The following is a 72089-nucleotide window of genomic DNA, read 5'->3' on the forward strand; positions in this document are numbered from 1 at the left end:
TTTCTCTCGTTTTGCACAAGATTCAGTGTCGCTCCCTTCTAATATATCAGCTACTTCTATCCTCATGCCACATTGGAATTTTCCTTCTTGAAATTTATGGGTGCACATTGGCTATGTATCATTGCTCTTATTTAATTTCATGGCAAACACAAGCGCATCCACACTCCCCTCTAAGCTGCACCTTGCTGCAAACAACAAATCGAAGAAACATATGCCTTCACTTGGAGGATAAAACAGGGAATAAACATTGTTCCAAGGTGGGGGTGCGGGTGGGGGTGGGGGGTAGGTAGAATCTCCAGATTCTTCTCTTTGGAGCACACAAAGCTGACATGCAGCACACCAGGGCTTTCTGTGCTAACAAAGAGTCCACAGCAACTCTGGCCATGGAAGGATTGCTTAAAAAATGATTTCTCTAGTTATGCTAATACACACCAAATTCCCAGAAGACTAGATATGGCCTGGAAATTCACTAGCTTTCAACGCAGCATGCATTTGTCTCTTTTCAAGTCAATTCCAAACCCCCTATTTTGCAGGGCTCTCCGGAGACCCAGATTTTGGAGTTGGTCTCAGTGCTTTTGTAGTGTCTGTGAAGCACTCAGTCACATCCTCAGTAAGGGAAGGTGGCCGGCGGCAGGGTAAGCACACTACCTCCAACCCCTCTCGGCAGTCTCCTGTGGTGTGTGACATTCCCGTGATATTCCATAGCGTTGTGTCTGGGTTTCAAGGATTCACATTAGGATTGAGCACACTTGTTCTCTGAGAATTGGAGCACAATATACCGCAAAGGTGATAATAAGGAACAATAACCACTAGCATTTATTAAGCACTTATTTTATACTAAAGTATTCTAAACACTTAGTGTCCATAGTCAAATTTAACCCCCACAGCAACCTGATATATTAGGTATTCTTAATGTCTCCATTATTTATATAGTTGAAAAACAGAGACTTGAGATGAAATCACCTATACAAAGTCATTAATCTTTTAAGTGGCTGACATAGGACTCCGGCCCAGGTCTTTCTGACTAACCTTTGTGCTCAGTCATAGAACTGGACGGTGCCTCCGGCTACTGTCACTTCCAAAGTGATAATTGGTGTCTCAAATTAGACTCCCAGCATCTGACAGGCTCAGAAGTGAGATAACGAATGGCAAGCTCTGATGGGTAGAGGAAAGAGGAAATTGTATGTTAGCAGAGCCTTTGTCTTAACACAATTTGAACATCTCATGTCTCATCTACAAAGTAATATAGAAAGGATTTTTAATCAGACAAGAAAGTAACAAAACAAAACAAAACAAAACAAAACAAAACAAAACAAAAGAGTGTAAGCTGGCATGCGCTGGAAGAGGGCATCTGCTAGGCCAGCACTGAGTTTAAGTCTTGTGTTTTCCAACAGTTTTGAATCAGTCCCATCTGAGCTGAGAGGAGATTTCACATTTGGGCAGCAGGTGGGACCAGGGGTAGGGGGATCTGCCCCCTCCTCCCTGGGCCTGAGGGGTAGCATTGTTCTTCGACTTAGTGGCGACATTCAAAATATTTTAGAGTGTCTATAGCACAGGGCCTAGCCACTGGACAGACAATGGCTCTAGTGTTGGAGAGGGGCCCTGAAGGTCCCCTGATGGGAGCCCTGCAAGATCCTGGAGCAGGGGCTAGGGTGGAGGGAGGGGGAAGCTCGGATTGTGGTTATTTACACACCAGGATGGAAGATTCTTCACATTTTAACCACCAGTGTGCATGCATACCACCTGAGTTTCTGCCAAGCTTGTACAGAAGAGAAAGCCTCGGGGCCTGTATGCCAGAAGGTATAGCTCAAAGAGCAGCAGGGGCAGCTGTAGATCTTATATCTAGCCCTTAGCACAGAGAGTTTGGCCAGATCCAGATGAACACAGGATTCTCACTCCCCCTTCCATCACCCCTTGGTGCTGTTAGGACCTGCCTCTCCCTTCCCTTTCTCCGTTGCAAGAAGCTATAGCCTTCCCTGCATCAGTCCTGGTAGAGGGAGCCAGGGCCAAAGTCAGCTCAGAGATCCCAGTGTAGTATCAGAGTTCTTCTTCAGCCCTCAGTCTGAGGTTTAGCAGGCCCTGGTGAGCCCTATCCCTCTCCTTAGCCCTCACCCCTCTCCTCACTCCTGCAAAACCAGCTTGGTCTCTATGACTGCACTCCCTGAGAGGCATTGGGCTTCCTCTCTGGGTCTGTGATCTGTCCTCATTCCAATTGTTCTATTGGGTCCTGCCCCTATAAGAAAGGGTCCTCATGGGCCTTACCCCAGTGATTCTTGGATCTTAGCAAGGGCAACAGAAAGAGACCTTACATATACAGATTAAGCCACACAGTTCAAATCGTAGCTCCAATCCTTTGTAGTCAGCTATCCTCGGGCAAGTTATTATTATTTTTTTCTTTTTATAAACCGTAACACTCCACTTCCAGAATGCAGATGTGATTTGAGAAGCAGTGTTTTGTTTTCAGAATGAACCTATGATAGTTAACACATTAGTATGTAACTATTCCCTGAGAATCAACCACTCCAACCTAGTTATGGTGGGAAAAATAATTTATAAACAGTTCCCTTGTTCTCTTGGACATTCATCTGTCTGTCAAAAGATGGGTGTCCTGCAAGATTCAGCCCAGCATCTTTTCTCAGGGTCTCCCTCCCAGCAACCCACCCTCAGCACAGCTGCATGAGATATGCCTCCTATGGACTCTGAGCTTCTCTCCATCTTGGTACGCTTTATGTAGACAATTCTCTCATCAGATCGTCAAGTCCTTTGAGATCAGGGACTTGTCTTTTCTATGTCTTGTCTTTTCTAATTTCTCATTCCCAAACGCCTCACATAATGACTGGTACTCAGTACATCTTGGAAAAATGAAAAGATAAAAGAAAACATAATTATTTCAAAAACACTCCTGTTTGATCCAACATGAATCTTATCAATGGAGCAAAAATTAGCTTCACATGATGAAAGAACTACGAACAAGCTGGATGAAACGATTTGATTAACTCGAGTCAAAGAGACAGATATAGGCAAGATTCTGGGCTAGAACTCAGGTCTCAAAAAGTCAGTATTATAGCCAGTGTCTCCCATCTCCCCATCCTGTACCCTTTCACTTATATTTTTCTACTAGATACTTTGCCTGAAAGTTGTGTTTCCTGCTGCAATAATGCTTCACTGATGTATAATATTATCTTGAGCCAGACATGTAGGTCCTTGATGTCACGAAGTGGTAATTATTGCGACACAGAAAAAAAAGAAGCATGCAGTATGTTTTTGGAGGCTCGCTCCCTGTTATTAATTCAGGTGCTGAAGGTTGTGACACTTGTCATCGGAAAGATAATTTTCCTCAGGTTTAATAATCGCAGTTAAGTCTTAGATTTGATTTTAATTTCAGACCTTGATGTCATGAAGTATTAATTATCTCTATTACCTACAGATAATATTCCTGCAAACATGCACATGTTTGATTGGCAGGAATTTTTTTATTAATTTACAAGGATGAACTCAATTAGAAAAGCCCGTTTATCGGCACAATTCCACTTGCATACCTTCTATTTAGAGTAGAACAAAATCCCAGCCAACTCACAATTTCAAGTATAGAGGGTCAGATTGTATAAGGGCAGCCCACTCTAGGAGAGATTGATTGACACATAGTTAGTTGTCTGATCTACCTGAGTTTGCTTTAAAATGAGTGAGAAAAACCTTTGGGACTAATTAAGATTCTTATAGTGAAGTAATGAGAGAAATTTTCCATGTCGACTTGAAATTTTTCCCCTATTTCCATGCCTAGGGTTTTACTAGGGGCCAGCACACTCACACCTGACTTGAGGAATTACATTTATTTCCATGGTGCTTTAATCACGTAGAGTTAAAAAAAATTCCCGATGAATGCTAATATGTTAAGTGAATTGGTTTCTCTTAGCTACCTACCATGCAGCCAAGCAGAAAGGAAAACCCACATCAGTGAAATATCATGCCATCACTTGACAGGGTAGGAACCTTGGGATTTGAGGAAGCCAACTCTGCTTATCCCCTGTCCTTTGTCACTTACAAGAGTAACATAGTTTGACTTGGATAAATTCCTGCCTAGAAGATGAATATTTATGAAATTAAGAAAGAGTGATTTAGCTTGAGCTGGATTCTCCAACACAAAAAATGTGGTAAGGATAGTTTCTTGACCTTCCTACTGAAGCAGATCTTCACCAATTGACTTTGTAAGAACAGTGTATTCTGGTTCTGAATCAGCAGAGAAAACTCTTCGCTCAGGCTTGGGAATAACAATGAAGAATAATAAAACAAAGAAATTCCAACAATGCCTTTAACTTACATAGCCCCTCCCCAAGGAGTGCAGCTGCATCATATGCATACATATAACCAAGCAATACAACCTTAGTGTTCAGGAAAAAACAATAATTCAGTCCTGGTCTGTCATCTACAGGGCAGATTGGAGTTTGGGGGATACGGTACAGCTAGAGCAAAAACGCTGTCCTGGAGAATCCCAAATCAATTTATAAGAGAGAATGATTGTTGTTTGTGATTTCTAGCTAAGGCAAACATCATATTTTTACTTTAAATATTTACCTTTTGAATTACTTTAGCCTCTGCTGTGATGAAAGACCAAATCCTTTTTGTCCAAAGGTAACCATATAGATTTTATGAAAAATAATACATGTTATTAAAATTGTTTTTAAGTACCTTTAAAGATATTTAAGAGGGAGTGGCTGGAAGCAGGGCCCCTGACCCCGGAACACAGCTCTGCTCTCCTCCACTTCTACTCTCTATCTCTTGCTCTCCTGGCAAGACTGCTGCCTGGGTCTATCACATACTGGCCACTGGCCAGGAGCTATCTTGTACTTGGTGGGCAGCCCACCAAAAGAACGTGTTGAGGTCGTTTTCTTCAAGTCATGGGTAAGACATGAGACCAATACTGAGAAATTCCGAGAAAAGGGCCAGAAAGTGAAAGATCTGGGGAGAGGTTTACCATGCAGAGATCTCACCTCAGAGTACTTGGTTTTGCTGATTCCAGAAAGGATTAGATGCAGCTAAAATGATAGAATTCTTTCCTGCCTCCATACACTGGGAGAGTCGAAGGTAAAGAGAGTACCAGAGAGGATTTGTCTACATGGTTCATCAGGAAAGTAGCCTTTCGGATTCTTTTCTCCTGGCCTAAGAGGGTAATTGTGAACAAAAAACCTCTTGCCACTGGACTAGGTTTTCCAGAAGTGAGTTTTATAAAAACTTAAATGTTAATCTTAACTTCATGAAAAGTTAATAGATACTGTAAGCAAAAATAATCTCATGTTTACACAAAATGCTCAGTAAAATAAAGTTAAATGTTTAATAATTGTAGGACTTCTCAGTTCAATTTTGTATTCAATGTATTTTGTTGTTGTTGCTGTGAATATACAAGGAGAGTTTGTATATATATTTTCCTAAACTGCCGTAACTTCTGGTTTTTAACATCTATTCAACACCAGTTGAGAAATGTTTCTCTGGACATGATGTGAGTCCCGCGAAATACAAACATGATTTTATTCCTGGCTTAGGGATATAAAATATTTAAGATGTCTTCATTCATTCATTCATTCATTCATTCATTCCACTTATTTGTATAATGTAGATTGAAGCAGTGCTAAGTGTCCAAAATTACATAAAGGAACAGATTTAGTTCTTGTCCTTGTGAAACTAAGAATCTCCCTGAAGAATCAATTTGTACACATAGGAATCACATTCATTGGATAATAAGAGCTGTGTTTCACATGCTGGTATTACCTGCAAGACAGGGTAGATGGAAAACCATGTTTTGACTCTAAAAAACTTGATTCTGTTAGATGATTTTAACCTAGATTGTTCTTCAAGTTCTCTCTTTCCTTTACCAACCCATTTCCTCTGAATCGGATTATCGTAGCTACTTCATAGCTCCTGTATATTGCTATGATTCTGATATAGGCTTTCCTAAGATCTTGGAAAGGTTGGTTAATACTCAGGTAGTTGAATTTGGTTTCATACTTTGAATCTGTGTTCACTATCTAATTTCATAACAACAGTATCCCATCTTTAACCCACATATAATCCTCTGGAACAGTGCTGTCAGATAGAAATATACTGTAATCCATGTATATAATTTTAAACTTTACAGTAGTCATGATAGGAAATAAAAATGATTGAAATTAATTTTAATAAGGTTATACTTAACCTAAAATATTCAAAAATATTATAGTTTTTTCATATACTCACATACAAATTAATATGGTATTTTACATTCTATTTCTGTACAAAGCCTTAGAAACTCAATGTGTATTTATAATTATGGCACATCTCAATTTGGACCAGCCACATTTCAGGTACTCAGTTCCACATGTGACTAGTGGCTACCTTATTGGACAGCACAACCTTTTTTTAAAATTTTAATTCCTGTATCGTTGACATATAGTGTTATATTAATTTCAGGTGTATGATATAGTGATTCAGCAATTCTGTACATTATTCAGTGTTCATTATGATGGGAGTACTCTTTTTTTTAATGTTAATTTATTTTTGAGACAGAGCATGAACAGGGCAGGGGCAGAGAGAGAGAGGGAGACACAGAATCTGAAACAGGCTGCAGGCTCCAAACTGTCAGCACAGAGCCCAACGCGGGGCTCGAACCCATGAACTGTCAGATGATGACCTGAGCCAAAGTCAGACGCTCAACCAACTGAGCCACCTAGGTGCCCCTTAATGGGAGTACTCTTAATTCCCTTTACCTATTTGGCCCATCTCCCCACCCATTTCCCCTCTGGTTACCATAAGTTTGTTGTCTATAGTTAAGAGTCTATTTCTTGGTTTCTCTCTTTTTTTCTTTGTTCATTTTGTTTGTTTGTTTGTTTCTTAAATTCCACATACAAGTGAAATAGGGTATTCTTTCTCTGACTTATTTCACTTAGCGTAATATTCTCTATGTTGAACTGTATTGTTGCAAATGGCAAGATTTCACTCTTTATATGGGAGAGTAATATTCCATTGTCTATAAATATACCATGACTTCTTTATCCATTCATCTACTGATGGACACTTGGGCTGCTTTCATAATTTGGCTATTGTTGCCAATAAACATAGGTGCATATATCTTTTCAAATTACTGTTTTCATATTCTGTGGGTAAATACACAGTGGTAGAATTACTGGATCATATGGTAATTCTATTTTTAACCTTTTTGAGGAACCTCCAAACTGTCTTCCATAGGGGCTGCTCCAGTTTTCATTCCCACCAACAGTGCATGAGGGTTCCTTTTTCTTCACATCCTCCCCAACATCTGTTGTTACTTGTGCTTTGATTTTAGCCATTCTGACAGGTGTGAGGTGATATTTCATTGTAGATTTTATTTTTAATTTTTTTAAACATTGATTCATTTTTGAGAGACAGAGCATGAACGGGGGAGGGGCAGAGAGAGAGGGAGACACAGAATCTGAAGCAGGTTTCAGGCTCCAAGCTGTCAGCACAGAGCCTGATGTGCGGCTCGAACCCACAAACCATGAAATCATGACCCGAGCTGAAGTCAGACGCTTAACTAAGCCACCCAGATGTCCCTTCATTGCAGTTTTTATTTGCATTTCCCTGATGATGAGTGATGCTAAGTATATTTTCATGTGTCTGTTAACTGTATGTTAACAGACTGTATGTCTTCTGTGGAGATATATCTATTCATGTCTTCTGCCCATTTGTAATTGGATTATTTGTGGTTTTGGTGTTGTGTAAGTTTTTTACATATTTTGATACTAACCCTTTATCATAAGTCATTCTGATAAATATCTTCTCTCAGTCAGTAGGTTGTCTTTTAGTTTTGTTGATGGTTTCCTTTACTGTGCAAGGTTTTTATTTTGATGTAGACCTAAGAGTTGATTTTCCTAGAAAAATATTGCTAAGGCCAATGTCAGAGAAATTACTGTCTATGCTCTCTTCTAGGATTTTTATGGATTCAGTTCTCATATTTAGGTCCTTAATCCATTTGAGTTTACTTTTGTATATAGTGTAAGAAAGTGGTCCAGTTTCATTCTTTTGCATGTAGCTGTCCATTTTCCTAAGGCTATTTGTGGAGGAGACTTTTTCCCATTGTGTATTCTTGTGTATCCTGTGTCAAAAATGAATTGACCATATAATCTTTGGTTTATTTCTGTATTCTTTGCTTTGTTCCATTGATTTATGTGTCTGTTTTTGTGCCAGTGCCCTATTGTTTTTATTACTATAGTCTTGTCATGTATCTTGAAATCTGGGATTATGATGCCTCCAACTTTTGTTCTTCTTTTTCAAGGTTGCTTTGACTATTTGGGGTTGAACAGCACAACTTTAGAACAATGGTTATTAAAGTTGGTACCTGGACTAGCAGCATAGGAATCACTGCAGGTTTTTATAGATGTGAATTATTGGTGTCCAACCTAGGCCTACTGATTAAGAAGTTTTGGGGGTGAGGCCCAGCAATATTTTTTTACAAGCCTCTTAGGGTACTCTGATTGCTTATGAAAATTTGAAAACCACTGCTCTACAAATTCAGGAAAAAACATTGTGGGTAGAGTACTTAAGAAAGGATTTATAAAGAAGAATCAGCTTCATACTGTAATGCTCACTGTGTATATTTCACCAAAACAAGTGAGCAGTGGAGGCTGTCCCACCCACAATTTTGTAAACATTGGTGCTTACAACATGGGTCTCTATTTTGAATAAGAACTAAGTCCAGCTCAAGAGCCAGGACCATATTAGGCATTGTGAAGTCAAAGAAATCAGACTGAGCAGGGCCAAGATATGAAAGGCTGGACTCTCCAGGCTGAAGCATTTGCATTTTCTCCTGTGGAGGGAATATGGTACTACTTCTGTTCTAGGCCGTGGTTTCTTGCTCTCTGGTACTAACTTCCTCAAGGGGGCAAATTCTCTCCTGGGAAATGCAAATAGTTATTTTTTTTTTCCTTTGGAACAATTGCTTATTTTTAATAATTTACACTGTGCCTAAGTAATGAGTGGGAGAAAGTACACAAACATACCTTCCTTCATTTGCCTCCTATTTAGGCACTAGAAAAGCAATTCTGGGTTAGGTAAGCCCACCTCCCCAAATAGAAGTCCTGTTCATTAGTCTCTGCATTATCACATTAGCATTGTGACCACATAATCCCTCTGCTGGGCTTGGGAATGGCAGGTTTCAACCTGCCTTGTTCACTAAATGGAATCAGCAGATAATTTCACGGTGGTATAGACAGCATGAAAATCCTGCTCAGGATTCATAAATCCTGCTTTGAATTTGGCTAGCGTGTACATAGGCTACCCTGTCTGTTCAACAGGAAGCTGCAGAATCACTCCAGGAATGGGAGATGGAGTTTGGGGTAAAGAAATGAACTTCTAGTATTACTACATAGTCCCAAAGGAGGGTCTAGAGGGGATCAGGGCCAGATGAGTGGTGAGATAGTCATTAATCATAATCTATAGTCACTAAAAGTAGGCATGCAAATCACATCATAGGGTTAATAATTTCTTCACTCTGAGAACCAGGATCACTGAGTTCTTACTGGATAAACCTTCACTAAACAGGTGCCTCACAGAGAGCAGGCTAAGTTCATCCTCTCCACATTTATTTATCCCTATTCTCAATTAGAATACTCATAGTTCAGGGAGTGCCCCGGAAGTTTAGCTGAAAGCACTGAATTTGGGAAGGAAAGAGGAGTGGGGGGTGGGGAGAACGAGCTGGAATGAGACACCTGTGCGAAAGAAGAAATTTAAAGCTGATTGAGCTCCTGAAGTGTGGGTGGCTCACTTAAGTCCATTTTGGATCTTCAAATCTTCACAATTTTCAGTACATAGGATGTTTCATGCATGCTTAAAAGATAACAATTCTGGAAAGCAGTGTGGAGGTTCCTCAGAAAATTAAAAATAGACCTACCCTATGACCCAGCAATAGCACTGCTAGGAATTTATCCAAGGGATACAGGAGTACTGATGCATAGGGGCACCTGTACCCCAATGTTTATAGCGGCACTCTCAACAATAGCCAAATTATGGAAAGAGCCTAAATGTCCATCAACTGATGAATGGATAAAGAAATTGTGGTTTATATACACAATGGAATACTACGTGGCAATGAGAAAAAATGAAATATGGCCTTTTGTAGCAACATGGATGGAACTGGAGAGTGTGATGCTAAGTGAAATAAGCCATACAGAGAAAGACAGATACCATATGGTTTCACTCTTATGTGGATCCTGAGAAACATAACAGAAACCCATGGGGGAGGGGAAGGAAAAAAAAAAAAAAAAAAAGAGGTTAGAGTGGGAGAGAGCCAAAGCATTAGAGACTGTTAAAAACTGAGAACAAACTGAGGGTTGATGGGGGGTGGGAGGGAGGGCAGGGTGGGTGATGGGTATTGAGGAGGGCACCTTTTGGGATGTGCACTGGGTGTTGTATGGAAACCAATTTGACAGTAAATTTCATATATTAAAAAATTAAAAAAAAAAAAAAAAAAAAAGATAACAATTCCAATGAAAGCTTCCCAGCCCACATCTCTCTCTCTCTCTCTCTCTCTCTCTCTCTCTCACACACACACACACACACACACACACGCACGCACACACACACTCACAGAAACACAGCTATAGATTTGCAGTCTACATTAATACACCAGGCAAAGTTCCCTGATTATTTTCTTGGACTGAATTGAATTGTGTAGTAAGCCTACATAAGTCAGTTTTGCTGGAGAATTTCTTGAATGACGGTGGATAGAGAGGCCACAGAAGGGTCATCCTCATGCAGCAGGGTGTGGGGGCTGCTTTAGTCTGTGTATTCACACTTAGGCAAGCCCAGCCACTAAACTGCAATCCAATCAGCCTAACAATTGAACTTCCTGAATCTGGAAAAAACTTGTTAGAAACAGCAACAGGGAATTGGTGGGTTTAACCAATGTAAAAAGTGAGTATTTAGGGTGTTAAAGATGAACAGACTGCCATCTTATCCTTATCTCAGCAAAATCTCTGAGCTCTGAGATATTGCTTCTGGGCATAGTGGACACTAATGGGGAAACATTTGTTTTTCTTTCCTTTTTTAACTATTTTGGGTTTATTCACAATAGTTCAGAGAAACAAGCTTCAAAGTTTAGAGGGAATAAATCCATAATTATTTGCCAAGTCTGCTAAATCCAAGACCATGCGTCTACATATATTCATTTCTCGATTGTATGATTTTGGAGATGGTGATTTGTATGTAGGTAATGAGTCCAGATTACCTGCAACTTCTTTGGTGAGAACTCCAAAAATATTAAGATAGTTTCTAGGATTATTTATACACATGACTGTGTATCAGTTTGTCAGGCTGCCGTAACAAATATCACAGACTGGAGGGCATAAGCAATAGAAATGTAATTCAACACAGTTTTGGAGGCAGATTCTGAGAACAGGGTGCCAGCATGGTTGGTTTCTGTAGGAGCTCTCTTCTTGGTTTGTAGATGGCCTCCTTCTCACCGTGTCCTCAGATGGCCTTCTCTCTTTGCATATGTGCTGGGAGAGAGAATCCTCTGGTACATTTTCTTATAAGGATACTAATCCTATAGGATCAGGCCACTCTTATAACCTCACTTGACCTTAATTCTGTCTTTTTTTCCAACTAAAAATGATTTTAGAGATTTTCTTAAAAATTTTAAATGACAGTTGTATATACTTAAGGAGAATAATATGATGTTTTGACGTACAGCATGATGACTATAGTTAATAATGTGTTGTATATTGGAAACTTTCTAAGAGAGTATATTTCAGGTGCTCTCACCACACACACACACACACACACACACACACACACACACACACACACACACAATGGTAATCTTAGTTACTTCCTTAGAGTTCCCACCTCCAAATACAGTCAAACTAGGGATTAGGGCTTCAATATATGAAATTTGGGGGGGGGGGTGGGGAGAGGCATAAACACTCTGTCCATAAGAGAGTATATCCAAGTGTTGGGGAAGGAGCAAGAGACACTGGTAGATTTTCAGGTAAAGTTATTACATGGAGTGAAGGTCAAAATATTTGTCTAGTGTCTCTTTTACAAATCTGAGTGATGGAGTATTAGGATGTGAGATCTGACAACTATGGGAAGTGATTTGCAGTGGGAAATGTCTGCACCTTACCACAGAGTAGAGGCTGAGCCTGTCTGAATTTCAGAGTTTCTATCCACCCTGTCTTGGGATCATACTATTATTGATCATATAAACCTTTCTAGGAGAAGCATCATTAAGTCCTAGCAAGTCTGCAAAACTCTAATCATCAGGGAATGGATTAAAGCCAACAAATGAAAATTAGAAGAGAGCATTATCATTCTGAGAGATTCTTAGATAAATTACAAAATTCAATTTAGAGGGACTCAGGGGCCCATCGTCATATGCCTAATGGATATTGAACAGTCATCTTTATTGTAGAGAAACCTTCACCTTGCCTTCAAGGTACAGAGTGAATCATACATATCCAAATGGGGGTAGCTCAGTTCACAGTTGTCTGCATCCAGCTGTTGAATCAGAACAGGTGATATGACTCATTTATATACCAAAGGGAAGCACCTTCTATAGAAGACAGGTGTTACTGCCCAGGTCTGAATGCAACAGACAAGAAAGAGATATATGACTAGTGATGAGAAATGATGAATTCCAAGAGAAAAAATGCAGGAAAAAAAGATGCTCACTTTCTGCAGAAAGGTTAGTTTCAACATCTGAATTAATGTACTGTAAACTGTTAAACTATTTTCTAAACAAAGGGAGTGCATAAATGGCACATTGATTGTTTTTGGTTGGTGCATTGTGTGTTTTGGGTTACAGCTTGTTTGTAACTGAAAGCAAACAGTAGCAATGTGATGGATTTGCCTATGTGTGAAATGGATCTTCAACAAGGGAATCACAAAACGTTTACACTTCTAGACATGAGCACTCCCAACACAGCACAGTCTGCCTTTCCAATTTCATCCAACTGTGATGGAAGGAAGAAAACATTCCATAACATCAATGTGCACTTAATTGTCAGAGGGAAATAAAATTACAAAGTTTAGTAATACCATAAAAATCTGTGCTGTTATGCAAGAACCTAAAATTACATGCTCTCTAAAGGAAAGTCATTATACTACAGGGACTCACAAAAGCTTTCCAAACAGAGCTGCATAATCTCACAGTTAAGAGCAGTTATTTCTGGTTGAAAGAGACAAAAAAACAAAACAAAACAAACAAACAAAAAAAGCAATCATTGTCAGGTTGTGAGGATGGACAGATTCAAGGTGACTTTGGGTCGTTTTGCTATTTTGAGCCCATGGAGTTAGTAGTGCAAAGGTGAGGATAATTTGTTTTATAGGTATAAATTTAAACTGTGCCCCATTATTTGATGTGAACTCCAATTAGCACATTCTTTTACATTCTAATAGGTGGTTCAATCTTCTGTTGAAAAAAAAAAAACAATTGAATTCTTTTAAAGGTGACCATTATTTAGAAAAAAAAAAAGAGGGGAGGGGTGAACAACATGGATAATTAGCTCACATAATTTGAGTGATTTTCCTAAATGTAGGGGAGTTGTGTCTTCTCAGGGAAGGAAGACAGGTGGAGGAAAGAGCATTGGGTTTTGTAAATGGTTCCTAGAATTAGGATTTAGAATTTGGGCTTTGTTTTGTTCTATATTTGGTGACTAAAGCAAGAAGATATAAGATGACTTATTCTGGGGTTCTGAAAATAGGGACAAGTATATGGGGTTTCAAGTCACTGCTTTTGGTTTTTCTTCTGTCTACATGTCCAGGATGGCTCTTCATGCTGGGTTTCCAGTGGATGTCTTATAAGAACACAGTGAGCTTAGCTCTGAAACTGACAGAAGTCCAGGCACCAATGCTCTAGGGCAGCCTGAGATCCCAAAATCAGTGTCTGGAGTTCTTTTTTTTACAGTTTTTATTTAAATTCGTTAGTTAACATGCATATAATATTATTTTCAGGTGTACAGTATACTGATTCAACACTTCCATATAACACCCAGTGCTCATCACAAGTGTACTACTTGATCCCCATCATTTATTTAACGTATCCCTCCCACTCACCTCCCCTCTGATAACCATTATTTTGTTCTCCATAGTTAAGAGTCTGTTTGGGGGTGCCTGGATGGCACAGTCGGTTGAGCATCCAACTTTGGCTCAGGTCATGATCTCATGGTTTGTGGGTTCGAGTCCTGCACTGGGCTCTGTGCTGACAGCTCAGAGCCTGGAGCCTGCTTCAGATCTATGTCTCCCTCTCTCTCTGCCCCTCCCCTGCTCATGCTCTGTCTCTCTCTCTCTCAAAAATAAATAGACATTAAATTATTTTTTTTTAAGTCTGTTTCTTGGTCTGCCTCTCTCTCTCCCTTTTTCCCCTATGCTCCTTTGTTTTTTTCCAATTCCACACATGATTGAAATCATATGGTATTTGTCTTTCTCAAGCTGACATTTTGCTTAGCATAATACTCTCTACTTCCATCCGTGTCATTGCAAATGGCAAGGTTTCATTATTTTTTGTGGCTGAGTAATATTCCATGACACACACACACACACACACACACACACACGCAATCCCATAATTAAGAAAGAGCAGTCACTTATGGTTGAAAGAGACCAAAAACAAAACAAAACAAAAAAGCAATCATTGCCAGATTGTAATGATGGACAGATTCAAGGTGATATATATTATATATATGGTTTTCCATAATTTGGCTATTGTAGATAATGCTGCTATAAATATCAGGATGCATGTATCCCTTCAAATTAGTATTTTTGTATTCTTTAGGTAAATACCTAGTAACGCAATTACTAGGTAAATACCTAGTAATGCAATCTCAGGGCAGTTCTATTTTTAACTTTTGAGAACCTCCATACTGTTTTCCACAGTGGCTGCACCAGTTTGCATTCCTAGCAACAGCCTAAGAGGGTTTCAGTTTCCCCACATCCTCACCCACACCTGTCGTTTCTTAAGTTGATAATGTTAGTCATTCTGACAAGTGTGAGGTGATATCTCATTGTGGTTTTGATTTGTATTTCTCTGATGATCAGTGGTGTTGAGCATATTTTCATGTGTCTATTGGATAGCAGTATGTCCTCTTTGGAAAAATGTCTATTCATGTCATCTGCCCATTTTTTAATTGGATTTGATTTGGGGGTGTCAAGTTTTATAAGTGCTTTATGTATTTTAGACACTATCCCACTTTAGTCAAAACTCCTTACTCAGTGCAAAGATATTGCCCCACTAACCCACCCCAGTGCATTGCCAAGGCTTTGAATTTCTCCTTTATTCTTCTTAATAGGCAGTATGGTTAAGTGGAAAGGGAATGACTTTGGACTCAGATAACTCCACCTTTGAGGATTGACTCCACTGGCTAGCCCCGTGATCCCAGGTACAGTTTTGAATATATGAACCTGTTTTCTTATTTGTACATTGGGGATAATAACACCCATGCCATAATTTTATTAGAATTCAGGATGCATGTTTTCTTCTTTTGTCTTGGCAGCAAGACAAAAGTTTACAGGCAATGAAAAATTACCAGAAGAATGAGACTCAGTTCTGACAAAAGTCAACATAAATAAGAGAATATTAAATGTCAACAGTCTTGCTATTTAGCATCCAGGCTAATGTGGATCATAAGCATTTTCCATATTTAATATAAATAATATTTGGGAAATATTTATACCAAAAAGTTATTTATCTCAAATTCAAATTTAACTGGATGTCTTATATTTTGACAATACCAATCACAAAGTGTCATGAATATGTGGTAAAAAGGGGATTTCTGTCTATGTGACGATTACCATGCAGTGCTAACATACATGGAGAAATTGATGGGTGATCATTACTGAGTTGGAAAACCATTAGATCAGGGGGTACTTGCTGAAGTTCTCTTAAGAATGAAGTTTAACTAATCATTACGATATATTATCATTTAGTCAATACTAAATTGGTACCTGCTAACAGATCATAATTATCATGTTTAATCAGAAACTAATTTGCAGTAAGAGATTAACGTTGATTTGTTATATACGGTTATATGATGTATGTTGGTTATCTTGAGGTTTTTGTTTGTGGCATAGGAAAGGAGAACCCACCCCATTCAGGGTTCACTCTTGGAAAATAAAACATGAGGAGATTAAGCCACTCACCCTAAGGGCATTACTAAGCAGCACTGGAGGGTGAGGTCTCTTAAGAAGACAGGTTCTGAGGTCCTCCAGAACTCTGGGCATCTGGGACCTCCATGGAGTGAGTTAGGTGAGACCTACCCCAACCTGCCTCCTGCAGAGAGTGAGGCTTTTGTCTTTTCTTTTTTGCTGTTGTTGTTTCTGGTTTTAAATTAAAGCACAGTCTGAATGCCAGCTCGGATCACCTAGGATGAACTGATTTTGACAACTGTACCCTTGTCGTATTTCTGCCGGCATGTGTCCCATCTGAGAGTGTACCCTCACTAGAGTGAGGCATGTGTCTCATCTGAGAGTGTACCCTCACTGGGTTTCTTTCGGACATTGCATTGCTGCCTCTGGTATACAAGTGTACACATCTTTCCTAATAGGTGATCGTCATTTATAAATTTTGTTTTTGCCTTTCCTATCATGTAAAATAGTATATCATTATTTTATCTGTATTTCTCTGCTTTCTAGTGAATTTGCCAGTTTCTTCTTGCACGTATTAGTCATTTTATCATCTTCTATTACCTGTTAATACCTGTGCTCATATTTGTACTGGTGTCCTGACTTTACAGATATTGTTTTATGACTTGCCTGTCCCTACAGTTATATTTCTGTGTTATTTGTGATAACTGTGTCCTTCAATGAACAGTAGTTCAGTTATCCAGATTTTCCATATTTCTACTTATTTTGGCTTCTGTATCCATTTCTGAGGGAAGCATAACAAAATCTCTAGCAACAATTGATCACTTATTTATTTCTCTCTTTAGTTTTTTTCCATTTTGGCTTTATGTATTCTGTGATTTTATCATTGTAGTGATAGCTGTTTATGATGGTTTTATTATCTTGTTCCACTGCACTCTTTACCAATATAATGATCCACTTTTACCTCTTGTGATTTTCTTTGTCTCTAGCTATATTTTGCTAGATATTAAGAATACTTCCCTAGATACCTTTTGGTTAATATTTGTATGACATATCCCTCTCCATTTTTTACTTTCAATTCTTATTTTATTTTCAAATATTACTGACAATATGTTGTTGGAACGTTTTGTTTTCAGTCTGAGTTACTCCCTTTTATTGGTGAGTTTAATCTTATTTTCATAATTACATGGGGAATTGTTTCTGTGATCTTATTTAATATTTTCCCTTTAATGTGCTTTCTTTTTGTTTACTTTGGTACACATTGGTCACGTTAGGTTTTCTTCTGCTGGTTTTGAAATTATACCTGCTTGTTTTATTTTTATATTTGCTACCTTTCAATAAAGAATTCTCCTCACATTTATATCCATATTGACTTCTTAAATTATTACCTGCATCTTTCCTCCAAACAAAATTATAACATTCTCAGGGCGTTTCCACTTTTTCTTCTACTTTATCTCCTTTGGGTTTTAGTTTTGAGTTTATTGCACAATACAGAGTACCACTTTCATTTTTTATCCTTGTTTGAGAGGTAACTATAATCTATGCTAAAATAGTTAATCGTCCTGACTTCTCATATGCGTTGTGGCATCCCTTTGGCGCATATATATATATATATATATATATATATATATTCATTCTTAATTGATATATACATATTCTTATTTGAATACTTATTCCAAGCAGGATATGTTTTTCACCCCCATATTTTAATGGCAATTTTTCTAAACAAAGAATTCTAGGATCTTATGCCAGTCTCATTCAGTTTCATTATAGTGCAACTTACATTCTTTATGGATAGTGTCATTGTGTGTTGTGTGTTCTAATACGTGTAGGTACAGATGTTTCCTTACCTATCCCATTTTGCACAATATGGACCCTTCCAGGCTGAAGTTTCTTCATTCTTTTTGCAAATATCTTCTTTCTTTTATCTTCATTCTTTTTGCAAATATCTTCTTTCTTCTGTTTATTACTTTTCATTTTTTCTGAAGATATTACAGTTATTGACATTCCTATTTCTAACCTCTTTATTTCCCAATTTTCCAATTTTTATATCTTCTATTTTTTTTTTTATCCTTTCTCAACATCTTCTGAGAGGGTTCCTCAATCTGATCTTTCAGCTGGCTTATTCACTCTTCCGTTGTACTCACACTAATAGACTATTTAAAAACTTTTAGCTACTGTATCCTGCAAATTTAATATTTCCAACTTGCTTATGACTTCTTGCTCCTGCTCTATATTAATAGTACACTTCCTCCTATCTTTGAGGATATTTATTGTGCTTATTTTATATTTGTAGGCCATCTGTTTCAATAATTCTGCTTCACGTAGCATATGCTGTGTGGTTTGTAGTCTTTCTTGTGTAGCGATTGTACTCTGTAGGTATTTGAAAATTTGGCATACTAGTTCATATTTCCCTGAATGTCATCCCTTGCAGTAACAGAAAGGCTCAAGTTTAAGCCTACCTTGGCAGTCCTATAGGAGGAGGAAATAGGCTCCAAGGTGGCAAACCCTAGGTACGTGTAGTGGACACACCTTTAGGTCACCTACTATATATAGGTCATGTCCTTGTATAATCCCTTCCTCCTCAGTGCCAGCAAACCTGTGGCTTGCTTCTAAGCAATAGACATGGGCAAAGGTGATAGAATGTCTTCCCATGATTACATTTTGTTATATATGACTTCATCTTCACAGACTGGAGGGAGAGATTCTCCTGCTGGTCTTGAAGAAGAAGGCAGGCATGTTGTGAATTGCCTATTGAAAAGGCCACATGACAAGGAATCACAGGTGGCCTCTGGGAATGAAAATCAGCACTTGTTGATAGCCAGCAAGAAAATGGGAATCTCAGTCCCATGGCTTCAGGAGATGAATTCTGCCAACAACCTGAGGAATCTGGGGAGTGTATCTTTCCCCAGTCAAACCACTGATGAGACTGCAAACCCACTTACCCCTAGATTGCTGCCTGATAAGAATCCAGAACAGAGGACCCAGTTAAGCTATGTGTATACTTGTGACCTATGGAAACTGGGAAATAATTAAGGTATGCTGTTTTAGGCCTCTAAATTTGTGGCAATTGGTTATTCAGCAATAGAAAACCAGTATAGGGGCACCTGGGTGGCTCAGTTGGTTAAGCTTCCAACTCCTGATTTCAGCTCAGGTTGTGATTTCACGGTTCATGAGATCCAGCCCCGTGTCAGGTTCTGCGCTGACAGCAGAGATTGGGATTCTCTGCCCTTCCTCTGCTTTCTCTCTCTCTCTTTCTCTCTCTCTCTCTCTCTCTCTCAAAATAAATAAACATTAAAAAAAACCCAGTATATCCTTGGTCCTTTTTTTGACTATTCCTTTTGGCTCCCATACCACCAGGCAACACTTCTGGACAGGTTTTTGTCTTTAAAAGGTTAGAGGAAGGAAACACTGAAAGGAGTCTTTTGCTTTAGATTATAAATCACTAACCAGAAATGTTTGAGAAAAATGGAGAGATACAGTGGATATCCATCCCCACATGGTTAGGAAACTCCCTTCTGTTTTCATGATCACCTCTTCTAAGTTTTCATTATATTCTTGATTTTTAGATAGTAATAAACTTTAGTAAGTTATTTGATTACACTTATTTCCCAAATTTCACATAATGTTGTCTAGGATTCATTTCTTACTTTTTTCAAAGAGGGGTTTTATTATTCAGGGAATCATCTGCACTCTAAAAAAAACAAAACAAAACAAAACAAAACAAAACAAAAGTCGGTAGATAGAGGGTTAAAAGTCTTTAACGCTTTGAAAAATGTTAGCCTTCTCTCATCTTGCCTCCAGTGGAATCATGGAGTAGACAAACTATTTTAAAGACTATACTCAGAATAGACATCCTATGTTAAAGTATGTACTCAGATGACTTCTTATGTTTCTCTTTCAGCTCATTTACCTTAGCTAGTCATGTTTATCAGGATATAGAGACTTCTGCTCCCTCTAGTGAATTTAGTGTTGGATAGCCTTGACATACCCATTTGCTGTGTCACTACCAGTCTTTCTTTCTCCTTAGGAAAATCTAGAGGTTTTCTAAGAATTTCTTTCTCCTGGTTATAACTGTCTATATTTAGGGTTTAGAAGAGAAGATGGCAATGGTCAGCAGCTGCTATTTCATGGAGACTTTTTATCCCTTCCTCACTCAGCCTGGCTTCTGCTTTGCTTTGTTGTTATCTTGGGAACAGAAAAATGCTTAGCATGGTTTCTGACAAGTGCCTGGTTGGAATTCTGGCTCTTCTACGTCCTAGCTGAGGGGCCTTGGACAAGTTTCTCAACTTCTCTGTGCCCCAGTATCCTTGTATATAAAATAGGATATTAACAGTCACTGACTATTAGGGTTGCTTTGATATTTAAATAAGATAGCATATGTCAAGTTTTTAGAACAGTACGTGATACAAATTAGAGCTTAATAAACATTTGCTATTGTTATGCTTTCAGGGCCCAGCACTTGTACATGTTTACTACATGTCTATCATTGCATACTGATTACACTTATCCACAGAGACGTATCTGAATCTGTGCACAAGTTACTATCTAGATGCACCTGCACTTCAAATATCCAGGATTCCCATATGCTTCTTGTCATGATCTGTGCCTCTAACCATCCTAGTGATCTGGAAATTTTTCCTTTGGGACTGTTTAGGCAAGAATATGAAATCAAATCTTGGTGGAATAGAAAAAAATCAACATTTAATATCTGTAGTATTGTATACTCACTATTTCTATGCTATACGTTTTTGCCTCATAGATAATATGTGAACCAACTTCCCTTGAATATATATAGTCATTTAGATGTTAACAACAAAGATTCACATTTATTATCACATTCGATACGGCATGACTCTTCACAAAAGGTGAAACAGCCTTACTGAACTTATTTTCAAGAGGAAAAAAAATTCTCAGATTTGAGGAGAAAATGAACTAAATTAAGATGGCTTCAGTATGGCAGACGTGAGGCCAACCCAGATATTCTGACTTCTAGCAGTACACATTTCCCCTGCTCTCTTCTCTTCAGAGGGACTTGGAAGAAATAGCCAGAAACCTGGAGTTTCTCTATGAGGTATACGCATGATCAAATGTAACTGTAATTTTGTATATTTATTGTTTTTATTCCACTCCATAATACCTAGAACTTTGGGTCAGGTGTACACAGCCTTGTCTATAAAGAAGAGTACTAGCGTTGAGTTATTTACCCTTAGCTGAGTATGGTTAGTATTGAACGATAAAGATTGTGATGGATATCACAAAAAGCATCAGATTTGAGAATCTTTTTCTACAGTTCAAGCTCTGACCAAAGCATTGAACATGTATGTCCTGCTGTGGGTCACCCTTGCAATATGCCTTCTAATTGTTTCCAGTAGTTTTCAGTATCTGATACCTATGTTTGTGCTAGGTACTTATGTAATGAGTGTGGTTCCTTCAGAACTCAACCATTCTGTTGTTTTCACATAAGTTAACCCACTAGGTTTTATACCCAGTTGACAGTAGAGTGTGCTGTCTCTTTACTGGAGATAGGGCATGTGGACACATGCTGAGCAAACATGCCATTAATCATCAGTAAGTATGTTTTGAGTGCTAACTCTGGCCAGTTCAATGAGACATTATAGCAGAGACCAAAAGAGACTAAGACACATGAAGCCATTAGCAAATATGTGTATGGGAAATCTGTGTGTCTCAATCAATATATGTAGACATGCAAAAGGAAGTCAAATAAGTCATAGCTCTTAGCCCTGATTACCCAGACAAGAATTTTTCACATGTAATTATCAACACATGTTTGTAGAATGAAGACAATATCAGGGTGGGCAGATAAGTGCAGCTATGTCAGACTTTCTGCAAGACATAGGATTTGAGATATTTGAAAAATGAATGGAGGAGAGGACAGCCATTCTAAGTGAACTACAGAAATAAAAACAAGAAAAGCAGTAAGAAAAGAAGGTGAAAATGTGGGCATAATATCACCATTATTATAATAAAGACATTGTATAAAGCTCCATTAAATTTACAATAGTCACATAATAACTTTCTAGAATCTGTAACTCATATTTCTTCTACTTTGAGTTTTGAATGAATGACTAAGCCTTTTCATGCTGATAAGATATGGCCATTTTTTAAATAATTTTCTTCCTTCCTCCCTTCCTCCCTCTTTCTTTCTTTCTTTCTTTCTTTCTTTCTTTCTTTCTTTCTTTTCTTTCTTTCTTAACATGTGTTTTATGGCTCAGAATGACATTTGGTTATTTTTTTAAGGAAATGGTGATGATATAAAGTTCTCTCATATTTATTGTATAAGACTTCAAAATTATATATGGTTAAAAAACAGAATTAAACACTCTTAAGTATTTATTGATGAATAAATGGGTAAACAAAATGTGATATATACATACAACAGGATATCATTCAGTGTTTTACTAAAGGGGAAAAAATTCTGACACATGTAACAACATAGAATCTTGTTGTATTAAATGAAAAAAAAAGTTACAAAACATATTGTGTCATTTTACTTACCTCAGATACCTAGAAAGTAGTCAAATTCATAAAGACAGAGTTTTATTGGGGGGAGATATAAAAGGTCTAGAGATGGATAGTGGTAATGATTGTACAATAATGTGAATTGACTTAATGCCATAGAATCATGCACTTAAAATGGTAAAAATGGTAAATTTTATGTTACATATATTTTATTACAGTATTTAAAAATAGAATAAAAAGGGAACCTGGGTGGCTCAGTCAGTTAAACATCCAACTCTTAGTTTCAGCTCAGGTCATGATTTCACAGTTTCGTGAATTTGAGCCTACCTTGATCTCTGTGCTGGTAGTGCAGAGTCTGCTAGGGATTCTCTTTCCCTCTCTCTCTGCCCATTTACCACTTACACTATCTCTGTCTCTCTCAAATAAATAAATAAACTTTTAAAAATAGAAAAAAAAGTAAAAATCAGAATATTGTTGACAGGGCAAAGGTTAAGAGTTACCAGTAAAACTAGTTTGTGAGCATAATTCGTTCAGCAAACGCATGTAATCCAAAGCACTTGTATATCAAAGCAAATTTCAAGAACCATTGGCTCAGTTGTGATCATGTTATGTTTAGTGTCACTACCACTTGTATTGCAAGACATTGCTTGTTTATCAAAAAGACCAAGTTACTCACAATCCAGGGTTTCACTGTATTTAAAATTTATTTTATTCCAGATGTTTGTATTTATTTCAGACTAGTTTGATTTTTTTAAATAGACTTTATTTTTTAGAACAGTTTTAGGTTTACAGAAAAATTGAGTGGACGTTACAGAGATTTGCCATATGTTGCCTACCTGGACACATACTCAGCCTCTAGTCATTTCTTTTTTATCTTTGAAAATTCAAAAACTAATTCCTTCTAGAGCAAGGTATCTACCCTATTGGGAAAAGATTTACTTTTTTTTGTTCCCTGAATATTCTATTACATAAGTTGGATGGGTTATTTTGGAAAATATCAGCATGAGTGTTACATAGCAACTAGCATTCCTAGAGCCTAATATGAAGTCCAGGGCCACTCTGTAAGTTTTCCATTGTAAAAAGAGGTTGTCACTTGTCTAGAGACATGGAATTTCTGGTGGCCTCTGGAAAAACAGTAGAAGACATGGCAATGTTTTCTGCTGTTCAGGAGACTTAGTGATTCACGGAGGAACATCAATTGGGACGAGTACCTGGCCAGTATGGGTTAGAATTCTTTTAACTAAGATATTCAAGTTAAGTTAATCTTGAAGAGCAAACCAGAATGTATCTATGGCCTGGGTTAAACAAGGATCTGCCTCAATTTTAACAGGAGCCTTCTTGAGCTTCATATTTATTGGGAATAGAAAATTGCTAGGAGATGGTTGCAGAAGGTGAGAGGGGCTCAAGGTATCATCAGAGATTCAAGCACAGGGAAGACAGTGTTAATCTGGGAAGAAACAATGACCTTTAGATTTGTGGGTCCCTGGCATATTGAGGTGAGCATTTCCATCTCCTTGGAATTTCAAAAGGAGAATCATGTATAGGTATCCTCAAAAACTGATGAAGAATGAGATGATCATGACTATAAGGAGGGGTTACTATTTTATTTACTCATCATTAGACAGATATCAAGAAGATCAGAGTTGACTTCATCTGGCTTCTTTTAGACTCTATTTAATACATATTTGAATACTAGTATCTCTTCCATTAATCTTGTCCCACTTCAACACATACCTCATTTTAGTGATGATTATAGGTTTGGGATACACATGGCCTGCATCTGAGCCTGGGTAATCCTATGATGGAGATTTGTACACTGAGCCAGGTGAAGCCATGGGGTCTTAGCAATAGTTCAGGGAAGGGGAAGTACTCTAGAAGGGGAAGGATGGCTCAAAGATCTCTGTGAACATTTAAGCCAGAGTCCTCTGGCTTATTCATTTTAATATATTGGATTTTGGGGGATTATTTCAACTGATGAAAAGTATCTGGAATTAAACACAGTAGAAAATCAGAGCTGTTGTGGAATTGTTTGTTGGTTTTAGACCTTGTCAGTTCAATCATACAATGTGACTATTATCTACTTTTTTCCTTTTAATTGATAAATCTGACCACTTGATTTGGAAATACTTGGGAAATGTGTGTAGCCACAGTGTGTGGATGCAGCCTGTAAAGATTACCTGAATGAGCTGAGTGAAAGGGAGGCTGGTGGTGGCATTTAAACTTGGTTTGCCTCTTGCCCATGATGGAATAACAAAAAGGCAAGACAGACGTACAGGTGCATCCTCTCTTTAAGCTTACATAGTAACATGCTCCCATAGCAGTTTACATTGAGAATTTACCCAGACTGTTGTTTTTTTTTTTTTCTTTCCTGAGTCCTGAATAAGGTTGGCTCAAGGCCTAGAAGCTCTGCAATTTTTCATGTTCTGGCAACCTAGGAAGAGAAGGTATTTTGCAACTTAGCTCAGTTGTTTCTTAATGTTTGGAGAGAAATATGTCTCTTGTAGCTTGTTTTTTAAAGCTGAAAAGAAACACACTTTCTCAATGTACAGAAATGCCTATTCCATATTCATACTAGATTTGCATTGGATTCCAAAAGCAATACAATGATTTTGTTCCCTGATAATTCTTCAAGCTCAAAAATTAGTGTGAGCCACACTCCCAATGGGATTCCAATGAAAATTGGATTTGCAATAACTAGGGGGAAACACAATAAAAGCTTCAGTGTAGAAAGGCAAGATTTATGCTCTCTATTTACCTTTATTTTATGTTCTGGGGAATAATCATCTCTGACATTTGTAAACTACCCTTCCTGCCACAGTCCTTCAGGTCTTCCTCATTCAAGAGCTGCTCTCCAAATGTCACTTCTTTACTCAAACATGCTATTATCCAGTGGTAGAAGGCCAAGGCCTTTAAATGGAAGGGAACAGTATGATGTGCTTAAAGAAAAACTGGAAAAACATCCCTCAGGGGAGGAAAGTCTGGGACTGTGAGTTCTTGTACATGTAAACTATCTTGCCAGCCTATACGGCTGGTTGGGACAGTATGCCTTGAAGTGCAACTTCAGTCCAGGTAAATTATTAAGTGTGCCTTTGTGTAATTTTAAGCCTTTGGGAACAGTCCCTTAAAGACCTACCTGGTTTAGGTAAACTTCAGTGTTGCTGGCAGGAGACCAGCAAACTGTAGTTCATAACAGGACAAGCATTTATTAAAATCATAACACTTTCTTGAACACAAAATCAGACATGGTAACTATTACTAGTAGTTCTGTTTTTGGAGCAGCTTTCCAAAGTGATGAATACAGATGACAACAACCATTATCCTAGCTTATTTGTGGCATCACACTGTCCTAGGAAACTACAGTTATGGAAATCAAGGGAATATTGCCTAATATTACTATTAATAAATTACACGCTAGAGCAGCAGTGGCAATAGCTCACCAAGTTGATGCAACAGAATATGTAAGTATTCAGATGATTCATATTCTATGGAACCCAATCTCACTTTTAAGTCATTTGTGATAAAAGATGTCCAATTATAATTTTGTCTTTCACATACTTTGAATATTACCAGTTTATATGTTGGCCAATCTATAATATTTCAAGTATATACATCTATCTGTCCATCTATCCATCTATCTATCTATATGGAAAAATGTTTCCCTTAAGTTGCTTTAACTGAACAACCAGAATAGAATTATCTACTTCTAGGTACTCATTTTTCACTCTATAGCTCCAAAGATGGCAAAACTATTCTGTTTTGCCTGTGGTTTCACTGTACGGAGAAAGAATCATTTTTCATCTTTCACTCATATTCTCATAGTTTTTTTTTAAGGAGAGAAAGTCATATTCTTTTTTTTTTCCTTTTGGAAAATGCATTCTTTAAGGATAGATTTTCTACAACTTCTTCAAAATATAAGATGTGGCTGTTTTTTTCTTCCCCTCAAAATTTCTAGTTAGTACCAGTCCAAATGTACAGCAAAATTTTATCTGTGGCTTAATAAGTAAATCCAAGCATCTTATGTTTGTTATACCTCAATGAGCACAAAAGTTGTTCATTAAAAAAGAAATTAAAAGTGTATTTATAGCATTAATATTGATCAAGTTCAATTAATCCTAATACATGTATTCAGAAAATAATATTTTTTAACTTAATTTGAACCAATTGTTCTTTAATTCTTTGAAGATGGTTTTAAAATCAGTGTTACTGTTTTAAAAATTCTGATTAATTGAGGGGTGCCTGGGTGGTTCAGTCAGTTAAGTGTCGGACTCTTGGTTTCAGTTCAGGTCTTGATCTCAGTGGGTTCGAGCCCCATGTTGGGCTCTGTGCTGACAGTGCAGAGCCTGCTTGGGATTCTCTCTCCCTCCCTCTCTCTCTGCTCTCCCTCTTCCCTCCCTGACTCATGCTAGCATGGTATGTGTTCTCTCTTGCACGCGCGCACACACACACACACACACACACACACACACTCTCTTTCAAAATAAATACATAAACTTAAAAAGAAATTCTGACTAATTGAGACAGGTCAAATTTCTCATATGGTTTTGCACTTTTCCACATTTGGGATTTGCAGAGGGATAAAACCAGTATTTCAATCAAATGCAATAGCTGTGCTTGTCAAATATTCCTTTTTGTTTCTTTCCAGTATTGAATTAACAGCATTTATGCAGCTTAAAACAAATATCTTATTCTGTAAGACAAGAAGAAGTCATCAGGCAAGTAATTAATGCTAGTTTTCTCTCTTACATCCTGTTGGAACATATACTTGATTCAATAACACTCCCACTGGAATACCTGTGGTATATTTGATAAAACATCAAATCTGTTCCAAGTGTCCCCCTCCACTGTGCTTTAAAGTTAAAAATAGAGTCTGAGATCATAGAATAGAAGCACAATAGTCAACCCAGATGATATTTATGGCCTTGTAATGAGGAGTTAACTTTAATATAAAGCATCCATTTGCAACTGATACTCCTCTGTGAAGAATGAATGGATGTATTCATGCCATTATTTGCTGTACAAATATAGTCAAGCACTTTAGATTCTATCTCTAAAGTACCAATAATGTCAAAAGTTCAAGAAAGATGAATGAGGCAGTTTCTGTTCTTAATGCATTAATGACAGAGTATGAGATAGAAATGTAAACATGTAATTAAATTCCAATATAACAATTTCCACATATGGTTAACATGTAATAAAAGTATCTGAGTTCATCCTCCAAATATTCAAAAGACAGATAAAATGTATGAAACAATTGTTTTCAAGACATTGGACTTAAACCTCACCATTTCAAAATTATACTGAATGTAAATGGTTTAAAAATCCCAATAAAAATTCAGGATTTTCAGTTTGAATAAAAAAGGAAGACCCAAAAAGAAATGTACTTTAAATATAATGATATAAGTTGAAAATAAAAGGATATAAAAAGGTATAGCATGCTAACATTAATGAAAATAAAGCTATGGTGACTTTTTAAGGTCACATGAATTTGATTGCAGAGAGGCAATATATTATTAGGTAAACAGAAGGTCACCTCATAATGTTAAAAAGGTCAATTCATCAAAAGGTCATCACAATCCCAAACATTTATATTCCCAAAAATAGAGCTTTAAAATATACATGCACCATAAAATAACTAGGAATAAATATAACCAAAGATGTAAAAAATCTATACACTGAAAACTATAGAAAGCTTATGAAAGAAATTGAAGAAGACACAAAAAAAAATGGAAAAAAATTCCATGCTCCTGGATAGGAATAAATATTGTTAAAATGTCGATACTACTCAAAGCAATCTACATATTCAATTCAATCCCTATCAAAATAACACCAGCATTCTTCACAGAGCTAGAACAAATAATCCTAAAATTTGTATGGAACCAGAAAAGACCCCGAATAGCCAAAGCAATCTTGAAAAAGAAAACCAAAGCAGGAGGCATCACAATCCCAGACTTCAAGCTGTAATCACCAAGTATGGTACTGGCACAAGAACAGACACTCAGATCAATGGAACAGAATAGAGAACCCAGAAATGGACCCACAAACAAATGGCCATCTAATCTGTGACAAAGCAGGAAAGAATATCCAATGGAATAAAGACAGTCTCTTCAGCAAGTGGTGCTGGGAAAACTGGACAGCAACATGAAGAAGAATGAACCTGGACCACTTTCTTACACCATACACAACAATAAACTCAAAATGGATTAAAGACATCAATGTAAGACAGGAAGCCATCAAAATCCTCAAGGAGAAAGCAGGCAAAAACCTCTTTGATCTTTGCTGCTGCAACTTCTTACTCAACACATCTCTGGAGGCAAGGAAAACAAAAGCAAAAATGAACTACTGGGACCTCATCAAAATAAAAAGCTTCTGCACAGCGAAAGAAACAATCAGCAAAACTAAAAGGCAACTGACAGCATGGGAGAATATATTTGCAGATGACATATCAGATAAAGGGTTAGTATCCAAAATCTACAAAGAACTTATCAAACTCAACACCCAAAAAACAAATAATCCAGTGAAGAAATGGGCAAAAGACATGAATAGACACTTCTCCAAAGAAGACATCCAGATGGCCAACCGACACATGAAAAAATGCTCAACATCACTCATCATCAGGGAAATACGAATCAAAACCACGATGGATACCACCTTACACCTGTCAGAATGCCTAATATTAACAACTTGGGCAACAACAGATGTTGGAGAGGATGCAGAGAAAGAGGATCTCTTTTGCATTGTTGGTGGGAATGCAAGCTGGTGGAGACACTCTGGAAAACAGTATGGAGATTCCTCTAAAAACTAAAAATAGAACTGCCCTATGACCCAGCAAGTGCACTACTAGGCATTTATCCAAGGGATAATGGTACGCTGCTTTGAAGGGACATATGCACCCCCATGTTTATAGCAACACTATCAACAATAGCCAAAGTATGAAAAGAGCCCAAATGTCCATCTATGGATGAATGGATAAAGAAGATGTGGTGTATATATATGCAATGGAGTATTACTCGCCAATCAAAAAGAATGAAATCTTGCCATTTGCAACTACGTGGATGGAACTTGAGGGTATTATGCTAAGTGAAATGAGAGAAAGACAAAAATCATATGACTTCACTCATATGAGGACTTTAAGAGACAAAACAGATGAACATAAGGGAAGGGAAACAAAAATAATATAAAAACAGGGAGGGAGACAACAGAAGAGACTCATAAATATGGAGAACAAACTGATGGTTATGGGAGGGGTTGTGGGAGGGGGGATGGGCTAAATGGGTAAGGGGCACTAAGAAATCTACTCCTGAAATCATTTTTGCACTATATGCTAACTAATTTGGATGCAAATTAAAAATAAAATAAAATAAATAAAATATACATGCAAACTTGATATAACTTAAAGAAGAAATAGATAAGCTACAATTGTAATTAGATACTTCAGTATTCCTACCTCAATAGTAGATAAAACAAGTAAAAAGAAAATCATTAAGTATATAAAGGACTTGAATAACACAACTGTGTTAGTTAAGATTCTTCAGAGAAATAGAACCAATGGAATGTCTATAAAAAGATACATAGAAAGAAACTTATTATGAGGGGTTGGCTCACATGATTATGGAGGCTGACAAGTCCCATGACCTACCATCTTCAAGATGGGAGCCCAGGAAAGCTGTTGGTTCAGTTTCAATCCAACCCAAAGGCCTGAGAATGAGGGAGCTAATGTTATATGTTCCAGTTTGAATCCAAAGGCCCAGAAAACAGAACTTCTGATGTCCAATGGCACAATTAGGTGCTCAAGCAGAGAGCATATTTGTCCCTCTTCCAACTTTTTTGTTCTTTTCAGGCCTTTGACAGATTGGATGATGCTCACCCATATTAATGATCTTTACTCAGTCCACTGATTTAAATGCTAACCTATTCTAGAACCCCTGTTATAGACACACTCAGAAATAATGTTTAACTAGCTTTCTAGGCATCTTTTAGCCCACTCAAGTTGATGCATAAAATTGTTCATCACAACAATGAACCAACCTGAGCTTATTGATATTTATAGAACACAGCACCTAACAATAGCAAAATACATATTTTTTTCAAGTGAACATGGGACATTTACCAGGAAAAAAATATTCAGGCATTAAAATAGATTTCACTCTTTAATATATATATATATATATATATATATATATATATATGTGTGTGTGTGTGTGTGTGTGTGTGTGTGTGTGTGTGTGTGTATATACACACACACACACACGTATATATATATATATATAGAGAGAGAGAGAGTCTCTGACAACAAGGGAACTAAATTAGAAAAAAAATAGGAAGATCTCTGAAAAGTTTCCAAATGTTTAGAAACTGAATATCATGCTTCTACATAACCCATATCCAAAAGAGAAGCAAAACAGATATTAACATTTTGTCCTGGATGCAAATGAAAACACAACAAATCAAAATTTTGGGATAAAACTGAAGCAATAGCTGGGGGGAAGTTTATACCATTAATGCCTATATTGGAAAACAAGAATCACATAAAGCCAATGACCTGAGCTCACCTTACAAAACTAATAAATTAAGAGCAAATTACTTACAGAATAAATGAAAAGAATGGATAAAAATCAGTATACTAAAAAACAGGAAAAATAGAGAAAGACATTAAAACCAAATGATCTTTTTTTGTTCTTTGAAAAGATTTTAAGAAATGGATAAATCTTTAACCTGCCTAATCAAAACAATGAAAGAAAGATACAAAATTGTCAGTGTTGGAATTGAAAAAGGTGACATTGGTACACATTCGACACATATTAATTTAGAAGAAACAAACAAATTCTTTGACTCCAGCTAGAAAACCTAATTGTGAAAGAAATGTTATAGGTCTAAATCAACCACAATAGTGTGATTTCTAGTGAAAAATCTTCCACACTGAAAATCCTTCATCCAGATGTATTCTCTGGTGAATTCTGGTGATTATTTAAGGAAGAAATACTGCCAATTCTACAAAAAAACCCAAAAAACAAAACAGCAGCAACAACAACAACAAAAACACACCTTTCCAAAAAATTGAACCAGAGAGAATACTTCTTATGTTTTCAGGCTAGTATTACCCTGATGAAAAAACTAGACAAAGATATTATAAGAAAACAAACCTTCAGACTGTAACAACAGACTGTAATTTATATATATATGTCTCTTGAGGCAAGGGAAATCAAAGCCAAAAAAAAAAAAAAAAACCTATTGGGACTACATTGAAATAGAAAGTTTCTGCACAGCTAATGAAACAAAAAACAAACAAACAAAAAACCTAAAAGGCAATCTACTGAATGGTTGGAGATATTTTCAAATGGCATATCTGATAAAAGGTTAGTATCCAAAATATATAAAGAACTGATACAACTCAACACCCAAAAGCCAAAATATTCCAATTTAAAAATGGGCAGAAGGAATAACCACGCATTTTTCCAAAGAATACAACAGTGGTCCAACAGACACATGAAAAGATGCTCAACGGTCATTTATCATCAGGGAAATGCACATTAAAATCACAATGAGATATCATCTTACCCCTGTCAGAATGGCTAAAATCAACAACACAAGAAACAACAAGTGTTGCCAAGGATATGGAGAAAGGGGATCCCTCTTGCACTGTTGGTGGAAATGCAAACTGGTGCAGCCACCCTGGAAAACAGTATGGAAGTTCCTCAAAAAGTTAAAAATAGAACTACCCTGAGATCCAGCAATTCCACTAGTACGTATTTTCCCAAAGTATACAAAAATACTAATTCAAAGGGATACATGCACCCCTTATCTTTAGAGCAGCATTATCTACAGTAGCTAAAATATGGAAACAGCCTGAATGTCCATCAATAGACGAATGGATAAAAAAGATATTATACACACACACACACACACACACGTATATCACACATACATACAATGTAATATTCAGCCATAAAAAAAGAATGGTATCTTGGCATTTGTAACAACGTGAATAGAGCTAGGGAGTATCTAGCTTCTAATAGAGCTAGCTAGCTTCTAGTAGAGCTAAGCAAAATAAGTTAGAGAAATCAAATATTATATGATTTCACTCACATGTGGAATTGAAGAAACAAATAAGCAAAGGGAAGAAAAGAGAGAAACAAGCCAAGAAACAGACTCTTAAGTATAGATGAAAAACTGATGGTTACCACAGGGGAGGTTGGTGAGGGGATGGGTGAAATAGATGATGGGGATTAAAGAGTACACTTATCATGATGAAAAATAAAATAATAAAAAAGAAAAAAAGAGAATAAACCTTATGACCAATATTCTTTATGACACAGATGCAGATATTCTTTTTTTTTTTTTAATTTTTTTAACGTTTATTTATCTTTGAGACAGAGAGAGACAGAGCATGAACAGGGGAGGGGCAGAGGGAGAGGGAGACACAGAATCCGAAACAGGCTCCAGGCTCTGAGCCATCAGCCCAGAGCCCGACGCGGGGCTGGAACTCACGGACCGCGAGATCATGACCTGAGCCGAAGTCGGCCGCCCAACCGACCAAGCCACCTAGGCGTCCCCAGATGCAGATATTCTAAAGAAAATTTTAGCATACTGGATTTGATAATATATAAAAATAATAATACAGTATGACCAAATGGGTCATTCAACTGTTTGAAGAGATAAATATCATATTGATTTTTAATATCCTTTATCAATAAGATTATACTTTTCATATATATATATATATATATATATATATATATATATAATATATATATACATACACACATATATATGTATATATACGTATATGTGTATATATACACATATGTGTATATATATATACACATATACGTATATATGTTGTTTGCATAATCCACTGCATTTCCCACCACCAGAGGAGCCCCTTGAAGTAGTAAACACCCAAGGCTTCTCTCCACTTTCAAGGTTGTGGAAAACAATTTTCATGGTGTCTTTCTTTCCATGTCAGTGCTAGTCCAGCCTTCCTGATGCTGATTCAGTCCTTAGGAAGTATGTCTCTTTTGTTGGAAATAGTCTTCCCAGGACCACATCTAAAGACTCATGAGTTTAGCATTTTTCTGATGAGTGCGTCCCAGGTTCATCCTCTGTAATTATTTTTTAGGAGATACAAGTTATTGTATTTAACCATTCATTACTCCCAAAAACTGACTCTGAACATCTTAACCTAACACATGTGACATTTATTAAACCTACTGAGACTTTGAGTCTTGAATTTTCCTGAAAGTACTGCAGATTAATGTCCTGGGCTTCTCGTCTTGTTAGACTATGCATTCTCATGGGTCATAAACTGGGATTTTGTTTCCAGGTACCTGAAACTTTATAAAACACAACTTTCTTTTAGCTTTGGCATGTTTGTCTCCAGTTTGTCTCAGTGCTTCATTGTGATCTTTTTCTCCCAGAAATCCTTATTTGTAGGTCATCACCTGTACTCACCATTATATCTGTCCTGAAATATTGTTTGTGGCTCTTCTGGTCCTGCCTTTTCTTTCTTTCTCTCTTATTCATCACCTGGAATGACATAATTACAACCAACATAAATAAGCTATTCCTGTGAATCAGAGGCACTCAGAAATGTCCTCTTTCTCCTTCTTCTTCACCTAAGTCTAATTCTTGAGGAAGTCAATTACAGAAAAAAGAAGGGCATAAAGTTGGGATTCCGTATTTAAGGGGCTCTAGTTTCTGGTAGTCCATAAGTAATCATTTTACAGTCATCATCCATTGTGTTCCACAAAGGAAATAGGCAGAGTTGGTAAGCACACACATCCACATATACACACACATCCACATTAATCACACATGTAATACATTGGGCAGCCAAGTATGTAAAGGAAAGGTCATAATATCTCATTCAACTGCTGCAATAAATACCAAACCCAATTTGTACATACCCTGTTATATCTGAACCCATCCAAATGTGGCCATTTTGGAGTCATACATCATAAAATACCCTTACTGTTATTTGGAAAGAAGCAGATCTTCTATTTTTCATAACTTTATATATTCCTTTAACATGTTTTCTTCAGCTAAGAAATTTAATTGCTATAAGGAGAGGTGGGAGTTTTTTTTTTTTTTTCCTCCAGTGCTAAACAACTAGACACTGACAGGGTGACTCATTAGCTGAATCCATTAATCTCAGCTGAATAGAAAGATCCAGATGGAATTGAGAGGAAACAGGCCATTCCTTTCCAAGAGTTAGCATAAGGAGTACTCATCTCAGGGTGGCAGATTTTATATTTAGTTTTGGCTAAGGAAGTATAGGTCACATTTTATATTTCTTTTGAGGATTACTAGAGAACACTTCAGAGACCATCCTCTTTTTTCTTAATTCCTAAGAATGTAAGAACAATGAAAATCTTGGAATCTGCAAAAAAAAAACCCAAACAAATATTTTCAAATTCTTTATATAAAAGGGTCAATAATTTACAGTGAACTAAGATTTAGCACATATATGCACACACATAAAACTTCTTTTCTTATGAAATATTTATATTCATATATTCTTAGGAAATATGAAATATTCCCTAGTGAAGTTCTCATGATAAAATTCTATAAGTTTTTTTTCTAGAGAGTAGAATCTCCCTTACTGTTAGTGTTTCTTCCTTCCTTAAAAAACAAGGGGTTTTGGGGGTGGCTCAGTTGGTTGAGCTTCTGACTTCAGCTCAGGTCATGATCTCACGGTTCATGAATTTGAGCCCTGCATTGGGCTCTGTGCTGACAGCTCAGAGCCTGGAGCCTGCTTCGGATTCTGTGTTTCTCTCTCTCTCTGTCCCTCCCCTGCTCATGCTCTGTCTCTCAAAAATAAATAAACATTTAAAAAACAAAACAAGGGGCGCCTGGGTGGCTCAGTCGGTTAAGCGGCCAACTTCGGCTCAGGTCATGATCTTGTGGTCCATGAGTTTGAGCCCCATGTCGGGCTCTCTGCTGACAGCTCAGAGCCTGGAGCCTGTTTCAGATTATGTGTCTCCCTCTCTCTGACCCTCCCCTGTTCATGCTCTGTCTCTCCCTGTCTCAAAATAAATAAAACATTAAAAAAAATTAAAAAAACAAAACAAAGGGTTATGGTAGGGTTAGTGTAAACAACACAAGGTTGGGTTTGATCCAATTTGTTTGAAAGTTTGAATGGTTGGTTTAATTCAGAATTGCAATTCTGAATGGAATAGGCAATTCACTTAATTTCTCTGAAATGTAGATCCCTTATCTGCAAATAAGGATAATAATAACAGCTGATTTGGTGTTATGAGAATTATAGTAGATTGTGTCTACTAGCTGCCTGGCCTTTGTGGTACATATCCAATGATGCCTGGCCCTTTATGTTTCCATCAGTGATGGAAGAGAGAATGAAGCCAAAAGACAGAGTCTTTAGATGAAGAACACTGAGTGAGAAGCAGGATCTTTGAAAATGTAATAAACCAGTTTTTATCCCTTAGGAGTAGTAAGAAAGGAAAGAGCTATTATAAAAGAGAATCAACTGTTGTATTGAGTAACTGAAATGGCTGACAGGAAGGGGGTGCATAAGCTATGTATGTCCTCAGATAGGAAGGAAATAGGAGCCTGGATTTCCTGTAGTAAAGATGATGGAGAACTCAAGGATCCCATTGCGATTTTCCTCTAAACCTGAGGCATTATGAGTGAGCCAGAGGAAAGTAGTCCTACCCTCCACCCTTCTTTTTTTCCACATTTGGTTCCTTCAGCTCTCAGGCAATTCTTTAGATAGTGATCCAGACATGGTTGGGTGGGCAGTGGAGGGTGCTCACAGGACAATTGTGATTGATAGCCTACTTCATGCTAACTCAGACCAATAGCATGTCCAGCAACACTTGAGTTCAGGTTAATGGAAGAAGTATGAGTTCAGTAGATAGTGGACAGTACCACTATGGAGGAAATAGTCAGAATCCGCTTGTAATAAATACACATAAAATATACTCAAAACCATGTCTTTGCCCTATACAATTCCAAAGCCACTGAGGTATTCTAAAACAACAAACTAGTTCACCAACTTCCACTATATAGACATAGCTGCCACGATCGTCTAAAACACACCTTGATTGAGCATGGAACCTGTTTAAAGCACCATTCTAGATTCTGAGAGGCAGCGAAAATAGAGGAGGCTTGATGGCTACTCAAAATATCTGGAAGACTAGATTTCACAACATAATTCAATCTTAGTTATTTCCCACACCTAGAAGAATGTTGTATATGTCATAGATGTTCATTAATACTTATAATGAAGTTGAATAGCCTCTTTATATTATTTGCTGCCAAATGGATGCTTTACTGTTTTCTCAACAAATGATTTTTATATCATAAAGGTTAAGACAAAGTACTGTGTCCTTATTTCCTTAGAGTTAAATGCATATTAGGTACTCAATAGAACCTCTTTGTTTGGCCCTGAGAAGATATATCCCTGGAGAACAGTACTATGGAAATGTGTATTGCTGATGATGACAAACAAGGGTATTATCTTTGCTTATATGAGAACTGGGTTCTAGAAATCTTGGACTTATTTTTTTTTTACCTCTCATCCATAGCTAAAGTTATTCTTGATGTGTTTTCTTATATGGCAAACATTGTCCTTGGAAAAAAAAAATCTTACAGAAGTTAGACCCCAAATGGCTTACTTGTCTTACAGGGCTATTTATATTTCGAAGGTTAACAGGAGTCATGAAAACATAAAGTGACCAGCTCACCACCAGCTCAGTTAATGATTTATGATATAATTAAATGATCCATAAGCACTGGAGATGAATGAGGAAAGTTGTCTTCCTAGGATCAAGTTCTTTAATACATGGGTTGAGTGTGAATGGAAGAGGAGCAAATTCCACATACCAAGAGAAAGAAGGATTGAATCAAGACTTGGAAGCACAGATGCACATGTGTATTATTGGGGCAGTAAGAACTTCTACCCATAATTGTAGAAACAACACCAGAATAATTTATAATCCTGATGGAATTCCTAGTCATTTCAGCCTTCCAATTCCTTATTCTCCTCTTCTTTCTCCCTTCAGAACTTGTTCAGTTTTCACCTCCTCCAGAATGACTCTGATGGATATAGGGACATAACTCTACTACCAAGTGACAATCCATGTAATTTTCATTGACTATCTAATATGAGCCAGACACTGGGCATGCAAAATAAGAGGAAATGCCCACTTTATAAGAACGTGCAATGTGCTGGGGAAATGAAAGTAAAGTGTCTTCAGCATATTAGATAAAACATGATAAAGATTGGTTTGCACTCAAAAAGAATGACGGAAGGTGTATATATCTGTATTTGTGGGGATGGTTGCAGAATACAGACCTTAAATCCACCATGGGGTTGATAAAAAGGTTCTGAGAGTAAAAGTAAGTACAAGTATTAGCCAGACCAAAGTAGGAGAGAGCAGTATTCCACACAGGAGAAGCTTGTGTACAGGCAATTAGGAAGAAAACTGAGGGTTGACTGGATGCCTTTTCTTCACTTTAACTTTTCAGATTAAATATTGGGTAGATACATATGAATATTTATAAAAACAAAGATAAGATAAAGGATAACAATATAGTGAACACTCATGTATCCTCTTCTCCGTTTAAAAATGGTCATGACTCATGAAGTCCATGATACTACTTCTCATTCCATTGCTTTCCACCCCCACTCAGGTAACATTGTCCTTATTTTTGCATTTATCAGATTCTTGATTTTCTTTATTATTTTTTCTTATTTTTTACCATATATTTATGCCTCTAAATAATACATGGTTTAGCTTTCCATGTGTTTGAAAATTTATGGGGTCATACTACATATATTCTGTGCCTTGTTGTTTCAGTTTGTGATTTACCTATTTGTTACATTGTATTAATATATAATAATAATAATAGTTTCCCATTTTAATATCCTACTTATTGACGTTGTGTCCACTATGAATATTCCCATACATTTTTCTTAGTGCATATATATGAGAGTTTTTCCTATGGTGCATGTGTAGGAGTAGAATTTGGATGTGAGGGTGTGTGCATGTCCAAGCGTACTAGAATGGGTAATCCCAAACTGTTTTCTAAATTGGTCTTATCAATTTACATCCCTACCAGTAGAATGTGAGATCTGCTGGTAGCAAATTCACACTTTTTGCTTGTCAAAAACTGTATTTATTATACCTCATTCTTGAAAGATACATTCACTGTGAACACAGCTCTACATTGACAGTTATTGCCTATTAGACAATGAATATTTTATTATACTGTGTTCCAGTTTTCATCGCTGCAGCTCAGAAAGCAGCTGCTATTCCAATAATTGTTCTCTGTAAGTAATCTGTATTTTTACTATGGCCATTTCTAGAGTCATCTGCTTGTTTCTGATAGTTAGTAATTAGCTAAATAGGTGTGTGGTTTTCCTGAAGCTATTGATGCCTAACTGTTAATAGTTCTAGAAAACTTTATTTTTGTTTTTATTTTTTAGTGTTTTATTTATTCTTGTGGGAGAGAGAGAGAGAGAGAGAGAGAGAGAACAAGCGGGGAGGGGCAGAGAGAGAGGGAGACACAGAATCTGAAGCAGGCTCCCGGCTCTGAGCTGTCAGCACAGATCCCGATGTGGGGACCAAACCCACAAAGCGTGAGATCATGACCTGAGCCGAAATCAGACACTTAACTGACTGAGCCACCCAGGCACCCCAGTTCTAGAAAACTTTTTGTCATTATCTCCTAAAATACAGCTTCTACTCATCCCTCATCTATTCTTATTCTAGAATCAGATTAGGTGTATTATGGATATTCTCACTTTGTCTCATAACCTCTTTCTCATACTTCGCATCTCTTTTAGCTACATTTTAGATAACTGCATCAGTTATTTCTTCAATCATGTCTACTTACCTTTAAGCCTGCCGTTATAGATTTTTCAAAACTTCTAATACTATACTTTCTATTTTCAGAAGACATATTTGGCTTTTTTTCCAAATAAGTCTCGCATTTTGTATTTTCTTACATTTTAAATTTCCCTTTTAATGTATTAACATATTTATTTTCTATTCAGTGTCTCATAATTCCACAGTTAAAGTATTTGGACATCTGATTCTATGATCTGTTGTTTCTGTCTGGTCCTGTTCAGGATGCCTTCTTGTGTGTTTGGTGACTTTTGCCTATGATGTCATAATCTAAAAACTATATTTTAATTATTTGAGGCTATAGTTGAAGGAAAGTTCTGAGTCTACAGAATTTGAGTTTGCTTTAATGAGTCCATGGAGAATTATAAAACTGAGACTTTTCATTATATACTATGTTTTACTACAGAAAATAAGTCTTAAAAATGGTCAAGTACATACCAAGGTGAGTCAAAGAGCAAACATGGTTGAAGGGGCATGGCATGCTGAAAATCTGGCACATTATCAGAATAATACAAGTAATAAAAGGCCACTGAAGGTCTGCAAAGAGAGAAGTATTTATTGTGTTTTAGGTAGATTTTCTGGAGGGCGGAGTAAATTTCAGACAGGTCAAATTCTCAGGCAAGACCAATTAGGTGGCTCCTTACTGCAGTGTTTCAGGCAGAAGATGATGAAATCATCTAGAGAAGTAAAGATGAAATAGAAGAATGGATTTGGGATATTCCAGGAGGTAAAATCAACACTATTTACTGGTAACTTGAAGGAGCATGATATGGAAAGAGGATAGATTGAAGAGTTTTGATGACATCCACATCCCTGATTTGAGTAAATGGCTGGGTGTTGTAGCCATTCACAGAAACTAATAATAAAGAGAAGTTTTGCTTCCCCTCTGGGATTTTTCCTCAGGTTAGTTTTGGCCATTGAGGCATGTCTGGGACATTGAAATGCTGTATATTTTCCACAAATATTTATTGTCAATATGTACCAGGCTTAGTGCTATTTCGCTCTTGTTTCTAATATGCTCAGAGTACTGGTCAAGGATATAAATATAGATTTGGAAGTTATCAATTTCAACATCATAAGTAAAACTAGGAGTCACTGGAGGTTGACGAGCCTTTCTTGGGAGAGAGAAGAGCAGCGATTAAATGGCAGAATTTGAGGGATGCTCAGGTTTTACTGGTTGATGGAGGAGGAATCTGGAAATGAAAAGGTAGTAAAGTAGCGGATGCAGACAGAAAGATGTGAATAGAATTACAGAAGCCAAGGAGGTACAGATAATAAGAGTGAAAGACTGAAGAAAATAAACATAAATAACAGAAATAAATAATAAAATTATATTAAATTTATTAGAGAAATCTAATAAGTAATGAAAAATATTCTTTGCTGATATGAAGCTCATTGATAGCTTCAGCCAGGGCAGTTTCAATGGAATGGTCTGGCCAGAAACTATTTAGGGTAGATTAAAAACTGAGTGTAACAGAGCAGATGGCTACAGCTGGAAATTGAGTTGAGAATTGAAGGGGAAAGAAAGAGTAGGCTTAAAAATGATCTGGGAAAGATTTTTTTTTTTCCAGAGAATGTTAGAGATTTGAATATATTTACAAGAGTGGGTTGAAAGATAACCAAAAGGGGCTGGTTGAAGATAAAGAAAAGATGAGAGAAGAATTATTGGTTAATATGGAGGATTTGAAGAGATAGGGACAAGAACACAAGTGGAGTGGGTAAGAACAAGGATACCTGTCACCTGAGACGCAGATGACAATTACAGAAGGGAGGGAAGAAAGTTGAGGAATTTTACACCTGGTCGCTTCTATATAATTCACCTGTATTTAAATGAAAATACAATCTCTTTCCACCCTCATAACTATTACTGAGAAAATAGCTGACCCATTTGAGTATACACAATATGCCAATATAGTTCTAAGCAAGTATGTTCGTTATCTCATTTAATCCTTGTGCTGCCTCTGTGTGGTAGCAGTTCCCCTCCTCCTCCTCCTCTTCTCCTTCCCCTTCTTCATATGATGATATAACTGAGGCACAGAAGTTTTAAATAAATTGCCCAATATCACAGTAAGAGGACAAGTCAGATTTTGACCTGAAGCAATTTACTACAGAGCCAAGCATTCCTAATCTGAGAATTCACATATATTATCTTATTTAGTTCTCAACTCCAGAGGACATTTATTGTGTCTTCAAGCTATAGTTTACCTCCTGCCTCAAGTATGACTCAGAGCAAACACAATTCCTTTGTGCTCCAGAGTTTAGGGATTTTCTGGATTTTAGGAAAGAGACGGCAAATCATGACTGCTGGGAGTGGCCATGTCTGTGGGCTTTCCCCATTCCCAAGGATTCCAGCCCTCTGAGGGCTAAGCAATCAAAGTAAAAAATCTTAGATGACAAATGCTAGTAATTTTGTGAAATGTCATTTTTTTCAGAATAAATAATAAATTGTATGTTTTTCCTCCCACATGCAGATGGTATAAATGTTTTAATTACTGAGCTGATGTAGCAATATTGAAGATAATGTTTGAATTAAAAATTACCTGTCATTTCATCATCCCAATAAGCCAATTACTTTCATTTTTTATAGTCTATGTGAAAGAAACATTTCATTGTCTTCTTGTATTAAAATAGCAGTGACATAAACATTTTGATGTGGCAACTTAGTATGATTTTAATGAGTCTGTCATATTCCATCAAGTAAATGTAAGTTTAGTATTGAATATTTTGGCTATTCTTTCTCCTTTTTTTAAACTATTATAACTTACTCTTCAGTAGATCTGTTGATTATAAAACATTTTGCTTCTGTTGAATGATTTCTTTAGGATAAATTATTATGAAAAGAATGACTACCTTAGAAAAAATGAATGCCTTTATGGTTTTTGCTATAAACTAGGCATTAATATTTAATTTTTTAAAATTCTGTGTATTTTATATATTTTTCCTCTTGTTTTTGCTCTTAGACACTCCATGGTCCTCACACCTTTTCCGGGAGACCAAGAAGTGGCAATTCAAAGGTAAATGTGTTTGTGTCACAAAGAATCTCTGAGACTAAGCAGATACAAAGAGGAATCCAAAAGAGGTAGCACCTTTAAATGTGTTTCTGTTCTTGTTCCCACCATATTGTATTCCTCTATTAATTGTTTCCCCTTTCCTACATACTCTTCCAGAATTCTGCATGCTCTTGGGCACGGGGATGGTTGTAGAGGCTCAAATCCAGCCCTGGGAATGTGAAAAAGCCTAGGTGGACAATGTATGCATCAGTGGCTGACTGGGGAATGGATATATGGGGCATAAACTTTCTCTTGAGAATTTTCTTTGTTAAAGCTATAGTTTATTCAGGGGATTTTGTCACTTGTTCTACCATTCCCATGTTCTCCTATGAAATTCCTCTTTTTGAATTTATATACAAATTAGGCAGTTTACAGAGCAGAGACTGGATTATCAGTCCGTTTTCTCTTGTCCCTTATTTTCTACACTTATTCTCTTTACTAGTTGGCTAAGTGAATGTAAATAACTCAGTGGAGGAGTGAGAAAAGGCCCTCAAATATGGTGGTGACACAAGTCGATAAGAACCAGGAGTCTGCCCGATGAAAGCCAAGGGGACTGTGAGGTGAATGGGAATATGCTTCCATTGTGTTAAATCACACAGAATGAGAAATTGGTAGTTTCTGTAGCTGGGTGTTGTTCATTCTCCTAAAGATACAGTTTGGAGTGTTGGGGTTTGGAGCTGATTGCCAGGAAAAAATTCTTGAGACGTCTTCAGTGTAGAAAGGTGGTTTTATTAAGCACAGAGAGGAACCGTGGGAAGAAAGAGCTGTACTGGGGTTGTGAGGAGTGACTGATTATAAAAGATTTTCTCTCCTATGGAGAGGAGGGTGATGTTGGGGCTCCAGGATACTGAGTCTATAGGTTTCTGGAGGTTGTTCTTTTCTTGTAAATCATTAAGACAGTTGCAAGCTGATGGAGACTCCTGTCCTTCATGACTGTGATCTTTATCATATAACCATTTGTTTTTCCCTTTCCTTTGTTCTTGGGCTGCCAGGACTTTTGAGGAATGTCACACCTATCCTACCTGGGGAGTGGGGTGGCTGGAAGGGTTGTTAGCTTGTGCTTTGCCCTCAGCTTGCCTTTTCTCCCTCATCACTAGTACACTTTATAAAGTGATGAGAATAAATCCATAGGACTTTGCTAAATATCATATGATGCTCATCACTAGGCTAGATAGTTGAATGAAATCTTCAAGGAACTCAATCTGGGATTGAGTCTTTGGCTTTGTTGCTGTGAGTGCAGAGGGTACGGGACTGTAAGCTTCTGTGGTTAATGAGGTTGTCATTTATCTCCAAATTACCTGAAGAATCCAGGCTGTGGTGTTCTGAATATGAAATGTAATCCTTCTTAGGTATAAGGGTTTGGCAGCCTTGCCTTCCAGAAATAAGTCTTATTCTGGGAGATTTTTTGTGTTTTTTTGGTCTGTTTGTTTGTTTGTTTGTTTAATATCAGCTATCTTCAACACTGCCCAAGGTGATCAGGTACTAAGGTTGTGGACATGGCCTCCAGATCATTAAACCACAAGTTTCACAACATAAATAATCTGAATTCAATATATGTAATGCCCTAAGAGATAAATGACTGTGAAATCCCATGCGTATGGTTCTTCAGATGTCACTCCAGGGGCAAGCCACCTCACATGGAAAGATATCTGCCCTAGGTGATTAAGCTGGAATTTAATTTTACTTAAATATGTGAACACTTTTAATAAGGCTCTGGAGGTATTATGAAGTTTGCAGAATCTTTATATTTGAAAAATGTTTTATTTTGCTTGATAACATGCAGAAAAGCCCTTATTGTGATTAGCATTTGAATAGGAGGATCATCTTAATACTCTTGTTATTAATATGACAGATTTTATTTTCCCAAAGGTGACAATTGAACCCAGTTCTCAGATCAGTTAATCCATGTATTTATGAGAATTGAACTTTTCTACCTTGTAATTTGGTTCTGGAGTACATTGGATTTCCTCCTGCCCTGCGGGGTTCATGCATCAATTTAAATACCTAAGTTATTGGCCTACTTTTTTGCCTAATATGAAAACAGGTTTTTTCTCTGAGTTTTGATGGTTGTCTACATGTTTTTTGCTGGTAACAGTCTGTATTGTCATTTGTAGGCTCTTGAACCTCTGTGAGGTTGCATCTGCTTCTGAGACACATGTTTCGGTTGCTTTAAGGACATTTATAATGAATGATGGTACTTCAGCACTTGCTGATGCCTTTTGCATGGAAGTGGGAAGTAAAGGTAGGGAGAAAAGGAAGATGAAACAATTTTTCTTTTTTTTTTTTTACATGCTCCTCTTTTTACTTATCTGTAGTATTAGAACCCTCAATTCCCTCTCTGTAAATCAATCACTGTTTTCTTCTCCTTGCTAAGAGTTGCCCCGCTTGTTTTTGTGGTCCTCAACTTGCTTCTTGCATTGATCCCTTGTGACCATATTCCAGAGAAGTTATGGAAAGTCAAGTCTATGGTTCCTGAGTCTGCATTGTGTGTTACTGCTCAGTGTGTTTGGCTCTCTGAAAAACCACCTTCCCATATGTGACTATAAGTTTTGTTTAGAAGCTGCAGGTAATGTGCACCCACCTTTGGGTACAGCAAGAGCATATAAATTCTGATTTCAAGTTTGTGTCAGAAATAGGTCTGGGCAGAAAGTAAGGTTCTGAAAAATTCCAAGATATCTCTCTCATTGCCAGCTATTTTTGCCTTGGCCATTTATCTAGGCCAGCTCCCACTTACGTTCATTACACCTAACCACCATCTCCTCTCCAGTAAGCTACCAAGAACCCCACATTTGGTTCCCCTGACTTCTCCAGCCTGTGTTGCAGCCTGTCTTCTGTTTGTGGTAATATAGTTACTGCCCCCAAATGCTCTCACTCTTTTCTCTTTTAGGACTGTTCTTAAATTCTTTGTCTTCTCTTGGTTGGTCTGGATCTCATTCCATTCTTCAAAGCTCAAGTCAAGTCCCACCTTTTCCAAACCAGGGTAGAAATCTCCCTAAACTTCCTGATAGCTTGTTCCCAGTTACTCTTTGGACACTTCTAGGAATACCAAACCACAACACTTCCAAGATAAAGTCATCTTACCTTGGTGTATCATATATGGAGTATATTGTTAAGAACCAATTATACTATGGTATTCAGATATTTGCAAGATGAGTATGGAGCATGAAATTAATTATGTACTAGCAAATATGGATTCTAATCCCTTTATAGTCACTAACCAGATGTATGACCTTGGGAAACTTAATTTTTCTCTTTGCATTCCAGTTTTACTTTTCTGCAAAAAGATAATACTATGTGAGTGAACTGATTCTCATATAAAGTTGCTATCAGAAAACTTCACTTTGTAAAATTTTAGAATAGTGGCATTTCATATTAACCAGATTTTGTATAAAAATTACAGTATATCCTTTAACTTTGGTAAACATAATTTGTAGTTGATGCAAATTAAAAAAAAATGGATATGATTCTTAAGCAGGTATCTGTAAATTACACTTGAAAATCAGTCTCATTATTTTAGAATCCCACTGGTGGGGTTTGGGGGTGATGGTGGGGGTTCAGAGCTGATGGCCAAGAAAGAATTCTTAAATCTTTGGTGCAAAAAAAAAAAGTGATTTTATTGAAGCATGGGGACAGGACCCATGGGCATAAAAATCTGCACTGTGGTTGTGAAGAGTGACTGATTATATACCTTCAGGTTGGGAGGGGGTTAGGGACAGCATAAATCTCTAAGGAATTTTGGAAGCAAGATTCCTAGGACCTTAAGGGTTTTGCTGTTAGGAAAACATCATTTATTACTGTTTAGTAAAACCTCAGTCATGAGACCCTTCAGAGATATGTCAGGGGCCACATGCTTGGAGCATAATTGTCAGCATATGCTTGGGGCTTAAAGATAAAGGAGGTTTGTAAAGGAATTTTTATGTGTTTAAGGAGACTCACAGGTCCTGTTGAGGGGGGAGGTGGTCAGGATAATGTTAAGGCAAGATTCCCTTTTGCCTCTTGCAAAGAATCATCATTGAGGCAGCTGAGCTCCTACAGGAAGGTTACTCTGCCTGTTTCAAGGCCTTGTCAATGGGCTGTAGACAGTAAGGAAACTTACTTTTTCATTCGCCTTTGTTCCCATATCACCACGGCAAGCACTTAAATCCCCTTTCATCTTGATGAGCGTGATATTAGGGCTCTAGAATATGGAGTCTATAGGTTTCCAGAGATCAGGCTATGGACAAGATTGCCTTTTTCATGCAGGTTACTAAGTTATCCATAAACTGAAGGAAACTCCTGTCCCACATGACTATGATCTCCATCAGTCAACCATTTGTCTTTCTTTCCTTTCCTTTGTTCTTTGGCAGCCAGGGGTGTCCAAGGAATATCACACATATGCCACCTTGGGGGTAGATGGGTGCTGTTAGCTGGTACTTTGCCCTCAGCTTACTTATGCTCCCTCACCACCATGTGTTCATCCTTTAAATATATGGTGGCACTTTTCCTATGATTCTGACAGCAAACATCTTTTTTTTCTCCTCACATACTTTTTTTAACAAATAGTTTCCTGCCACACCTGTATATAAAATGAAAATACATCTGAATATAAAATTTAGAAGAAAACTTGTATTGGAATAAATAGTGCAAAGTTTATATGGGTGCCAAGTTGGCAGATCAGTGCTTTTCCAAAGGAAATGATGATGACATGCCATCCAGATCTCACAGAGAAGTTCTGGTCCTATTGAGAACTCCTGCTACTTAGAATATTTCAGAATTTGCAAGTGGGTGGCTGCACTCCCCAGTCTCTCTGTGGTTTGTTATGTCTTCTGAGAAGTGAGAAGCAAGAGCATTGGTTCAGGAATGATAGCTGAGTGAAGGAGTGGAAAGTATTTACAGTAAAGAGTTGATAAAGTGACCCTTCCAAACAGCCAGCAGCAATTCTGCTGGGTCCTTGGACAAGTAGGTAGGTCTGGCTTTTAAATATTAAAAGAAGAGGGGATTCTTTCCTCTGGGCTGGTGTGAAGGGAGAGCAAAACAGCTCTGCTAAGGCAGTAGAGGTAGGATCACAGCTTACGGCTGACAGTGACTGCTAACAGGCTGCAGCTTTTGTCACGTCACACTGCCAGCATCCACCCTATTGCTGACAAAGACATTGACCTTTGGTAGACTTGATTCACTAAAATAATGAGAGGCCAGAAGAAAATGCATTTGCATAATGTAAAGAGTGTGTGTGTTACTGCCGAGGAAGAATGTCATGTATAATAAAAATGCTAAGCATTCTGTCCTCCCCAACTAAATGCATAACCCTAGGGTCAGTGACAACCAAAGTACAAACCCTCAGAGCATAATTTGGATGCAGATCTGGTGGAGTTTTTAGTCTTTTTAGGCATCTCTGAAGCCCTCCTTTGTACGGAGGAGGGCTTACAATAGATATGGTGGAAAGGGTTTAGAGTGAGAAGGCAAATTCTACTTTTACACTTGCTTATTATGATCCTTAGCATAAGTCATTTATTATTTCTAAGCCTCAGCAACTAATGCATAAAATGAGGATAGTGTTGTATGTGGGGTGAATAATGTAACAATAAAGCAATTTTTAAATTATGTGCAGATTTTAAAAATCATTAATATCTCATAATCAAACATTAATTTTAATTGGGGTTCTCTAGGAAACAGGCCCAAACAAAGGTTTAAATGTTTAAGATTTTTACTGGTGAAAATGCCTATGTCAAAGAAAAGAGGGAAGGAGATGAGGGAAGCTGGGGGAACAGAATACCCTGATGCAAGTGTGACACTGAGTGAAGGAGACAGGAAGGAAGTTTGGGTGAATGTATCATAGATTGTTGTGCAGTTTAAGGTTTGGCAAGGCCATATGTGTCTTCAAGCTAAAGATGACTATCAGGGAAGCTGCATGTTTCCTGCCAATGGTGTGCCTTCATATCGGCCAAACTCTCATTGGCTGGAGGAGGCATGACTTTGGTGCAAAGACAGTGATGGGTACCAAATTGCAACAGTTGTTTCAGTTGTATTCTCTATGGGTGGATGTCTGAGAGCAGTCTCGTGACTATCACATTCATTTTACACTGAAAGAAGTTTTCCTAGAAGAAGAATAGACATGGATGAAAGAAGGAATCAGCCATGAAGAGATGTGGGACACAGGTTATAGGCAGAAGGAACAGCTATTATAAAGGTTCCAGGACTAAATGACCCCTCACCATGTTCAATGAGACTATTATGGCTGGAACACAGCAAGGGAAGGGAGAGTTGTAGGAGGGGATGTCTGAGAAGTAGCCAGAGCAGATAATGTAAGGCCTCATAGGTCATATGAAGAGTTTCAATTTTTTAGCATAAAATGCAAAACTAGTGGAGTGGTTTTTTTTTTTAATTAAAAAGATTTATTTTTTTTTGAGTGTACTTGACACACAATGTTTCATTACTTTCAGGTGTATAACTAGTGATTTGACAAGCTTATATAGTATGCTTTGTTCACTGTAAGTATAGCTACCATCTGTCCCATTACATTGCTATTTCAAATATCACTGACTGTATTCCTTATGTTCTGCTTTTTATACCCGTGGCTTATTTATGCCATAACTGGAGGCCTGTATCTCCCTCCCTCCTTCACCTGGTTTCCCAGTCCCCCACCCCTGTCCCCTCTGACAACCATCAGTTTGTTCACTGTATTTATAGTTTGATTCTATTTTTTGTGTATTCATTTTTCTAGATTACATTTTTGAATAGAATCGTGGTATTTGGCTTTCTCAGTCTGACTTATTTCACTTAGCATAATACCCTCCAGTTCTATTCTCACCTGGCACCATCTCATCATTTTTATGGATGTGTAGTATTCCAGTGCATGTATATGTGTGTGTGTGTGTGTGTGTGTGTGTGTGTGTGTGTGTGTGTATTCCATTCATCTGTTGAAAGACACTTGGGTTTCTTCTGTGTCTTGGCTGCTGTAAATAATGCCGCAATAAACATAGGGGTGTGCATATCTTTTCAAATTAGTGTTTTCATTTTCCCTGGGTAAATATCCAATAGTGGAATTATTGGATTGTATGGTATTTCTATTTTTATTTTTGAGGAATCTTCATGCTGTTTTCCACAGTGGCTGCAACCAATTTATATTCTCACCAACAGTGCACAAGGACTCCTTTCTCTCCAAATTCTCACCAACACTTATTATTTCTTGTCATCTCGATTTTAGCCATTATAGTAGGTATGAGGTAATATCTCATAGTTTTGCATTTCCCTGATGATAAGTGATGTTGAGTATCTTTTCATGTGCCCTGTGTCCTCTTTGGAAAAAAATGTCTGTTCAGGTCCTCTACCCATTTTTTTTACTTGTACTGTTTGGTTTTTTTGGTGTTGAATTGTATAAGTTCTTTATATGTTTTGGATACTAACCACTTATCAGACATAATATTGGCAAGTATTTTCTCCCATTCAGGAGGTTGTCTTTTTGTTTTGTTGGTTGTTTCCTTTTCTTTTTAAAAGCTTTTTTATTTTGATGTAGTCCCAATCATCTATTTTTGCTTTTGTTTCCCTTGCCTTAGGAGATGTATCTAGAAAACTGCTGCTATAGCCAATCAGAAAAATCATTGCCTGCGTTCTCTTCTAAGATTTTTGTGGTCTTAGGTCTCACATTTAGATCCTTAATTCATTTTGAGTTTATTTTTGTATATGGTGTAAGAAAGTGGTCCAGTTTCATTCTTTTACACGTAGCTGTCCAATTTTCTGTTTATTAAAATGAATTTTTCCAAATAATATATTCTTGTCTCCTTTGTCATATTAATTGACCATTTAATCCTGGAATTTTTTTCTGGGGTGTCTATTCTGTCTGTTTTTGATCTATTTGTCTGTTTTGTGCCAATACCATACTATTTTGATTCCTATAGTTTTGTAGTATATCTTGAAATCTCCTATTGTTATGCCTCAAGCTTCCCCCTGCCCCCCCACCCCAGGATTGCTTTGGCTATTTGTGTGTGTGTGTGTGTGTGTGTGTGTGTGTGTGTGGTCCCATACAAATTTTAGATTCCTCACTCTAATTTTGTAAGAAAAACATGCTGTTGGTACTTTGATAGGGATTACATTAAATCTGTAGATTGCTTTGGGTAACATTGACATTTTAACAGTATTTGTTCTTCCAGTCCATGAGCATGAAGTATCTTTCCATTTGTTCACATCATCTTCAGTTTCTTTCATCAGTGTCCTATAATTTTCAGAGTACAGGTCTTTCACCTCTTTAGTTATGTTTTTTTCCTAAATATTTTGTTCTTTTGGGTGTAATATTAAATGGTATTTTCTTTTAATTTCTCTTTCTGCTACTTCATTAGTGTATAGAAACTTTACAAATTTTGCGGTATTAATTTTGTATCCTTCTACTTCACTGAATTTGTTTATTACTTCTAGTAGCTTTTTTGGTGTAGTCTTTAGGGTTTTGTATGTATAGTATCATGTTGTCTGAGATTACTGACACTTTGATTTCTTTACCAATATGAGTGCCTCTCATTTTTATTTCTTTCTTTTGTTTTAATTGTTCTTGTCTGAATGCTGTGGCCGGGACTTTCAGTACTATATTAAATAAAAGTGGAAAGAGTGGATATCCTCATCTTGTTCCTGATCTTATAGTGAAAACTCTCAGTTTTTCACAAATGAGTATGATGTTACCTGTGCGTTTTTCATATATGGCCTTTATTATGTTGAAGTTTGTTCCCTCTAACTCTATTGAAAGGATGTTGGATCTTGTCAAATACCTTTTCTCCATCTATTGAGATGATCATATGATTGTTGTCTCTTAATAGTGTATAGAATGCAATGGACTTTTGTAGTTTCATTGATAATCTCTTTTTACTTGTTTCTATGCCATTTATTTCTGTTCTTGTTTTATTATTTCCTTTCTTCTCACTTTGGACTTTCTTTGTTCTTCTTTTTCTAGTTCCTTTGGGTGTAAGGTTAGATTATTTATTTGAGCTTTTTCTTGTATCTTGAAGCAGACCCGTTGTGCTATATATTTCCCTTAGAACTGATTTCACTCTGTCCCAAAGATTTTGGAGTGTTGTGTTTTCATTTTCATTTGTCACCAGATATTTTTAAATTTCTTATTTGATTGTGTCATTCCCTCATTGGTTATTGAGTATCATGGTGTTTAGTCTACATGAATTTGTGTTTTTTCCAGTTGTTTTCTTGTAATTTATTCCTAGTTTGATACCATTCTGATCAGAAGATGCACAGTCTGATTTCAATCTTCTTAAATTTATGGAATCTTGTTTATGGCCTAGCATGTGATCCATTCTGGAGAATGTTCCATATGTACTTGAAAATAATGTGTTTTCTGTTGTTTTGGGATGGAATGTTCTGTATATATCTGTTATATCCATTTGGTCCAATATGTCACTCAAAGACATTTTCTTACTGATTTTATGTCTGGATGATTTATCCATTGATGTAAGTGGGATATTAAAATCCCCTTCTATTATTGTATTACTATAAATTTCTTTCTTTATGTATCTTAATATTTGATTCATGTATTTAGGTGCTCCAGTGTTAAGTGTGTGTATATTTATAATGTTCTTTCCTTTTTTTGGATGATCCCTTTATCATTATGTAATGCTCTTGTTTGTCTCTTGTTACTATCTTTGTTTTAAAGTCTATTTTGTCTGATATAAGTATTTTACCCTGGCTTTTTTTTTCCACTTCCATTTGCATTGTCAGTATTTTTCCATCCCTTCACTTTCAGTCTGTATGTGTCTTTAGATATGAGATATCTATGGTTAAATATCTATAGATATATATGGATATAGATATAGATATATAGATATAGATATATATGGATGTATATACCCATATATATCATATATATATATCTGTACATTTTGTGTATATATATATATATATATATATATATATATATCTGTACATATATATGTACATTTTGCCACCATATGTCTTTTGATTGGAGCATTTGGGCCACTTAGTTTTTTTTGTTTTTTTTGTTTTTAATTTTTTTTTTTAACCTTTATTTATTTTTGAGACAGAGAGAGAGCATGAACGGGGGAGGGTCAGAGAGAGGGAGACATAGAATCGGAAACAGGCTCCAGGCTCCGAGCTGTCAGCACAGAGCCCGACGCGGGGCTCGAACTCACGGATCGTGAGATCACGACCTGAGCCGAAGTCGGCCGCTCAACCGACTGAGCCACCCAGGTGCCCCTGGGCCACTTAGTTTTAAAGCAATCATTGATGGGTATATACCATTTAAAAATATTTTTTCCAGTTCTTTCTGTATTGTAGTTCTTTTTTGTTCCTTCTTCTCTTGCTCTCATTCTTTGTGATTGATGAGCTTCTATGGTGCCATGTTTGGATTTCTTTTTCTTCATTTTTTTTTTTTTTTTTGTATCTATTGTAGGTTTTGGATTTGTGAGTACCATGAGGTTATATAACATCCAAAGTAAATAGCAGTCAATGTTAATTTGATGGTCATTGTTTTCCAGTCCTCATAACCTGGATACCATTGCTACAGCTCCTCCAGTGCTTCACAGCATTCTAGCATTGTCTCTTTTCCATGCTAGTTGCTCTTTTAAACCACAGCTTTTTTTTAATGGGCTTGAGTACAGAAGACTTTGTTCGTTGTCCCTCAGTACTATCCTTCCCATTGCCATTGGCAGCGTCAGGGGTAGGGATTCTCTTTGTTACCATGTCTGTCTCTCTTGCTGTTCTATCTTTGGTTGTTCAGTAGTTGTTCATTCAGTCTTATGTTTTTCAGGAGGAATTAATCTATTAATAGGTATAATTTGGTACGTTCCATGGAGAGATGATTTCAGGGTCTTTCTACATTGACATCTTGGACCCCAACCTCTATAGTGTTTTGGGTTTTTTGTTTTGTTTATTTTAGGCAGGTAAGTACACTTATCCTAGCTATACTTTTTTTTTCTCAAGTCCTTTATTTTTATTTATTTATTTTTTCAATACATGAAGTTTATTATCAAATTGGTTTCCATACAACACCCAGTGCTCATCCCAAAAGGTGCCCTCCTCAATACCCATCACCCACCCTCCCCTCCATCCCACCCCGCATCAACCCTCAGTTTGTTCTCAGTTTTTAACAGTCTCTTATGCTTTGGCTCTCTCCCACTCTAGCCTCCTTTTTTTTTTTTCCTTCCCCTCCCCCATGGGTTTCTGTTAAGTCTCTCAGGATCCACATAAGAGTGAAACCATATGGTATCTGTCTTTCTCTGTATGGCTTATTTCACTTAGCATCACACTCTCCAGTTCCATCCACGTTGCTACAAAGGGCCATAATTCATTCTTTCTCATTGCCACGTAGTATTCCATTGTGTATATAAACCACAATTTCTTTATCCATTCATCAGTTGATGGACATTTAGGCTCTTTCCATAATTTGGCTATTGTTGAGAGTGCTGCTATAAACATTGGGGTACAAGTGCCCCTATGCATCAGTACTCCTGTATCCCTTGGGTAAATTCCTAGCAGTGCTATTGCTGGGTCATAGGGTAGGCCTATTTTTAATTTTTTGAGGAACCTCCACACTGCTTTCTAGAGTGGCTGCACCAATTTGCATTCCCACCAACAGTGCAAGAGGGTTCCCGTTTCTCCACATCCTCTCCAGCATCTATAGTCTCCTGATTTGTTCATTTTGGCCACTCTGACTGGAGTGAGGTGATATCTGAGTGTGGTTTTGATTTGTATTTCCCTGATGAGGAGCGATGTTGAACATCTTTTCATGTGCCTGTTGGCCATCCGGATGTCTTCTTTAGAGAAGTGTCTATTCATGTTTTCTTCCCATTTCTTCACTGGGTTATTTGTTTTTCGGGTGTGGAGTTTGGTGAGCTCTTTATAGATTTTGGATACTAGCCCTTTGTCTGATATGTCATTTGCAAATATCTTTTCCCATTCCGTTGGTTGCCTTTTAGTTTTGTTGGTTGTTTTCTTTGCTGTGCAGAAGCTTTTTATCTTCATAAGGTCCCAGTAGTTCATTTTTGCTTTTAATTCCCTTGCCTTTGGGGATGTGTCGAGTAAGAGATTGCTACAGCTGAGGTCAGAGAGGTCTTTTCCTGCTTTCTCCTCTAGGGTTTTGATGGTTTCCTGTCTCACATTCAGGTCCTTTATCCATTTTGAATTTATTTTTGTGAATGGTGTGAGAAAGTGGTCTAGTTTCAACCTTCTGCATGTTGCTGTCCAGTTCTCCCAGCACCATTTGTTAAAGAGACTGTCTTTTTTCCGTTGGATGTTCTTTCCTGCTTTGTCAAAGATTAGTTGGCCATACATTTGTGGGTCTAGTTCTGGGGTTTCTATTCTATTCCATTGGTCTATGTGTCTGTTTTTGTGCCAATACCATGCTGTCTTGATGATGACAGCTTTGTAGTAGAGGCTAAAGTCTGGGATTGTGATGCCTCCTGCGTTGGTCTTCTTCTTCAAAATTTGGCTGGGGGATGGGCGAGGGAGATGGCACTGGCGAGCGCCTTTGTTCCCCACCAAACTGAGCTCTGTTGTCCGGGGGCTCAGCAGCTCTCCCTCCCTTTGTCCTCCAGCCTTCCTGCTTTCTGAGCAGAGCTGTTAATTTATGACCTCCCAGATGCTAAGTCGCGCTTGCTGTCGGAACACACTCCGTCAGGCCCCTCCGCTTTTGCCATCCAGACTCGGGGGCTCTGCTTGGCCGGCAGGCTGCCCCTCCACCCTGGCTCCCTCCCGCCAGTCCGTGGAGCGCGCACTGCCTCGCTGCCCTTCCTACCCTCTTCCGTGGGCCTCTTGTCTGCGCTTGGCTCCGGAGACTCCGTTCTGCTAATCCTCTGGCGGTTTTCTGGGTTATTTAGGCAGGTGTAGGTGGAATCTAAGTGATCAGCAGGACGCATGGTGAGCCCAGCGTCCTCCTATGTCGCCATCTTCCCCTAGCTATACTTTTTAAAAAGATTAACCTCTCTGTTGTGTGGGGATGGAGGAGATGGAAAAAATAGCAAAATAGGACCAAAAGACTATGGTATTATGGACACCTAGACAAAAACGTCAGTAATGAGGGAGAAATCAGTGATATTCCATGTCATTTTGGAGTTAAGAAGATTAGAGAAGAGGCCATGTAATACAGCAATATAGAAGTCACTACTATCCTCCTAATATTGACTTATAAAATTTTAGTGATTGGTCAAGGGCCATGCTGCTAATATACGATAAAGCCAGGATTCACATGCAGCTGTTTAATTATACACACACAAACACACACACACACACACACACACACACACATATATATATATATATATATATATATATATACACATTTATCATTCATACCTTTACTGTCATTACGATTGATCACTCTAGGCTAATCACACCATAGTTTTAGTCTTCTTTCTTCAACTATATTGGAAGCTCTTTAAAGAAAAAATAGTGGCATACACACCTGCAGAATTCACTATAACATCTAAACATGTTGCTCAGAGAAGGTGTGTGTAGTTTGGTAGTTAGTTGGGCAAGAGTTGCATTACGTGGTGAATCGTGCTAGCAATGCAAGCAAAAAGACCCATAGTCAATAGTTGTCATACTGTTCAACCCATGTGGATATTCCATCTCACTAGAGAGAAAAAATAAATTTCCCTTGCCTTTCTTGCTTCAAGTGAGTCTAGAAGCCACTTCTGAAACAAGTAGAAGTTAATTGGAGAAGCTTGGTATTGTTTGAAACTCCTAAAGCAATTCTTTACTCCTAAGTTCTCAAAAGTAAAATTTTGGAGTATGAATATAACTTAACCTTGTGACAGAATATTATCTTTAGACAAATTTGCTGTTTCATGGTTCAATTCATTTGACCCACAATTCTCATAAAATCAGTATTTTATAACTGGTACTTATCAACCATGAAACTGTAATTGTGATTTGAAACCAATATATGCCTGGATTGTAAAGTATTCTTTCTGTTTGAATAGAAGTGGAGCATGTATTTATCAATAGAGTAGTCCCTGCTTATCTGCACTTTTACTCTACTCAGTTTCAGTTGCCTGCAGTCAACGGCAGTCTGGAAGCAGATGATACTAGTTCTGTCATATCAGAAAGTCAGTAGTAGCCTAACATGGCATTATAGTGCCTATGTCTTTCGCCTTACTTTATGTCATCATATAGGCATTTTATCATGTCACATCATCATCATCATCATAAGAAAGGTGAGTACAGTATCATCAAGAGACCAGGTTCACATGACTTTTATTACAGCATATTATTATAATTCTATTTCATAATTAATTATTGTTGTTCATCTCTTACTATGCCTAATTTATAAATTAAACTTTATCATAGGTATACAGATACAATAAAAAACATACTATACATGGGATTTGGTACTATCCACAGTTTCAGGCATCCACTAGGGGTATTGGAAGTTACTGTACAATGGTATCACTTTGTAGATGAATCATTTGATTTTCCATATACAGACTTGTCTTATTATATTATATTGGAACCCTAGATGTAAATGCTGACCAGGATTTTCTTTATTTTGCTACCATTTAGTATCTGAAACAGGTGTTAGTAGTTTGTAAATGTAGGATACATCATCTGTGTTGCCATAGTCCATTGATTCTGAGACAGCTAGGACCTAAGGGAGTTTGGCCTGGAGAAAACACTGGTGACATGCAAACTGTCAATAAATATTTGATGTGCTGTCATGTGAAACAGGAGGCAGACTTGCTCTGTTTGGCTCCATCAGGCAGAACTAGGACTAATATGTGAGAATTACATGGAGGCAGATGTGGACTTGAGATTAGGAAGAACTTTCTAATAATTGAAATTATTTGAAATTGAAGAGGGCAATTTCATGAAGCAGTCATTTCTCCACTGCTTAGAGTATTAAAGGAGAGAGTAGAGGATTTCTTTTCAAGGATGTTATAAAAGAGTCTTATATTGTCTGCATGCTTGGAGTAAGTGATCTACAATACATCTACCTGATCAAAGTAACTGAGGTCTTTTAAGTTTTATATAAAGCTGGAGTATGAAGAAAGGGTACCACTCTTCCCTCTCATTCCCCATTCATACCACTATCAGCATGTGTCATTATCTTCAAGTACTTTGGAAAGTGTATGCCACAAACTGAATAATCAAGGTTAAAAGCCCAGTCACATGGCTTGAGATATACTCTGAGGCTCGTTATCCTTGGTAACATCTAATATTTGGGCTCCTCTGTTTATTCATTCTTTCAGTGTCTCTAACCTTGCTACCTTTTACTCCTCTCTCACATATTTCTAGTATTACTAGTTTTTTTGCCCCCAACTTTTTTTTTTTTTTTTTTTTGAGAGGGAGAGAATAGTGGAGGGGCAGAGAGAGAGGGAGAGAAAGAATCCCAAGTAGGCTCCGCATTCAGCATAGAAACTGATGAGAGCCCCAATCCCACAACTCTAGGATCATGACCTGAGCCAAAATCAAGAGTCAGACACTCAACTGATTGAGCCACTCAGGTGTGCCTGGAACCCATTTTCTATGGTACAAAGTATTTCCTATATTCCTAAAGTATTACTACGTGTCACCTCTGTTTCTTACTATAACAAAAATATAGCTCTATCCTGAGTCTTTTGCTTGACCTGCATTCTTCCAAAGTTAGGGATCCTTATTTCTCACAACCCATTTGTCATATTTTGGGGAGATGGGCCCTCTTTTTTTCCCCATAATTTTAATCCCAAATCATTACCTTTCACTGTCCCATTCAAAGGTTACTCTTGGCCAAAAGCCATCATATGAACATTATTAGAAACATTGCCTTCCAACCTCTTCATTCCACTATATTCATTTTAGCAGCTGGCTTACAGTCTTTCTCAATTTCTGCCTTGAAAATTTCTGTTCTCCTGTGGAGGACAGCCAATGCCCATTTATGCCCCCCCCCCCCCCACTTCTTCCCTCCCTTATTTAAGTTCAAGTTATATAACATACAATGTAGCCTTGGCTTCAAGAGTATAACCCAGTGATTCATCTATTACATATGACACCAGTGCTCATCCTCAAAAGTGCCCTGTTTAATGTCCATCACCCATTTAACATATGACCCTCAGTTCTCTTTAAGAATCTCTTATGGTTTGCCTCCCTCTCTGTTTTTATCTTATTTTTCCTTCCCTTCCCCCATGTCCATTTAAACAGTGTATCCAGCATTTGGCTGCTTATATTCTTGAAATTCTCAACTCCAATGAACTCTACCTATATTCTAATTCTGCTATCTATTCTTAAGGTCAAAAATTGGACTTTTTCAATTCCCATAATTTTAATTATTTTAATGCATTTTATGGAAGTATAATACACATACATAAATGTGTATATATCATACATGTATAGTCAGAGTTTTCTGACCTAACCACAACTGTATCACCAGTATAAGACCCCAGATATCCTTATAATCACCACTTCTCTAATCACTACTTCTCTAACTAAAACCTGTTTAGTTTGACAGTTTTATATTTAAAAATGGAATCATATAATGTATATTCTTTTGTTACTGGGTACTTTTGTTGAACATTGTCTGTAGGTTGTATTAATATTACCATGTAAAGTCTACTCTCATTGCTTTATAGTATTCCATTATATGAATATGCCAAAATATGTTTATCCATTATGATGCTCAAGGTCAGTTGGGTAGTTTGCAGTTAGTGTTTCAGATAGTGTTGATCTGAACATTTGGATGCATGTCTTCTGCTGACCATACATTATTTTGTCTTTGGGTTCTAATAACTTTATTATAGTGTGTCAACCTGTGGTTTTCTTTACACTTATTCTTCTTGGGTTTCTCAAACCTTATTGAATCTGTGGATTGATATCTTTCAATATTTCTGGAAAATTATGAAATGATATAGGTTTAGATATTGCTTTTGCAATACATGTATAATTGAAGTTACATAAGAAAGGACAGCCAAGGAAAAAGCAATACCCAGTATTGTTTTCTATCCCTGTATCACCAGTAAAAGCTTTGCTAATTATTCTTTCCCATAGTAGTGTCCTTTCCCGTGGCTCAATACATAGCACATGGCTGATTTGATAAATACCCCAAGGAACAAAAGGAATGGCAACTGGTTTTTATTTCAAGATAGTTATTCTGGAATTTTAGCTCATCTAGTTGTTGTTGCTTCCACATACCATATACAGATGTCTTTAAAAGTATTATTTTTTCATATTTTCCCAAGCTTATAAAACAAATATTATTCTGTTAGTTTCTTTTATCTATATGAATCTTACCTATAAAAGGGTATTGGAAGGTCTTATTCAGAAAATTTAAGTTGGCATTGTATATCAACAGATCTTTTAGTAAAGCTAACTTAATAAGCAAAAACAGAAGACATCAGACTGATATTTAAGGTTTATTGATTGATTCATACATTTATTCAGTCTTTTATTTATCAAATTAATGTTTACCAGGGACATTCCTTGGTAGGGTATGTCGATGAACAAATTTGAAAAGGAGCCTGTCTTCATAAAGTTTAAATTCAGATGGAATGAAGAAAATATTTTCACATGTTTTGGGACTATTTTAATTTAATCTGTGAATTGCTTTTTTTTTTTTTTTATCTTGCCTAGTTTGCTACTAGGTTTTTCATTTTTTTTTTTAATGATTCACGATTTATATAAAATCTTTGTGAATTATTGCTCTTCTCTATGCTAATATTTAAAAAGCCAGGCACCTATTTACTCTTGGTAATTTTATGTTTAAATGTTGTATTTAAATAATTATAACTATGAAAATGATCTATATTTTCCTCCCTACCCAAATGGCTATTTATTGCAACATAATGTGTTAACTGCATTATATTTACTGATTTGAAAGGCCTTTATTATTACCACATAGTAAATACTTATTTGTCCATTTTTTATGATTTTTTCATATATTTTAATTAACATAGATTTATGGTATATATTTTTTTTTAACGTTTATTTTTGAGACAGAGAGAGACAGAGCATGAACGGGGGAGGGTCAGAGAGAGAGAGAGAGGGAGACACAGAATCTGAAACAGGCTCCAGGCTCTGAGCTGTCAGCACAGAGACCAATGCGGGGCTCAAATTCACGGACCGTGAGATCATGACCTGAGCCGAAGTTGGCCGCTTAACCGACTGAGCCACCCAGGCGCCCCGATTTATGGTATATTTTAATACTTGGAAATAATTTTTTGTCAGATTATTTTTAAAAATAGGGATTGTTTAATGGTGTTGCACTTTTTTTTTTGAAGCATAGTTGATGCACAATGTTACATTGGTTTCAGGTATACAACATACTGATTGGGCAACTTCATTATGCTATGCTCACCACAGGTGTAGCCACCATCTGTCACCATACGATGCTATTATAATGGTATTGCATTTTGATTCTGAATGATAGATACAGAAAGAGATAATAAGGAGAATAGGGCAAAAAAAACACTCCAGGTGTCACTGGCTGAATAGTTTTCAGGTGATGATTAAGGTAACAACATTAGTAATGGAACAGAAGTGTGAAAACATATGGGCTGTATGGCTGGAGATGGAAAAGTATGCTAAGTTTATAATGAATCTTTTGGCCATTTGTCAGAGAATTCAGTGTTAGCTATCCTAAATCTTAGTGGCTGAATGCAAAAAAAGTTTAACCCTCACTCACAAAAAGCCCATTGTTGGTCAAATGGATCTTCTTTTGGGTTCTCCTATACTTGATGGACTTGGTAATTCAAACTTCTTCCATCTTCTGATTCCACCTTCTCACTCTGCTGAGTTATGCTGAGAGAGAACATGAAAGAATACATAAAATATATTATGGATCAGAATGAGTCAGTCCTAACTCATTTTTGCTTTTGTTTTTTGATTTCTGACCCCTCAGATTTGCTTGGCTAAGGAGAAGATGCATTCTGGCTTACCTCTCCTGATAGGAGATATGTTTATTAAGTCAGTATCCTATTCTGGAGAGACCTGAAATTGTACATGTTGTCAGGGATGGGGAAAGTAATATGGTTTAATTTTCTGAGGGAATTTTTTGTAATCTCTTTTGTCACAGTCCAAAGATCATATTCTCTAATCAGCTTTATCATTTTCATAGTCATCTCCTAAGTTTTATTTTTTATTGGTTCCAAAGTCAGAAGAAGGTTTGTGGTAGGCAGAATGCTAAGGTGGCCTCCAAGATTTTCTACTCACTCCCCTCGTATTCATGGCACAGTTTACCTTAGATAAGGAGATAAAGGAGATCATGTATCAAGGGATATAGGGGGTCATCCAGGGATTGAGGCAACCGGCAAGGAAATAGGGACATAGCCCCACAACTGTAAGGAACTGAATTATACCAAAAAATAAGAAGTGGAGAAGGTATGTTCTCCAAGAGTCTCCACTCATGGGGAGATGGTGACCCTCTCTCAGAGCCCCATTGTGTACAGAATACATGTGTGTGAAGCATGCCTGTTGTGTCTGCCCACTGTCCATTGTTTGCTTAACAAAATGATAGGTCCTCTAGAAGTATTCCACAAATGTGTTGAAGAAGAGTTCCTTGGAAAGTAGAATTGGTGGAGGAGTACTGATGGTGACAAGAAACTTTCACTCATTACTAAATATATATTTACTGCATATCTTTAGGATTAAAACCGTGTGTGTGTGTGTGTATACATATGTATATGTATATATATATTTACATATATATATACATATATATATAAACTTTGTGGGTTTGTTGTTTTGTAAAAGGAAGGAAGGGAGGAAAGAAAGGGAGACTCCTTGGTAATAGTGCTATACTGAATTCAATAACCATTTGTCAATATTGATGGTGATAATGACAAGAGTGATGAAGACCATTAGTGCCTTCAACTTTACTTTTATTTGAATACCATTTGGGCTTGGTTGTTCACTATCTGGACACCTGTCTTTTCTCTTGGTTCTAAGTAAGGTTTACTCATGCTTCTTTGTTAAATACCAGTGAAATTCATGGAACTTTGCAACCTTAAGCTGTAAGAAAATTCAGTGCAAAAGCCTGGCTTATGTAACTTTGAATTCAGATCTTGACAACTAGACAGGATTTATCTCATGCATATGTATTAATTTTAAGTGCTTTTCTGTAACAGTCATTTGACATTTAATATACCATAATTGTATTATTAAATTTAAATGCATATTTGCAATTCTAAAAGCATTACTGAACTTTATGGGTGAAAAATACATTCTCCTTCACCTTGGTTCCTTTTCATCCACCAGCTCTCTAGCTTTATTCTCTCTGCTACCCTTACCCTAATTGGTGTCCTCTCTTCTTCCCTCAACTTCAGATTCTCAACTTCCTTTCTTTTTTCACTTCTGAACATTCTCTTCTCTCCACAATCCATGTTTGCTCACTCTTGCTGCACCTTCCTTCTTCTGATGTGGAAATGTCCAGTGCTTCTGTTCTCTGCAATCAGTTCCTTACATGGTGACATCTCTTAAGCACTTGTGGGGGAGTTTGGAAATGCTGCAGTGACTGCCATGCCTCATCTATGGTCTTTCAGCACAGTCTAAGGAGCATTTCCAGACATTAAAGGGGCCTGTCACTGAAAAAGGCTGCCCATGGTGGTAATGAGCTCCCAGACATAATCCTTTCAGGAAGGGGGTAGAACAGATGCTGAATGTGGGAAGTTGGAGTTAAGAGATAAATGACCTAAACAAACTTTGAGCTTCTTCTTTCTTTAGGACTTAGAGCAAAGGCAATGAAGAGGAGAGATACCAACAGCTAATTAATAAAGTGCTGCAGATGTCTAGCCATCCACTGAAAACTCTTGAGTTTGACCTTTTATAATGTCAGGTGTCAAGGGTGTCTCACTTCCTTCAACACCATCATTTTAGCCAGAAATAAAACTGAGGCCCAGAGAAGCTGTGTCTTGGCTCAACCTTCAGCTTATTAGTGTCAGAGCTGACACAAGGACCCTGGACTGTGATTCATATTTATCCCCTCAGCTTTAGCCACACAACATATCTCGTGCTGAGTTCCCTGAATGTGACCTTCCATTTAATGGTTCTGACATCTCTACGCACTTGCATCTGCTCTTTGCCATGCAAAGAGGTGCAACTTTTCTAACTTTCCCTTGTATAGTGAAGTCTTCTATATCCTTCAGTATGATAGTCAAGTATTACTATCCTAGGAAATCTTTCTTGGTCTTTCTCCATTACTTCTCTATGTTTGTCTAGATGCCATTCTCCTGTGTTCTGTTTTAATTTTTTTTAAAGGTTTATTTACTTTTGAGAGAGAGGGAGACAGAATCTGAAGCAGGCTACAAGCTCTGAACTGTCAGCACAGAGCCTGATGCAATGCTTGAACTCACGAACTGTGAGATCATGACCTGAGCTGAAGTCTGATGCTTAACTGACTGAGCCACCCAAGCACTTTTCTCCTGTGTTATATTACCATCTTAAATTTAATTCTGTTTGTGATTAATCACACAATATTGAATATTTCTATTTATTGACCATCATTCATACTAGAATATAAGCTTCTGGAAGTCAGGGTCTGTGCATTATTCAATTTTCCATTCTCTGGATCTGGCATAGAGCCTACCATAGAAGAATATGAAGATTTTGTTGACTTGAGAAAGCAAGGCTACTATTCTCACTAATAAGATTTTTGAGGAAAAAAAATATTCTCCTTCTCTGGATTCCTTATCTTTCATTTCTCCTCCAGGTTTTGTTCTGTCTGCTGCCCTCACCCTAACTAGAATTCCCATTTTTCCCCTCAACCTAAGCTCTCAATTTCCTTTCCTTTTCCATTTCTTAGTGTTCTATGCTCCTCTCTTTGCAATTCATGTTCACCCACTCTCAGCTGCTACTTTCCTTTTTGGAAGTAAAGGGAATTTCTATTCTATATGGAAATGTCTGGTGCTTCTGTTCACTGCAAAACATTTCCCCCCAGTCAGTCCCTTGCATAGTATCTCTTGCTCACCATATAAGGCAGCTCCCTTCTCAAGAGGGAGGTCATTCTTTGCTGACCCTCAGGGTAGGGAAGAGTTTATTTTAAGTGGGGCCCAGGCTCTCTGATTTTGTTATGTCTGTTGCCCTCTACAAAAACTATTCTGGGAGAATTCTCAGTGTCTAACAATTTAAACCAGTCATTATCACCTTCCTGCTTTGCTAACATTCGTAACTTCTACACATGATGAACATGTGGTAAATAGGTACTGCTTCTTTCTAGAAGTTTCCAGTGTTTATGTTCATTGAAAAAATGGCTTACCCCAATCATTCCACTACTGAACATCTTATCCTAAGACTCAGTTATAGGTTTATTGCAGTGACCACCTTACTCCTGCTCCTTTGAGTTTTCATCATAAATTGAAGGATCATGTTAGTTCTCTGTTATAGAAAAATATTCCATTTTTTACTCCCAATCGTTCCCCTCCTGAGAGGAGGATTATTGACTAGTACATATTGACTGTATGATTTGCTTTAGCTGATGAAATTTGAGCAGAAATGTGGGTCACTTCTGAGTAGCCATTTTCATAGTTTTCAGTATGATTCCTTTTTCTTCTACCGCAAGACTGGAAAAATTCAAGATAGAGGTTATTCCATTAATGTGTAGGAGTGAAGATGATAAAGAACAGAGCTTCATCTGACCCATTACAAACATGCAGTTTGAGTAGGAAATAACCTTTGCTGATGTAAACTGCTGCAACAGTGGTTATAACCAACATATGATGGGGATACTTAGACATTCAGTCTCTGGCACCAAGCCCATCTTGACAGATAAAGGTGAACTTTTAACTGATGTGACAAGTGGAAGCATTCAGGCAGTCACTTCTATTCAATGTATGTGATGTTCTGCAGTCATGGAAAGGGTTTGATAATTCACTACAGCCATTCTGTCTGATAGGTTTTGCATTGCCAGGGAAAGGGTTGGAGACAAAACTGAATTTCTGTTTGTGCTGAACTACACTGAGTCTCAAGAACAAGACCAATAAGGGGCATCTGGGTGGTTCAGTCAGTTAAGCGTCCGACTTTGGCTCAGGTCATGATCTCATGGCTTGTGGGTTTGAGCCCCACGTTGGGCTCTGTGCTGACAGCTCAGAGCCTGGAGGCTGCTTCGGATTTGGTGTCTCCTTCTCCCTTTGCCCCTCCCCCTCTCATGCTGTCTCTTTCTCTCTCAAAAATAAACATTAAAAAAAGAGAGAAAAAGACCAATAATAATTGAGGTTAGGACTTTGGAAAATAGTCTAGAAAAACCTAATGAGTGAAGTCTAATTTCCAAGTCTAGTTTTCATAGAACACATCTTACAAAATATAAAGTTTATCTTTCTAGGACAAATAAAAGAATCTTGAGATTACATACCATTTCCCCAGTAGGTCATCTAGATGAAAAAATTCTACAAAATGTACAGAGCTTTAATGAAGTTGAGAGAAGTTCATGGCCAACAGACCCATTGAGCAGTGATTAGACAAAAACCAACCAACCTAACTTGAAACTGAACTTCAGAGATCAAGAAAAGTTAATACAAGCTCACTTTGGGCACCCCATCTGAGATGGCACATTCTCCACAGGTGGACTTTGAGTTGAAGCTAGGGTGGAATTTACTCTACTCATAAAGTAGCCAATGATTTTGTCATTCAATTGGTAGGAGGTTTTCTTTTTGCCTTTACACTTGCCACATGAAAGCTGCCTTTATATGAGTGTCACCAGCCTGTCTTTTTATAAATCACTGCTGCCTTGCCAAATAGATACGTGCATTGGTAAGGCTGTCCTTTTTTGCATAAGTCTCATAAATCAACATCACTGAACAATTCCCAGCATAGGTAGTCTGTTAAACTTAAAATTGGGAAACATAAAAAAAAAAGAGACTGTGATATGGAAAGAAAAATATCTTGTAAGAAATTCTGTGCATTTATTTGAGAAAGGGAAAGAGACCGAGCCAGAGAGAAAGTTTCCCTCATTCAGATGCTCTGACTTAGGAGCCAGAAGGCACAGCAACCCTTGGAAGAGAAATAGAGTTTTCTTTTGTAGCTTGGTAAAGGTTTGCATTTTGTGAGGCCTGGAAGGGAAGCTGTCTTTGATGCTGCCTCAAGTGTCACTGGACTCACACGTCTACCCTAAAATGCGTGTTCTTTGGAAAAAGAACAGGATGAATGTGATGTCCAAAGAAGGTGACAAACAGATGAATTTTAATAGAAAAAAAACAGTAAAAACAGTGCTAACTTTAGCTTATTGAATGCATACTCTGTGCTTGGTATCTTATAAACACTGTACCTGTAAAAAGCACATTCAGTTCCCACCAGAAACCACTAAGATAAGCACCACAGTTACTATCTTTTTTATAGGAAAGAAAACAGACATAGAGATATTATTATTAACTTGAGCAGAGTCACACAGCTAATAAGTGTCGAGGAAGGATTTGAACATGGACAGTATGACTCCAGGGTCTATGCTTCTCCAGCAGCAAAGCTACAGTTTAACTGCAGATACTCTCAAGTTGAGAAATTAACTCAATGAACAGGGGCTTACCTTTCACTGATGCTCAATGGGGATATTCTTAGAATGCTGGCATGATTTGGCAAAGCCCTTGACCTTGCTTTAAAGAACTTTCCAAAATAGATTCTATCTGGTGTGAAATCTTGAAGGGGGTAAATAAGATCATGACCACTAGGGGTACATGAGGTAGTGCAAGTTCATTGTAATAACTGTTGAGATCTTGCCCCTGCCCAGAATGCCTTCTTCCATCTATTTTGTTCATGATACATGGGAAAGTTACTTCCCTCACTAGCTTAGTTTACTTATCCGTAAAACAAGGAAGGTAGTAATACTGGTCTCATAGGATTTGTTAATGAAATTATATATTCTTGGCCATTATTAGACATCAACAAATGATAGTAATCATTACATTTTAGACTGAATGCCATAGTGACATCCTTTGCTGATGCGTTTCATGCTACAAGATTAGCTTTTCAGAACTTTAGTGAAAACCCATAGTGATGGCATGGATGGAGCCCTGACAACCCCCCCCCCCCCCCCACTCAAGAAATGACAATGAAGAGGACTTATCTCAAAGGACCATTTAAATAAAGAAGAAATGTCTCCTACTTCTTGATTATTTAGAACATTTTGAGTCCTTTGCAAGGTACAGCTCAGAAAAAAATACATTTTTTTTAGTGATCAGGGCAATGAGGTGGAAACCAAAAGATTCTGTATCTTAATGGGACAGAACAAATCCAGGATATTAGTTACACCGGAAAATATCCTAAGAAAGCTAAAATCAGATATGTCCTATAGATCACACCTGCCTAGTTTAAAGAACAAGGCCATCCCCAGTGGCTGCTACCTTCTTTCTACTTCTCCCTGCTGCTCCAGCAAATTCTCTACTAGGGAGGGATATGGAAGGGAAAGATTTACTTCAATAACTTACTAAGAACATATTCCTTATTGTTACATCCTTCAAATCAGAATTTTCTGGAAGATACAAAGAATGGGCACATTTAAAAAATTTCCCATCCTAATTCTGATGTGCTTTGCTCCAGCTTGATACCACTGTGTTTTAAGAGCCTTTACATATATGCACAAACATATGAGGAATAAATTTGAATAAGGTGGTTCTCAAAGCCACACACAAATATTTCCGTGACTTTGTTCATCTCCCATGATTATTTATCTAACTAAAGGTATCCAAATATGTTGAAACATATTTTAGAATTTACTTACAGAAATATATTTGTCCCCATTAATTAATCATTTTGATTTCATTCCTCAACTATTAATAAATATCTTATAATTTTTTTGCTTGGCTTCCAGGAAGCTAAATGCATTGCTTGTTCCTATAACAGTTCATATTTTTGGTGTATTAATATTCTTCTCCATCTTTGTTATTCTAATTATCTGTGCCTATTGTTGAATAAGGTATTTTGCATAAGACATCTCAAGTCATTATTAGAAGTAGGTTATATATAAATTTACCAAATATAAAAATATTTATTCTCTAAAAAAAACATAAAGTGGATTCACATCTCAGATTTCTCTCTTCGTCTTCCCCAACATCTTACAGATAAGTGTGTCTGGAGGTATCTTCCTACACATCTTGTGCTAATAATATATGACAAACATTAATCCAGAAGGTCCCTGCATCGTACTAACAAGGATTTTTCAAGGCGGTCTGTTTGAAAGGTCTTGGGTATTATGTACTATGTCATAGCTTTTCACATAACAGGTCTGAAGGTAATCATTTCTGAGAAAAGATGAAAGGAACCCAACACGTGGGGTATGAGAAATAATGACAAGTCTGGAGAACAGGCTGGATAAAAGGAGGGTAAAGGGTATTGTTAGCGTGCCACATGGAGGCTCTGGTTCAATCAGAACATACTGAAAAAAAAATGATGAAAAAACATACAAAAAGCACACTGTGCTTTGCTCTCCCATGTGCCTTGATAAGCAGTGGGCAGGGAGATGAAGGTCCTTGTTCCCCGGAGATTGCTTACACAGGATAAGTACGTCTCCCTCCTGTCCTTGCTCACTTGCCTTTCTCTCTTCTCAGCTCGTCTTCATTTCTTTTTCACATTCCCAGGACATTATTAGGCTTTCCTTTGTGTATACCTTTGAGATATCTATTTCATCTCAGTCAGATTACATCCACATTTTTAGCTAAAACTTGCCATGATTTGTTTTGTGATTTCATGGAGTAGAGTTTGGTCTATGGTTTGCATACTTCAAAAGCAGCTTTATATGTTTCAGCTTCTCTTCTCCTGTACACCTGAGACAATCAATCCCTCCCTTTCCACCCAACCTGTTCAGACATGTATCTGAGCCCCTGCCCCAGCCTCAGGCTCAGGTAGCCTGCACATGGCAGGTGTGATGCAATACTCTATGGTACACCTGGAAAACACAGTCCCCCATGCCTCTCTGGAAGGAACCCTGGAAGCCCTTCCCTCAGTCTGGGACATTTCAGGCAGCTCTCCATCACTGGAAAGCAGCAGATGGGATGGATAAGGGCAATTCTGCAGACAGTGCTACTTGATGGGTTTCCTCAGTGGTCTTTCCAGCTGGAAGCAGAGCAGCCAGAAAGCATTCATTCTCAGCCCAGTTCCATCGCCTCAAGAGCTACAGATGGCTTCCCCAAGCACCTGAAGTCTGTGCTGCTTCCCTGGATGGAATAAGCTGCAAGCTGCAGAAACTCTTTTGTCTTTCTACAGTGCAGTTCAGAACCCAGTTTTGTTCTGCCTTGAGACTGAGAGCAGGGGGAGGACACAGGATAGGAAGAACCAGAAGGCGGATAAATTAATGTTTAATGTTTGAAACTCCCTGGGACTGGCCAGCTGCTCAACTGGTGCATCAGGGGATATTTATAACCCTGCTTCCTGTGGGCACATAAACAGAACTTGAAAGTAGTCCAGGGCTCTTCCTCCAGAAAGATGTGGGTTGACCAGTTGGGCCTGACATGATTGCATTATTCTTACATGTTACTAAGTGTAGCAGTTTTTCTTGTCCCTTTTCTTTTTCTTACTTTTTTGACTCTTACTTAATTGTTCATTCTGTGAACATCAGCCAGAGGCACAGAGAGCCACTTCCACTGAATCATTTCAGCTACTGTTTAATGAATCCTCCATTTGTTTTCAATTTTAGCTGAGTGTTGGGGCTGTGAGTAACTGGAAGTTCTGGCATGGTAAAAGCTTTGAAGAATGAGTAACTCTGGGACAGATGCCAGGAAGGCAGGCTGAAATGATCTTTGGTTTTGCAGAGCTACCTAGAGGAGGCCACCAGTGGTTACTTTGTGTTGGGCCCAGGAATATCCACTGTCAGTCAAGACTCTCAGTTGCTGCCTGGGGTCATGGCAGTTATGTAGAAAAACAAATATTTTTTTTTCTGACATATGATTTGCATCTTTCTCCTTACTCCTTTATCCAAAACCAAATTGCATGCCCATAATCTTCCTTTCTATATTCCACACTGTTTCCTAAGCTTGCTATGTACAGGCAGGCACCAGACAGAATCTATCTAGCCAGATAGGAACCATTTTAAGCAAGGTTTGGCCTTGTTCCTTTCATTGCTTCTCAACTACTGGAGCTAAGGAGCAAGAAGAAGGAGCAACAATGATAAGCTCAAGACCCCCTAATAGCTAGTGGGCTGGTGGTTATACTGAAGTAACAATATACTCGTTCGAGATGGCCTGCTTCCTTCTACATAAATAAGGAGGCTGACTGTTCATTCCTGCCATGACCCACATAATGCCAGGAGATTCTATTCAATCCATCTGTTGGCCAGGCTAAAGAAAAACTCAGGACAAGCCACATAATAGGAAGGAGCGGAGGGTCCTGACATTGGAACAGCTTTTGTACAATAAAATATCTTTATATTAAAAGCCTTGGAAATGATCAGAGTACTTTTGTATTTGTTGACTTCATTTTCTGTACAAAGCCTTAGGTATGAAATGGGAAACCTATCCCAGAATCTGTTGGTTTTTGGCCCAAACCTGGAAGGTAAGCTGAAGCACAGTTTTTGTCCAGCAACTCAAGACTTGGTTGAAATCTTCCTATGTTGTATGGGTTTGTTCAAGAGGCTTTGCAATGTGCAAAATAGAACCCTGTGTAGTTTTTGAGTTCAGGAGATCAGACAGACATATATACAAATAACAAAACAAACTGTGCTAAGGAATGACATTATGCAATTTGATTCCTGCTATGTCTGCCATGATGGGTCCGGTACTTAAAATATTATTTAATGCTTTGAATAACAATCCAATCTTCATTGGTATTAGGAAACGGATACACAGAGACAATTTCCTAAGAAACAAAGTTGGTGAAGGATAATTCCTGAATTTAGGTCCAGGTCTAATTGACTAAATGATTTTTAATACCCCATTTCCTCCAAATAATGTCTAATGCTTGAATAGCTCTGTATCACCTGTAAAACATGTAAAACCTGTATCACCTGTAAAACATCATCCATGAGGCAATTGACAAATAGTGATTTTCCCAGATCACAAGGCTAGCAACTTGCTGAGTCAGGACCCAACCAATTATTTTATTTTATTTTACTATGTTTCAATGCCCTCCAGATAGATAACATCAACAACCATTGTTTCTGGAGCAATTACATTCTCACAGGCACAATTCAAAGCATTTTACTTGGTTTCTCCCACCTAACTCTCCCAACAAAACTAGGTAAGGCAAGTACCATTATAATTCTTATTTGGTAGACCAGAAATTTAAAGAATCTTCTCCACGGTTGCATAGCTAGTAAGTGGTAAGACTTGGCTTTTATCCCAGCTACTCTGACTCTGGTTACAGAATCCAAACCTTCATCACAAAACTATACTGTCTGTCAGCTTGGTGCCTTCTCCACACCTCCTCCTCCATGCTATATGATATACGCAAGGTGCACAGTTCTATAGGAGGGTAGAGGAAAATATTGATTTCAGCTAAAGAGATCTCCAGAAGCTTTGTGAAAGAAGTGACATTTGATCTAGGCCTTAAGAGATTAAGTATCTAAGGAACAGATAGGCTTAGTGACTTGTTTAAAATTTCATAAGTTCTTCAAACACAGGTTTTTCTTATACTGAGATTCAGACTGTTTTCAAAATTGCATAATATAGATCTAGTTGATCTTTTCTTTATCCATGCACCTTATGTCTCTTTCTTTGAGCTACAAAGAAATATGCACAATTTGGAAGGACATGAGCCTCAGACTCTCCAAAGATTATGTATAAAAATATATTAGTGT

General features: G+C 37.5%; 3 long non-coding RNA genes across 3 annotated transcripts in view; 2 read left to right on the top strand and 1 right to left on the bottom strand.

The window, feature by feature from the left end:
* Window positions 1–15380, top strand: part of LOC144615832 (uncharacterized) — a 574275-nt gene extending 558895 nt beyond the window's left edge. Inside the window, exon 3 of the long non-coding RNA XR_013554444.1 lies at window positions 15291–15380. This is a non-coding gene — a long non-coding RNA (uncharacterized LOC144615832). The remainder of the gene's footprint in view (window positions 1–15290) is intronic.
* A 9083-nt stretch (window positions 15381–24463) lies between these two features.
* On the bottom strand, window positions 24464–39630 carry LOC132687591 (uncharacterized). Its single transcript, XR_014137361.1, has 3 exons — window positions 39424–39630; window positions 34015–34089; window positions 24464–24997 (listed from the first exon to the last, which is right to left on the bottom strand). It is a non-coding gene; the product is annotated as an uncharacterized LOC132687591 (long non-coding RNA).
* Window positions 39631–39766: 136 nt separating this feature from the next.
* Window positions 39767–56615, top strand: LOC144615831 (uncharacterized). The gene is made up of 3 exons (XR_013554442.2): window positions 39767–39876; window positions 42395–42448; window positions 56457–56615. It is a non-coding gene; the product is annotated as an uncharacterized LOC144615831 (long non-coding RNA).
* The last annotated feature ends 15474 nt before the right edge of the window (window positions 56616–72089 follow it).

Source organism: Panthera onca, chromosome A3, assembly GCF_046562875.1.
Source record: "Panthera onca isolate mPanOnc1 chromosome A3, mPanOnc1 haplotype 2, whole genome shotgun sequence".
Lineage (NCBI taxonomy): Eukaryota > Metazoa > Chordata > Mammalia > Carnivora > Felidae > Panthera > Panthera onca.